Source organism: Gossypium arboreum, chromosome 4, assembly GCF_025698485.1.
Source record: "Gossypium arboreum isolate Shixiya-1 chromosome 4, ASM2569848v2, whole genome shotgun sequence".
Lineage (NCBI taxonomy): Eukaryota > Viridiplantae > Streptophyta > Magnoliopsida > Malvales > Malvaceae > Gossypium > Gossypium arboreum.
The window spans coordinates 38386312-38457372 of NC_069073.1; the positions used below are offsets into that span (position 1 = coordinate 38386312).

The 71061-nt window shown below is 36.1% G+C and overlaps 2 protein-coding genes across 2 annotated transcripts; one reads left to right on the forward strand and one right to left on the reverse strand.

The window, feature by feature from the left end:
• The first annotated feature begins 34254 nt into the window (after positions 1-34254).
• LOC108460621 (arginine-specific demethylase JMJ22) lies at positions 34255-37175 on the forward strand. Its single transcript, XM_017760183.2, has 2 exons — positions 34255-35862; positions 36721-37175. Exons 1-2 carry the CDS (start codon positions 34562-34564, stop codon positions 36944-36946), a joined length of 1527 nt encoding a protein of 508 aa, XP_017615672.1. The 5' UTR covers positions 34255-34561; the 3' UTR covers positions 36947-37175.
• Positions 37079-44084, reverse strand: LOC108460620 (uncharacterized). Its single transcript, XM_017760182.2, has 15 exons — positions 43703-44084; positions 43390-43535; positions 42629-42687; positions 42412-42538; positions 42206-42294; positions 41970-42123; positions 41703-41890; positions 41315-41529; positions 41083-41181; positions 40463-40581; positions 39372-39473; positions 38673-38782; positions 38458-38545; positions 37979-38181; positions 37079-37609 (listed from the first exon to the last, which is right to left on the reverse strand). Exons 1-15 carry the CDS (start codon positions 43743-43745, stop codon positions 37396-37398), a joined length of 1956 nt encoding a protein of 651 aa, XP_017615671.1. The 5' UTR covers positions 43746-44084; the 3' UTR covers positions 37079-37395.
• Between the last annotated feature and the right edge of the window lie 26977 nt (positions 44085-71061).

Genomic DNA, 71061 nt, shown 5'->3' on the forward strand with positions numbered 1-71061 from the left:
TCACTTAGCTTAATCATAAAAAGTTAGAATCTCACCTCAATTTTACAAAATTGATGAGCTATAGAGCTAATTTGACCTAAAATGTGTGAATATCTCTTGAGGATTTTAAGGATGAAAACATGAGTGTTCTTCAACATTAAAAAGAGATTTTGTGTTTAGAGAACTTAGGAATCAAAACGAATGAATAATTTTCGGAGAAAAGCTTTGATCTGCTGTTTGGCAAATTTTTAAAGAAGATGAAGAATGGGAGGGAAGGAGACATGGGGGCTGTTAAATAGGCAACCCATTTTTAAAAATTGGGCCATTACCCATTTAACCACCTCTAGTTTCTTCTCTTTTTCAAATAGGTCCTTACTTTTCAATTAAAACCAATTTTAAAATGATTTTCAAATCAAGCCTCGTTTTTATAAATCTTTTTTCATCAATTTAATTTTTGGACATCTAATTTTAATTTCCTAAACTAAAATTATTAATTCTAATTATTATAATATTTTATTTATTTAATTCCTAATTATTTAATTATATAATCTAATTAAGATTTTCAGTTCACTAACCCTCGATTTACTTACTCGATTCTCCTAACCCGATTTTAGGATGTGACACCAAGGCTCCTTAGGACTTCTACATGCAATTTTTTATCTTTTCCATCTATTTTGTTCATGTTTAATTATTCAAATATTTTATTTATTTAATTGTTTTTTCTATCTTAATTATTTATTTTAATTTCTTCTTTTAATTTTTAAATTCTTAGATCTAGCTTGGATTTTTTGCGTTTTAGGTTGTGTCAGAATCTAAGTTTATTTTCAATCATCTAGAGCTTTAAGCCAAATTCGTAAATTGGATAAATTTACAATCTTTTTATTCGCACACTTTCATATCAACAGTAATGGAAATATGTGTATAAATTAAGCATTGGACCCTATACAAAATTAGATAGGTAAGCAAGTCTCGTGCACTTTCATATAAACATGGAATGGAAATATATATATATAAATGAAGCATTTGACCCTATACAAAATTAGATAGGTAAACAAGTCTTGCAAACAAGTTGTTATGAACTTATGTTATCAGGTATTGTAGAAACAGTGAGTGACATCGAAATGTCAGACCCCTAATATCATGACGAGAAATAGAAAGTGAATGACGTCGCGACCATGAACCTTTGAAGTTGCAAAGTCAACCCGATAGTTTTGATATTTTACATTTTAGTCCATAATTAGCCTCAGGTTACCGAAGAGCTTTTGTAAGCTTGTTCAAACCCTGAAATTGCTTATATAACATGTTGTGATGATGTAATGAACTTAGTAATATGTATAAATTATTTATTTAAATTGTAGTTGAGGTTGTGTAATGAAATTAGTAATATGTGTAAATTGTTTATTTAAATTGTAGTTGAGGTTGTGTTTTCTCTGGAAACGAATGTGGAATTCTATAGGTCAGACCCGTCGATCAGGTTGAGTATAGGGTGTTACAAGCACTGAAGTGCTAAATTTACGAGCGCGCTAAGGAATTCCTAATAGCATGTCATCTATATCCCACAAGTTTAAAACTTGTGTATAGAGGCTTTAACATTATTATAAATCCAGTATTCATCACAAGAACAATCAAATTTCATTGTAACGGCCCAATTTTCGGGAATTCTGTGATTGTTTGGTAAAATTTAAAATTTTGTGTTCATGCGCTTGATGAAGGTTTATTTATGATAGGGGCCTCTAGAAGGCCCAAGCTTAAGCTAAAACCAGTAACTTTGTGTGATTTTAATCCATAAGGAAAAGGGGCTCAGTTATGAGGGTCTTAAATATTATTTGGGTAAAATAATACATAAGGAAGCAAGTGGCAAAGTGGCATGTGGCGCCACTGGGAAGGCTATAAAAGTGGCATGTAAAAGTGTAGGAAGAGCCCAGGTTCGAGCCGCAAGACAAGCAAATAAGGTGTTTATTTTTTTCTGCACAAAAGAGGAGGTGATGAAACTCAAGGGGGAACTCTGTTAGGGAGAGTTTAAGATGAAAAGGGGATTGAATAAGGATAAAGATAAGGGAGGAAATCTAGGAGCTGATCAAGGAGAAAGAGGTGGCCGGCCAAGGGACTTTAGCATGGGAAATTCGGCTAGGTATTGTAGTAGTGGGAATTTCGGCATTTGAGTGTGTTGTGCCGATTCTCTGACCATCCTTCCTTCTCCTCTTTTCTTTATTTTTTATCTCCACCTACCTTCTCCTCTTCTTTCTCCATAGCCAAATTCTTCTACCACTTTACTCTTCACCACTTCCTTATTCTTTTTATTTTTAAGCCTTACAGCCGAATATCACAAAAGTCGAAAACCCGAAGGTTCATATTGTCTGTGCCGAATTCTCCTAGCAAACCAATTGATTTCTTTTTCTTCTTTCTTCATCCTTTGTGATCAACTCTTTCTTTCTCTGAGCCCCAAACCTCTGTCGACAAAACCACTACAAAAACCCTCATCTCTTCTTCACTGTACTAAAAGCCGAAAACCCCATATTTTAGGGGCATAGCCGAATTCTTAGATCATTAAAGGATCGACTTCTACTAGGATTTGAGGGTTAGATCTACATCGGAATCAAATAAAAGCTTAAGTGAAATCGTTGGCTGAAGAAACTGGTGGTAAGTTTTCGAATCTATTCTTTATTTCGGGATTTAGAAAAGCCGAAATCCCTAAAGGCTTAAGGAGGCTGTCGATTGGGCTTTAAGGCTCTAAGGGATTGTGAAAATTGTTTATTATGATGATAGTGTGATTAAGAGGCTGTTGACCAAGGGCTTGGACAAGTGGAGCGAACGGATCTGGATCGAGACGCTACTTTCGGCAAAGGTAGGAACGCTAAGGCCTAAGGTGTTATTAGCCGAATTGGTAAGAAGTTAATATGTAGTTTGTTTCGGTAGTTAGATTAACGTGGTAGTAGTATAATTGTAGGCAGTTCATGCATGGATCTCGTCAGCGAATCGTCATAAAATAGGTGTGTAACTGACACCCTCTCATAAACTAGATTGGAAAAAGCCGAAAAGCCGAAATGTCAAAAAATCAGTATTTAGGGAATTTACGAGTGTGCAAATGCTCGTAAGATAGTTGGGTTTGTATATTTGGTAATCTAAAGTAACAAACTGCAGTACGCGCGATTTCGTGCATTTTGATAATTTGGGCTTAATGGGCCAAAAATCGGGTTCATGGGCCAACGGGCCCAATTCGGTAAGTATGCACGGTAAGTGTTCTGATGGTACGTAAATGGTTAGGATATGCATGAAAACCCTAAAAGTAGCTAAATTACTATAATACCCTTATGTGTGGAAAATTACCATGATACCCCTAAGGGTAAATGACCGATATGCCCCTAGGGTTAATTTTGTCTGAAAAGCATGTTGATTTAAATCTGTATGTTGTATGCCATGAATGAATCTTTGTTGCATGGGGACATGGGTTATATTATGGAGGAAGCGTCCTGGTGGCTATGCCACAATTATCTGATCTAGTGGCTCTGCCACATATTTACGATACGGTGGTCGTGCCACGATTATCTCAGATCTAGTGACTCTATCACATTATTCATTACGCGACCATGCTTGCATATTTTTGAGGCGTGTAGCGGTTGGGTGGGTCGAGTAGTCTCCCCACATGGTGAAAGGTTGGTAAGGGGGTGTATGTGGTTGGTTATGGGTTGGGTTTTGCATATACATGAAATAACTGATCTGATCTGTTATGGGCCTTTGGGCTTAATTCTGTATTCGGTTACGGGCTAAGGTGATTTATTACATTTACGTGGGTTGGTGATATGGGCTATGGTTGGGTTAATTATACATACTGAGTTTCCCCAAACTCATCCCCTATTTTCATCCATGCAGGTAATCCCTAACCATAGTGGGCTTAGAGCTGCGAGGGATTCGGAGTGGCCACTCGTTCTGCAATATGGTTTTCTTCTAGTGAATTGGACTTCATTTTTCATTTACTTTGATGATTTGGTTTTTACTATATAATAAGGCCGCTTTATTATTTTTCTTTGGGTTTTTGATTTATATCTTATTATGATGAACTTAATTTATAGTAACTATCAAAATGGGCTAGATCTAGGGTTCGTTTTCAAAAACATAAATTGATTTCAAAGTAACACAATTACAAACAAGGCTTCTGCTATGGTAACGTTTTTCAAATTTAAATATGTTTTGTTTTAAAATGAACATAATTACAATGGTAACCTAAAAATATACTCGATGTTAGAGTGTGGCAATGGCGGTGTGCATGTCTAGGATTGGATCTAAAAGAGCTTGGTACTTAAGCAGTCCGATGGACTCACCTCCTCTTTTCGATTTCCTACGGTGCATGACTTCCATTCACTTTAACCCTTAATGAATTAATCCTTTGAACATCAAGTACGATTTTCTGGACTAAGAATGGAAAAATGTTTTAACGCTTTGATGTGGCACGTCAAATCCGGCCATAACGTCTAGGCCGGGTTTGGGGTGTTACATTTAGTGGTATCAGAGCCAGGTTGCAACAACTCGGCTGTGGAATGGGTTTACAAAAACAAATATTTTCAAAAAAAAGAAAAAGAAGAAAAAAAATTTTGAAAGAAGTTCTCGGCTTTTAAAATTTGGATCTTCTGAAGGTGGCATTCCGAATCTCCGGCCCAAGCCTGTAAGTATCATTCTGAATTTCTCTGAATATTTTTCTGGATTATCCATCTGTACTGAAACTCTGCTAGGATACTCTAGATAGGATGATACTAAGACCATAGGAAAATTTGATAAGAGACTGAAACTGTAGCTAAACTTCGGTTCTGCGAAAACAATCTCTGAAATACTGACTGATTCATAAAACATCTGTAATAAACATTGGAATGTTATTAATGCATAAAATTCGTAAACAGATAATACGATATGAGTACAAGAGCCACTTGTGGAAGAGGCCGTGGACGTGGCCGATGCACCGGTACCGTCGACAATGGAAGTGGAGTCTCGTGATCATGGTACCAGGGATGACGCCCTGTCGCAGGCAATGCTTCGTGTTCTGGAAAGGGTTGCCGGGGCAAGTACGGGCAATGGAGTTTGAGGATCCATTTTTGAATGACTCCGGGCCAACGGAGCGGAGATCTTTAGGGGTGTGTCAGGTATCGCCCTGAATGTGGCAGAATATTGGTTGGAGGCCACAGAACGAATTATGGATGACTTGGATTGCTCTGTGGAGCAGAAACTGAAGGGAGCCGTATCGTTGCTACGGGACGAGGCTTACCAGTGGTGGCTCACTGTGAGAGAATGAACCCCAGCTGATAGGGTAACTTGGGAACTGTTTAAGATGGCCTTTAAAGGCAAGTATGTTGGGGCAAGTTATGTGGACGCTCGCAGGAAGGAATTTTTGAATCTGGTGCAATGAGGTAAGACAGTTGCCAAGTACGAGGCTGAGTTTCTGAGGTTGAGCCGGTATGCCGTGAGCATAGTTGCTACTGAATATGAGCGAAGTATGCGCTTCGATGATGGTCTTAGGGATGACCTGAGGGTGTTGATTGCTCCTTAGAGGGAGCGAGACTTTGCGGTCTTGGTGGAGAAGCCAAAGATTGCGGAGGAGGTTAAGCGGGCTGAAAAGCAGAATCGGGAGAAGGATTGAAACCATTTTTGGAGGGATTCAGGACCCTCGGGTGGTGTTAATAGGAATGTTAAGAGAGCAAGGGTGGAGGAACCAGTGCGAGCAGTGTCGATGAATGTGGTTAGACCACCAATCTGTGGAGACTGTGGTAAGGTACATTTGGGCGAGTGTAGGAAACATTTCGGTGCGTGTTTCTGATGCGGATCTATGGAGCATAGAGTTAAGGACTGCCCTCAAGGAGCGGAGTAGGCTCAGGTTGCTGTACAGAGGGTTGTTCAACCCATGAGAGGTGGACCACAACCACCGAGAGGACGTGGACAAGGTAGGGGAGGAAACGAAAATGGTCGAGGTCGAGGGGCACCTGGCAAAGGTGTCGAAAATGCTGAAGCTCGACAACCAGGTTTGGTATATGCAGCTCATCGTCGAGAGGAGGGCGACGCACCTGACGTCATAACTGGTACGTTCTTTGTTTCTGGCATGCCATATACTACTTTAGTGGATATTGGATCTACTCATTCCTATGTTGCATGTGCCATATCTGGGTCGTTGGGTGTGCACTCTGAGAAGATTGTGAGTGGGGTATCTGTGTTAAGTCCTTTGGGTCACTCAGTTAGGGTAGACAAACTGTATAGGAATGTACCCTTAGAAACTCAAGGCAAGGTTTTTCCTGGAGATCTGATGGAGTTACCGTTCAGAGAGTTTGACCTTATTCTGGAAATGGATTGGCTTATTAAGCATAGGGCGACTTTGGATTGTGCTGCAAAACGAATGGTGTTAAGGACCAGAGAGGGTGAGGTGGTTATGATGATAGGCGAGCGAAGGGATTATTTGTCTAATGTGGTGTCGGCATTGAGGGCTGAAAAGTGGATTCGGAAAGGTTGTGAGGCCTATTTGGCATTTGTAAGTCAGTTGAAAGAGGAAGGGCTGATAGCGGACAAGGTTAGGACTGTAAAGGAATTCCAAGATGTGTTTCCAGAGGAGCTTCCGGGATTGCCTCCAAACCGAGAAGTGGAGTTTGGAATCGACTTGTTGCCTAGAATGGCGCCAGTGTCTATCGCACCGTATAGAATGGCACCGAAGGAGTTGGTGGAGCTAAAGGCACAAATTCAAGAGTTGTTGGATAGGGGCTTCATTAGGCCAAACGTGTCTCCATGGGGAGCACCGGTGCTATTCGTGAAGAAGAAGGATGGTACAATGCGGATGTCCATTGATTATCGCCAGTTGAACAAACTGACAATTAAGAATAAGTATCCACTGCCAACGATTGACAATCTATTTGACCAGCTTAGAGGGGCTTCTATATTTTCTAAGATCGACCTTCAATCTGGATATCATCAGTTAAGGGTTAAGGAGTCAGATATCCATAAGACGGCATTCAAGACTCGGTATGGTCATTACGAGTTTCTGGTTATGCCATTCGGGCTGACGAACGCTCCTGCGGCATTTATGGATCTGATGAATCGTGTGTTCCAACCATTTTTGGATCAGTTCGTAGTCGTCTTTATTGACGATATTCTAGTATATTCTGAAACTGAAGCAAAGCATGATGAGCATCTCCGTATAGTGCTACAAGTGTTAAGGGAGAAGGAACTTTATACGAAGTTCAGCAAGTGTGAATTTTGGTTGAGGGACGTAACCTTCTTAGGACATGTGGTCTCTGCTGAGGGGATTAAGATGGACCCTCGAAAAATTGAAGCGGTTTTGGAGTGGAAGCCGCCTAGGTCAGTGTCAAAAATAAGGAGTTTCCTAGGATTGGCAGGATACTACAGAAGGTTTGTGGAAGGTTTTTCTGTAATGGCAGCACCTCTGACAAAACTCATAAGGAAAGGGGTACCGTTTGTATGGACTGAGACCCAGCAGGAAGCTTTTGAGAAGTTGAAGAAAGTTCTGACTGAAGCACCTGTGTTAATTCAGCCGGAGTCTGGAAAGGATTTTACTGTGTACAGCGACGCATCACATGTAGGTTTGGGCTACGTGTTAATGCAGGAGGGTAAGGTGGTTGCATATGCATTACGGCAGCTTAAGCCTCATGAGGGGAACTATCTTACTCATGATTTGGAGTTGGCGGCAGTGATATTTTCACTTAAGATTTGGAGACGTTACTTGTATGGAGAAAGGTGTATTATATACACAGACCATAAGAGTCTTAAGTATTTGTTGACACAGAAGGAGATGAACCTTAGGAAAAGGAGATGGATTGAGTTGCTTAAGGATTATAACTATTCGATTGAGTATCACCCAGGCAAGGCTAATGTGGTAGCCGATGCTTTGAGTCGTACAACCGTATCTGATCTGAGAGCAATGTTTGCTCGTTTGAGTCTGTATGATGATGGCAGTTTTTTGGCTGAATTGCAAGTAAGGCCAACCTGGGTGGACCAGATTAAGGAAAAGCAATGGGAAGATGAGTCTTTGGTCGCTTGTTTTCAACAAGTTAAGGAAGGGGGAACTTCAAAGTTCGGTTTAAATGGTGATGGAGTTCTGTGTTTCCAAGGAAGAATTTGTGTTCCGAAGGATTTTGATTTAAGGAAGACAATATTGAAGGAAGCTCATGGGGGACTATGTGTCATGCATCTTGGAGGGAATAAGTTGTATCACGACTTGCGAGAATTGTCTTGGTGGCACGGACTTAGCGAGAAAATGTGAGTTTGTAGGAAAATGTCTAACATGCCAACAAGTGAAAGCTGAGCATCAATTACCTTCTGGACTGTTATAGCCGGTGAAGATACCACTTTGGAAGTGGGAGAGGGTAACCATGGACTTTGTGAGTGGGTTGCCATTGACACCATCGAAGAAAGACTCGGTATGGGTGATTGTGGATAGGTTAACCAAATCGGCCCATTTCATACCAGTACGTACTGACTTTTTGCTTCAAAAGTTAGCCAAGCTGTATGTGGCGGAGATTGTACGAATTCATAGAGTCCCAGTTTCGATTATCTCTGACCGGGATCCCAGATTCACATCTCAGTTTTGGAAAAGGTTGCATGAGACGTTGGGGACGCGATTGAACTTCAGTACGGCTTTCCATCCCCAAACTGATGGTCAGTCAGAAATGGTCATTCAGATTCTGGAGGACATGTTAAGGGGATGCGTGATTGACTTTCGAGGTAGTTGGGAGGATTACTTACCGTTGGCAGAATTTGCATAAATAACAGTTATCAGGCAAGTATTCGAATGGCACCATATGAAGCACTGTATGGACGAAGGTGTCATACACCTACTTGCTGGACGGAGCTAGGGGAGCGACAAGTTCTTGGACCAGAATTGGTGGCTGATACTGAGGATAAGGTCAGAATAATTAGGGACCATTTAAAAGAAGCATCCGATAGGCAAAAATCATATGCATATTTGAAGCGTAAGGAGATTGAGTACTTAGTCGGAGATATGGTCTTCTTAAAGGTTTCTCCTTGGAAGAAGATATTGAGGTTTGGTAAGAAAGGTAAGTTGAGTCCGCGGTTTATTGGGCCTTATCGGGTTTTGAAGCGAGTAGGCCCAGTGGCTTATCAGTTGGAATTACCTCCAGAACTAGACAGGATTCACGATGTTTTTCACGTCTCCATGTTATGGCACTATCGTTCTGATCCTGCTCATGTCGTGCCAGTCGTAGAAATCGACGTTCAAACTGATTTGACCTTAGGGGAGGAGCCTGTGCAGATACTGGCTCGAGATGTTAAGGTCCTTAGAAGGAAATCTGTCCCCTTAGTGAAGGTGCTTTGGCGTAATCATGGTAGAGAGGAAGCTACTTGGGAGCCGGAAGAGGCAATGCAACGATAATACCCTCATCTGTTTGGACCAGGTATATTTCGAGGACGAAATTTCTTTAAGGAGGGTAGAGTTGTAACGCCCCAATTTTCTGGAATTCTATGATTGTTTGGTAAAATTTCAAATTTTGTGTTCTGTCTGCTTGATGAAGGTTTATTTATGATAGGGGGCCTCTAGAAGGCCCAAGCTTAAGCTAAAACCCAGTAACTTTGTGTGATTTTAATCCATAAGGGAAAAAGGGGCTCTGGTTAACAGGGGTCTTAAATATTATTTGGGTAAAATAATACATAAGGAAGCAAGTGACAAAGTGGCATGTGGCGCCACTGGGAAGGCTATAAAAGTGGCGCGTAGAAGTTTAGGAAGAGCCCAGGTTCGAGCCGCAAGACAAGCAAATAAGATGTTTATTTTTTTGTGCACAAAAGGGGAGGTGATGGAACTCAAGGGGGAACTCTGTTAGGGAGAGTTTAAGATGAAAAGGGGATTGAATAAGGATAAAGATAAGGGAGGAAATCTAGGAGCTGATCAAGGAGCAAGAGGTGGTCGGCCAAGGGACTTTAGCATGGGAAATTCGGCTAGGTATTGTAGTAGTGGGAATTTCGGCATTTTGGTGTGTTGTGCTGATTCTCTGACCATCCTTTCTTCTCCTCTTTTCTTTATTTTTTCTCTCCACCTACCTTCTCCTCTTCTTTCTCTATAGTCGAATTCTCCTACCACTTTACTCTTCACCACTTCCTTATTCTTTTTATTTTTAAGCCTTACAGCTGAATATCACAAAAACCGAAAACCCGAAGGTTCATATTGTCTGTGCCGAATTCTCCTAGCAAACCAATTGATTTCTTTTTCTTCTTTCTTCATCCTTTGTGATCAACTCTTTCTTTCTCTGAGCCCCAAACCTCTATCGACAAAACCACTACAAAAACCCTCATCTCTTCTTCACTGTACTAAAAGCCAAAAACCCTATATTTTAGGGGCATAGTCGACTTCTTAGATCATTAAAGGATCAACTTCTGCTAGGATTTGAGGGATAAATCTACATCGGAATCAAATAAAAGCTTAAGTGAAATAGTTGGCTGAAGAAACTGGTGGTAAGTTTTCGAATCTATTCTTTATTTCGGGATTTAGAAAAGCCGAAATCCCTAAAGGCTTAGGGAGGCTGTCGATTGTGCTTTAAGGCTCTAAGGGATTGTGACAATTGTTTATTATGATGATAGTATGATTAAGAGGCTGTTGACCAAGGGCTTGGACAAGTGGAGCGAACGGATCTGGATCGAGACGCTACTTTCGGCAAAGGTAGGAACGCTAAGGCCTAAGGTGTTATTGGCCGAATTGGTAAGGAGTTAATATGTAGTTTGTTTCGGTAGTTAGATTAACGTAGTAGTAGTATAATTGTAGGCAGTTCGTGCGTGGATCTCGTCAGCGAATCGCCATAAAATAGGTGTGTAACTAACACCCTCTCATAGACTAGATTGGCAAAAGCTGAAAAGCCGAAATGCCGAAAAGTCGGTATTTTGGGAATTTCCGAGTGCGCGAATGCTCGCAAGATAGTTGGGTTTGTATATTTGGTAATCTAAATTAACAAACTGCAATACGCACGATTTCGTGCATTTTGATAATTTGGTCTTAATGGGCCAAAAATCGGGTTCATGGGCCAACGGGCCCAATTCGGTAAGTATGCGCGGTAAGTGTTCTGATGGTACGTAAATGGTTAGGATATGCATGAAAACCCTAAAAGTAGCTAAATTACTATAATACCTTTATGTGTGGAAAATTACCATGATACCCCTAGGGGTAAATGACCGATATGCCCCTAGGGTTAATTTTGTCTGAAAAGCATGTTGATTTAAATTTGTATGTTGTATGCCATGAATGAATCTTTGTTGCATGGGGACATGGGTTATATTATGGAGGAAGTGTCCTGGTGGCTATGCCACAATTATCTGATCTGGTGGCTCTGCCACATATTTCTGTTTTGGTGGCTGTGCCACGATTATCTGTATCTAGTGACTCTGTCACGTTATCTGTTTTGGCAACCATGCTGCATATTTCTGAGGTGTGTAGCTGTTGGTTGGGTCGAGTAGTCTCCCCACATGGTGAAAGGTTGGTAAGGGGGTGCATGTGGTTGGTTATGGGTTGGGTTTTGCATATACATGAAATATCTGATCTAATCTGTTATGGGCCTTTGGGCTTAATTCTGTATTCGGTTCTGGGCTAAGGCTGATTTATTCTGTTTCTGTGGGTTGAGCTGATATGGGCTATGGTTGGGTTAATTTTACACACTGGGTTTAGCTAAGGTTTCTGCGGAAATTTAATTATTTTGAGCTTATAAAGGCCTTTAATGGATATGGAGGACCAAATTATAGAAGAAAGAAAAGTTATCTTTCTTTCTAATGATGGTAACATGAATGAGAAAGAAGATGGAGAATTCTCTCCATCCTTCCTCTAAAATATCTCTAATATTTTAATAAAAATAATTTAATTTAATATAATAATCATAATAGTAATGGTGATAAAAATAAAATATTATTATAACTAAAAGAAAATATCCTTCATACTTATCTACTTGATCTTTGTGAAATTGCTCTCTATGTCCTCTCATCTTTCACCATTGATTCAATTTAATTCTTTTGTACTTTTAATTTCTCACTTTGACCCAAACACCTTGTAAAACCTTACAATTTAGTCAATACCTCAGATTAAGTTTTCTCAATACATTAGTCTTTTAAATTTTCTCTGGTTTCCTACCACTTCCCCTTAGCAGTTGTGAATCACATTTTATTTACTATGAATAATTTAATGTAACACCCCTTACCCGTATTCAACGCCGGAACAGGGTACGAGGCATTACCGAACCTATGACGCAAGTGAACATACAAATCAAGTCATAAATTTGCATTCAATTTAAAAACCATTTGTGTTCAAACATAAAGTCCCTAATACGAGCCTACGACGCCCAAAACATGTTTTAGAAGTGGTTCGAGACTAAATCGATAACTCAAGAAATTTTTTACATAACTTAGAAAAATTTTGCTATAAACAGGGGTCACACGCCCGTGTGGTCTCACACGCCCGTGTCCTTAACCTGTGTAACTCTCTATTTTGCAAGGCCTGAACAAATTGAAGTCACACAACCAAGCCATACACACATGCGCTAGACCGTGTGGTTAATTAATTTTCATAAAATAGGTGCAGACTTCACACGGCAGGATACACGCCCATGTCTGGGGTCGTGTCCCTCACACGGCTGACACACACGCCCGTGTCTCTGCCCGTGTACTCAATTCTAAGCATTTTATTTCTCAAAATTAAGGTACAAGGGACACACGGCCGAAACACATGCCCATGGGATAGGCCGTGTGTCACACACAGCATAGACGCACCCGTGTGGACAAAATAAAGGTTATTTACCAAGCCATTTGCCACCCTCATTTACACATACACATACACAAATTCAATTGCATAAACCATGGTATACTTAGGCAACCAAAACATCTACAATCATGGCCAACACCTGTCAATGTAATGCCATCATCTATCATGCTCATGACATTACAATATGCCAAATCAACATACCTTCACATTCAAAACAGCACTAACACTACTTTCAATTTGCATTAACTTATCAAGATAATCCATCATACCAATAAACCAAACGTATCCATTTCACAACAAGTCAATAACCCACAATCAACATTTAGCAAATCAATATAAACCACATTGCCAAAGGGGCATTGGCACATACATACATATATATATAAGCTTACAATCAATTTAACCAAAATGAGCATATTTACATAGCCAAATACCAAATCAAGCCTTTGACAATTACAAGCCAATACATTTGGCCAAAATCATGATGACACAGATAACAAAATGACCAAGTCCCTATACATGCCATATACTCAAAATATTAAGATCATCGATATCCAAAATGATAGTGTGATGCGATCTCCGATGATCTCCAATCCGAGCTAGCTTGGTGACACTATAAAACATGGGAAGTAAAATGAAGTAAGCTATATAGCTTAGTAAACTCGTATGAAAGAAATAAGAAAATCTTACCATACATTTAGCATTCAAGTAATATAATGTAAGATAATGCAATTTACCATAACCTCATGACCATAATTTATTCCATCACAAACTTACCTTGAAATCATCATTTCACGAATTTAATAATCATAAGCTTTATGTACATACCTGTACCATCTCGAATTAATTTCATACTTATCCTCATCTTTGACATACCCAATGCACCACTCAGAATAATAATATCGAATACTCGGGAAATCTTGCACACAAGGTGCCACATATGTAGCCATTGCTACCTCTATCTCATAACACATATATGCTTGCTCTCGAGCCATCAACTCACACAAGTTGTCAGTCAAGACGTAGCTACATGATGTTGTTCACACAAGCTATCAAGTAACCGCAACATATGCCGGTATACTCAGCCACCGGTAGGACGTACAGGACTAGCACCCGGATCACATAAAATAATACCCTAGTGACATGTCACTTGCATCCTAACCTACTCCTAGGGTTCGATTGGGATTTCTCGCTTGCCAAAACATCGTCGAATGTGTCCACAGAGTCATTTACACAATTCATACAAAAATAAAGCATTTAAAATACAATTATAACAAAGCTTATCTACATATGAACTTACCTCAGTTACAAAAACGACGAAAAGGATTTATTCGTCAATTATTTTGTTTTTCCCCCGATCTACACCCGAACTTTATTTTTCTTGATCTATAATACCACATTTAACTTATTTAATCATCAAATTATTCAATATAGTCCAAAAAAACATTATGGAAAAAATACATATTTGCCCCTAACATTTTATCATTTTACAATTTAGTCCCTATTTGTCATTTTTACCAAAAATCACTTTGCAAATGTTGTTTAACTAACAACAAACATGCATTTTCTACCATCGAACATCAAAATACAAACATATTCAAAATGGGTGAAATTTTAGACTTTAACTTTCTTTCAAATTAGTTTTTGAAATAGCTAGATCAAGTTACAATGATCTCAAAAATATAAAAATCATTAAATATGGGACAAGAACAGACTTACAATCGAGCTTGAAAGTTTGGCCAAAACCCTAGCTATGGCTTCCTCCAAAATTTTGGCTATGGGGGGACTAAATTGAAGAAGATGGACATCTTTTATTAGGTTAATTTGTCTTTATTTACCAAATTACCAACTTACCCTTAATGCATAACTTTAAAATTTCACCTAATCATGTCCATTTTTGTCCATACTAAGTTATAATGGTATAATTACCATTTAAGGACCTCCAATTTAAAAATTCATAAGAATTAAACACCTTTAGCTAAGGGAACTCCAGTTTGGCACCTATTGCAATTTAGTCCTTTTAGCTAAATTTAGCACCCAATCAATAAAATTTCTTAACAAAATTTTCACACAATTATTCTACCATGCTGTAGACCTTAAAGAAATAATAAAATAAATAATTCTACTCCAAATTTGTGGTCCTGAAACCACTGTTTCGGTTTGACCCAAAAACGGGCTGTTACATTTAACTCATAATTGCTCAAAATAATACTATCACGACCAAGAGGTTTTCGAGGATCTTACAATGTATATCCTTATTGGGATGCCAAATGTATCCTAACTACATTTATTTAAGTTTTCCAGAAGGCAAAGTTTAATTAGCAACTTCAATTTCATTTTACCATCATCATATCTACATATACATTGTAACACCCTGATAATCGACCTGATCGTCAGGTCCAAGCTACAAGATGACACATTTTTTTCTAGAGCAACTACAAACAATTTCATTCAATTTAGAACCATTATATATTCAAATATGAGTAATACATGCCCATAATATGCTATATGATTATTTTATACGAGCTTACGAGAGCTCTTTTGCTAACCTGAGGTTGAATATGACCAAATTGTAAAGATTTTAAAGTACAGGGTTGACATCGCAACTTCGGGATTTCCTTGTCGTGACACAACATATGACTTGGCTCATCGTGTAATAGCCCATTTTTAATGGTACTGGAAATGGTGGTTTCGAAACCTTATTTTTTTTATGATCGAGTCTGTAAATATTATTTATTAATATTTACAAGTCAATTATAGTATTATATTGAATTCTAGTCCAATGAATTTGATAGTTTGAAAATTAGTCAAGGTATAAGTGAATCAACTTTAAAGTTAGTGGTCTCAAAATTAACATATTGGGATCTCATTTCTGTAAACCGAGCCCATAAATACTTTTATCAAATATTTATGGACTTATTATATAGGTGAATTAGATTTTGGATAAGTAATTTCACCAATTTAGCGACTAATTAAGATACAATGACTAATGTGTAAAGAAAAATCCGTAAAAAATTAATTGTTATAAATTTTAGTTACTTAAAGACTAAAATGATATTTAAAAGACCTAATATGGAAATTATGCCATGTTTTATGATGGTGGACGGCTTGGTGTGAAAATTATTAGAATAATATTAAACTTTTATATTTTATAATAATAAAATAAATATTAAGTAAAAGGAAGGAAAAGATGTCATCATCTTTTTCATTTCTCTTTCCCATCGCCCAAAAACAAATAGATTAGGGGAGAAGCCATTGTTGAATGCTCCAACTTTCTTCTTTTGCTTGGTAAGCCAAATCAAGTTCGTTTTTCATAAATTTTATGTTTTTGAGATCGTTGTAACTCGATTTAGCTAACACATACCTCCGTTTTCAAAACTATTAACATTTAAAATGTTATCATTGATCTTTTGGTGTTTTTATATTAGCTTTTAAGCTTAGAAATAAAAGGGGACTAAGTTATAAAGTTAAATGTTAGTTTGTGATTATAGAGACTAAAATGAAAATATTGAATAAAATGAAAAACCTTAAGTGTTTTGTAAAATGAAAGAAAATGGGCTCATGCATATCGGACTATGTTATTAATTTTCTAGAATTGATAAACTAAATTAAAATTATTATATAGATCAAGAATTAAATCAACAGTAAGATAACCTTGGAAAAGGAAAAATTGTGGAGTAGTGCTTGGAGTCGCGTTTGTTGCTTTTCTGTTTAGGTAAGTTCATATGGAGTTACTTTATTAATTATTGATATCTTTTTATTATCTTGTTTTATTATTCGTTACAAATGATATATATACACACATAAAGCTTTTGACATCAAATGGGTTAAATCATAATATATGAAATATGTGATAAATATGAATAGATGTACTATCTTGAATGATCGTGAAAATTATTATGTAAATGATTAGTCTATATATGATGATATTATACGGTTTAAAATGTATTTGGATTGTTTTTGAAATATGAAAAATGTGTTTACAACTACAGAGATTGAAATAGAATACGTACAACAATAGTACTCTGTGAAATTAGTAGTTATTTGAAATGGAAGATTCATAGATTGTTAATTGAATCATGTTACATGTATATGACAATGTTATGATAGTTTAGAATATTAGAAATGGAATCATGGCCCGAGTGAACTTAGTAAACAATTAGGATATACATGCAACAAGTACTATGTACTAGTATCAACTTTCATGCTATATAAATACAATAGGTACTATGTATCGGTGTTGATTTTCTAACTATAATCCTTCGAGTGAAACTATTAATTAAATGAATGAATAAGTATTTCAATTGTAAAGTTATAAGATGAGCATGTTTTTACATGGTATTCAATAATTTAGAAATGTAAAGAATTATAAAGTGATTTGCCTAACTATACATTGACGTTGGATTTGCCTAACTATACATTAACGTTGGACTAACTAAGTTATTTTTTATGTGAAATTGCACAAGGTTGCCAAGGGTAATTTTATGTTTTATGTTATTGAAATTTCAACTGCTTATGTTATTTAATGCCGAGATAAGTTAAGTTAAATTTCCACACAAATTTACCAAGTACTAGCATCCTTACGTGTTTTCATTTTCTTCCTTGTAGATCATTGGACAAGGTAGGATTAGTCGAATCACATTAAAGCTCACACTACCCGTCTTATGATTTGGTAGACTTTTCTTTATTTTGGCCTGGTTATACGTGGCATTTACATATGTCAAAAGGCTAGAACTTTTGTTTCATATTCCAAGCGGCCTTAGGCAATCTGTTTGTTCCAAAATCATCTAAATCATCCTAACCACCACAAGTGAGGATTCCTTAAGAATTCCTCTAAGGCACCAAATTGTATAGCAAAAGCAATTATGCCAAAAGAAAGCTAAAGACAACAGAAAGCCATAGAAAACCATGCACGAGAGGTGTTTGAGTAAATGCTCTCAATTATGTTACTTTCGCTCAAAGAATATAAGAAAAATCAAAGAATGAAGTGTGTTACAAGTGAGGGAGAGGCTCTCTATTTATAGTTAAGCTCCTCCAAAACTAACAGTCTAGATCAAGTTACATCGATAGACGAGATTAGTCTATCCCTTAAATCTAGGGATTTATGAGATTACATAATTAATTCACATAATCAAATCTAATATAATCTTACAAGATATGATACCCTTCAATTTGCTGAGATTAGTTTCCTATTTTCCAGGGTAGCTTATCTTTCCAAATCAATATCATTGGGCCACCTAGGCCTTAATCTGACAGGCTTCTCCAACAGCTCATTCAATCGGGCCAGTTTTCATGGGCCAAATGATCCCCATGTCAATGATAGACCTCCATGGGATGCATTGTGTACGATGGTCACGGGCTTTTAACTGCAACCCCTGACATTCTCCCCCACCCATTCTCGTAATGCCCTTATTGCGTCTTCAAAATGACATTGACTTGATTCGTCCCAATCTCGTCCCAACGCCTTAGCTTTTTCCTTCCTTCAAAAACTTTGCCTCTGCTTACATTGCCTCTTAACTCGAACCATCCCACTTGTTAGTACATCTCAAAAGCAAGAAGTTATATAACACCCCAAACCCGGCCTGGACGTTATGGCCAAATCTGGCGATGTCACATAGGAGTGTTTTTCGCAAAGCTTGATATCGAAAGAAAACCCTTTTTCTATGTTTATCTTTGTTACGTATTCCTAATGATGTTTTTAAAACATGTCGTTCATAAAATGTTACTCATGTTAAAATGTCTTTAATTTTTAAAACATTGTCTCTTGTGAAAGCTCTAAAATACTTACGTATTCTTGGTTTTTTTTTTTGGAAAATATTAGTCTTTTAAAAATCGCGTCTTATCCTATGCTAGCCGTTATGAATCAAAATAATTAAAAGCCCAAATTAAAGATTAAAAATTTATAGAGGCCTTATTACATAGAAAGATACTCAAATTAAAATACCTATAATTCAAAATTTAAAAAAGAAGTCCGTGCGATTGTGTGGCCACCTTTGAGTCTATCGCAGCACCGACCCACCTAAGACTGGGGATTATCTGTGCAGATAAACATAAGGGTGAGTTTACAAAAACTCAATGTGTAATCCCTTTATAACAAACAGTCAATCATGCAGTAAACAAATACACACTGGGACTCAGCCCGTATCAGTAACAGTTCAGTTTTAGTTAGGGCCTTAACCCATTGCAGTAACAATATCAGTGTGGGCCCTTAGCCCAATTCAGTGATAGTAATGGTACAGATATGCAATCAGAAATCCTACCCAACCAACCTCCACACTCCACTCCGTCCAGCCCATCACTCCATGTGGGGATAAAATCAACCCACCCATCCCTACAATCCAAAATAGCACCAGGTTCTTTGCACAAAAGCGAGATTTTGATGAGAGTTGCCGATCTGATACACTTCCTCCAATCATAATAAACCCATCCCCATGCAATAGGTCATGCGTCATGTCAGAATATCATACATGTATGCAATATATATATGATGGCATGCTCGATCATAGTCACACATATCATAGGGCCATATTAGTCATTTTACCTCATAAGGGCATAATAGTCATTTCATCAAATTAGGGTCTAAGTATACTTACCGACCCAACGGTAGGTCCACAGTCGTCTCGGGTGACCCGTGAAACCTTAACAATCAAACAGTGAAAATGAGCCCAAGGCCTATAATGCGGGCCCACGCTCGTGTGGCCCAAATAGCCCAAAAATGACCGTGGCCGAGCGAACTACACAGCCTGGCCCAATATTCTCCATACGATCGCGTGGTGCCCGTGGGCTCACACGGCCCAAAACAGTCTAAGCCCATGAAATCGCTCATGATGGCCTCTACGATCAAACTCTCATGTTTATGCATTTGGATTACCACGTGAACGAGCGCACGCCTATGTAGCATTGATAGTCACTTATTTTGGCTTTTGCCGATTTACGATTAAGGTAGTGTTTTTACACACCTTATAGGATTCTTGGTACGTAATGCTCCTAAAATAATCACCTACAACATAAGACAAATCCATGACCAACATTAGTCATGCTTAACACTAATAATATAAAAACAGACCCCAACGAAACCATTGCTATTACTTACTTCCATTACTTCAACCGATATGGCCTATAACTCTGCAAGTAAATCAAGTTTGATACGATTTTTTGTTGTCCAAACACAAGTCAACATAACCGAATGTTAGAAATTACTACATAATAAATGACAACTTCTCTTAAAAACGATCGAAGCATACTTTTCCCCTCCCTACCAAAAGACTTACCGATCCAACGGAAATCAGGAGAAGAGTGCAAGAGAAAGAACAGATCCAGTAAAGAACCAAAGAGAAGGATTGATCTGAAAGATAAACAGAGGGGGTAATCTGCAAGAAGAGAGAAAAAATAAAGAGATGGTGCTCAGCAAAGTGAAAAACCGAAAGGGCAAAGAAGTAAAATAGAAGCTTACCTACCAATATTCGGCCAACGAGAAACAATAGGGAGAGAGAGAAGAACCATTCGCCATAACCCAAATGACCAAAGAACACTTGCCAAAATGAAAACAAGAATAGAAAGGAAGGGATGAAGATGGAGTAATCGGTCAAGTAAGGTCAAAAAAGAACAAGAAACTAATAGAGCCCTTTGTTAAAACTGAAAGTGTTAAGAAGGAAAGAGAGTGAGAGTATAGACAAACAATACGATGCAAAAGAAGAGGTTTGATAGACTCAAAGGAACTGAGGGAGAGGGAAGGAGAGCATTCGGCTAAAGAGAGGAGTGTAAATCCAAAATCAGCAAAAATAAAAGGTATTACCTAATCTTCCTAGCACCACCCGACCACTAGAGAACAAAAGAAACAGAACTCAAAATGCTCACAATATCCAAAATAGAGAGTAATCCTACCAAGGCCAAATTCTGAGTGCCTTAGCATACCATTTCGGCACAACTCTCCCACACTTCAAATTTCCCTAACTTTTCTCCTCAAATCCCTCTAGAAATTGCTCCTAAAATTGCTTAACCATATCCCACCTATCCATATCCCTTAACAGCCAAAATCCTCTCCAATAAGCTTCTAAAATTCGGCCACAACTCCCCACACTCCTCAAATACTCAGTTTTGGTCAACCTAGGACACTTCCACGGCACTTGCAGCAAAATAAAACACTCTACTGCCCCCACCAGGATTCGAACCTCAGTCCTCTAGCATAGATAACACGCCACTTACCCCCTAGACCAGCAGGCTCTTTATGCCATAAAATACTCATATTTATTTAAAAAGCCTACTGACTAGGGACAGGGTTTATTCAAGCAAGAAACTAAATTTTTTGTACAAGTCAAGGCTTAAACTCAAGACTTCTCAGACACTCCTAGAACACATAACACTGAAGCAGATACACAGTTGTGTCACTAACATACAAAAATAAATACTTAGATTTTTGAGGCATTACAAGTTATGTCTCTCTCTTTCCCACATTCTAACTCGTTTCGAATAGAATCCTCTTGATTCACACCACTTGGTTTCAAATTGCCTACAGTCCCTCGGCCTCCTTGCTTAAGAACTCCAAAAGGGCCTTTACATTCTTTCCAAGCTAACTAGTTAGAATGCAAAACACTATCAAAGTGTTTGGAATGTACCTTTCTCACAGCATTTACTCGGGCCAATCGTACAACTTGCATCATTAATTTCAAAAAGTTTGATGCACGGCCTGCCTCTCCCAAAAGTGGTAGCTCCTTCGATGTGTCAACAAAAGTAAGCTTCATTTATCCTAGCTTCAAAGTTTGCATCGCTACTTGTTCCTCTAAGTCCGATGCCAAACTCACCTCTTTCATTGGTAAAGCCTCGTCGACAACTCGGCCAACTCCGTCGCTTTACTCAAATTGAGCCTCATTAGTCCAGCTTCACTGTTTTCATTGTAAATTTTTCCCTTAAGTTAGATGACAAACTCACCTCTTCCTTGGGTGGAAGCCCCTCCGATGACTCAACAAGCTCCGATGTTGCCCTTTCTTTGACCACGACTTGCTTTGGAAAATTCCGCAACTTATGCTGACCACAGCATAAGAAGCACTTTACTTGCTTCTTTTTACTCCTATCTGCCCTCTTGGCTTCAAATTTTCCCTTGTTCCTTGTCTGACGCATTGTCCCCTTCGATGGTAGACTTCCTCAGACATTTTCGCAACCTATGCAGACCATGACGCAACAAGCACTCTACTGGCTTCTTCTCGCTTTCGGCCTCCTTGGTTTCGACACCCCTTTCACTTGAACCAAGTCTCAAGGCCTTACCTTCCAACTTCTTCTTCTTAGAAAGGATAGATTTCTTCAAACATTTCTTCAACATATGTGGACAGTTGCAAAGAAAATATTTCAACTTGCCCCTCTTTTTGTGTTTCATGTATCATGTTGCGACGATACCGTTTTGACCTCTCACATGTCATTTCACCAACAGTACCCGAACCTATTTTCTGGTCAAATTTTTAGGGATGAAAATCCCTAAAGGGGGAAAATTGTAACAGCCCGATTTTGGGTCTAGTCAGAACAGCGGTTTCAGGACCACAAATCTGATTGGGAAAAAATTATTTTTCTTACATTTTTATGCTCTACAGTTTTATGGAATGATTCTATGAAAATTTTGTTCGAAAATTTTGATGTTTGAGCACTCAGTTTAGTAAAAAAGACTAAATTGTAAAAAGTGCAAAACATGAGTTCTAGAAGCTAGAGGTGTCTAATTGCTATGAAATTTTAATTTGAAGGTCCTTAGATGCTAACTAGATCATTTATTAAGTTAGTGGACAAAAATGGACATGGTAGGGTGAAATTTCAAAGTTTTAAGTGATGGGCATTTTGGTCATTTGGTAAATAAAGCCAAAATAACTAAAATAAAATATGTTCATCTTTCTATTTCATCCCTGAGTGCAAAAAAATTGAAGGGTCTCCATAGCTAGGTTTTGGCCAAATTTCAAGCTCTATTGTAAGTCCATTCGTGCCCCGTTTTTAATGCTTTTTACATTTTTTAAGTCGTTGTAACTCGATCCACCTATTTCTACCACTAATTTAAGAAATAATCAAAGTACAAATTTTTAACCATGATAGATAATTATGTATTTTGATGCCTAATGGTAGAAAATTTATGTTAGATGTAAGGTAAATAACTTTTGCTAGGTGACTTTTAATGGAAATGTTAAAAAGGACCTATTTGTAAAAGTTATAAAATAAGTAGTAAAAGTGTTATTAAATGGAAAACGTGGGCTGGTATAAGTATGAAAATGGTTTGGCTAGGCTTGGGTTTTGAAGAAATTGAATACATTTCAATTTACGAGTCTAAGGACTAAATTGTAAAAATGTAAAATATTATGGGCAAAAATGTAATTTTCCATAATATGATTTTTGGACTGAATTGAACAATGTGTGTATTAAATAAGTTAAATTTGTTATTACAGATCCAGATAAACGAGGTTCAGACCTAGATCGGGGGAAAAACAAAGTGTTTGACGATTAGGTTAAATTTTACTATTTCTATATCGAGGTAAGTTCGTATGTAAATAATGCATTGTTATATTTATGTTTTAAATGCTTTAATATTGTATGAATTATGATTGACTCTTTGGACGTATTCGACAAGCTAGAATTCCCAGTTAAGCCTTAGGAATAGAATAGGATACGAGTGACATGTCACTAGGAACCCATATGTTTATGTGATCCGAGAGCTGGTCTTGTACGTCCTACCAGTGGCTGGGTAGTCCATTATGAGTTGCCGATACCTGATAGCTTTGTGAGCAGCACTATGTAGCTACGTCCTGACTGACAGCTTTGTAATCAGCACTGTGTAGCTACGTCCTGACTGATAGCTTGTGTGAGCAGGCCCATGAGTAGCTCAAAAAATAGCCTATATGTATTATGAGATGTGAGGTAGCTTTGGCTACATGTATGGCACTTATGTGAAAGATTTTCGAGTATCCATTAATATTCTGAGTGTTCAACAAGAATGTCAAAGTTTTGAAAGACTATGGTATGTTACGAGTTGGTACAGGTATGTCTGTAAAACTCATACGAAATGAGCTCAATAAGTGATGAACTCTTGGTAAGGTTATGATTGAGTAAGTTAAGACTAAAGATTTTGATATCATTCATGTTAATTTTTATCATGCTAATTGTATGTTAGATGTGTGGTTATGATGCTTATTATTTGCATAGGAACTTACTAAGCTATAAAGCTTTCTCCCCTTTCCTTTCCCTTGTCTTATAGTGTCACCAAGCTAGCTCAGGGATTGGAGACCGTCAAAGATCCATTCACACTATCAAAAATTATTTTGGTATTAATGATCTCAACATTTTGAGTTATGGCATGTATAGGGGACTTGGTCATTTTATTATGTGTCATAATTGACTTGGCCAAATGAATTGGCTTATGTTGGTTGAAAGTTCATTTTGTATAAGGCCACTTGAAATTGGCTACTATTGGTATAAGTAATTTATATGATGATGCCTTTCATGAAAGTGGAAACTTGCATGATTTGAGTTGATGAGTATGTGATGTTTGTGTATAATAGATGGAAGCATGTAATTGACGTGTGGATGTCTTGATTATGCCTAATTTGGTTGGATGTAAATGCTTGAATTGGTGCTATGTTGTGTTGTGTAGGTGTTTGCATCAAAGGGTGGCAAAATGTGTGACAGCCTTAAAACGACCCTAGTCGGAATGTGGTTTCGGGACCACAAAAACCGAGGCATAAAAATAATTTGATATTTATTTTGATGCCTATAATATGTGTTAACTCATGTGTGACATTTTTGATGCTTTAATTTAGAGTTATAAATGTGAATTTCACTAGAAAAGACCTAGTAGAAAACTTTGAAAGTATGATGGGGGAATGTGTGATGACTAATTAAAGCATGCATGCAAAACAATGGCCTTGCATGTCAAATACCCTCTTTTTACAAGTGATGGCCGCCATGACAAAGAAATATGGGCAAAACATGTCATAGACATGTTTTGTTGGTGAATCATGGGTGAAAAAATAAATTAATGAGCATAGGTAATAAAGAAATGGAAAAAGAAAAAATGGTCTCATGCATGCCCCATTGCCGTGTATTGAGGAAGAGAAAAGAAAAAATTTGTTCATCCATTTTCATTCTCTCTTGACCGAAAATACTAGAGGAAGGAGAATTTTGCTTCATGCTTGGTTTGGAAGAAGATTAGGAAAAGGTTTGGCTATACTTGCATCAAGATTAAGGTATGTTTGAGGTTGTGCCATGAGATTCATGCATGTTTTTAGTTGATAGCTTGATGCTCTTGTTAGCCCATGGTTCAAACCTTTGTTATATCATGGGGATGGTATTTGGCCAAGGTGGATTTTGTGTTAATGCCATTGCATGTTAAATATGAAGCTTGCTAATGATATATGTGATGGTGGATTGATGGCTCTTGGACTTTCTTTTTAGTATTTTGAGTAAGACATTAAGTTCTTTGTTTAATCATGACCAAAATTATGGTGTTGTGATGTATTCGGCCATGGTACATCCAAAAGTGTGATTTATGCTCATTGCATGGAAAGTAAGATTTGTGTTTTGAAATTATGTTCATGTTTAGTTACAATCAACTTGAGATTCGGCTCTAGCATATATATATGTATATATGTTTGTACATGATGTATTGGTATGACATATATACTATTTCAAGGTGTATATTTGCTTATGATGATGTTTCGGTTATGAAGTAAATGAGAGATGTGTATTGAGCTACGATATGTAATGCGTTAGTTAGTAAAATGCATGTTGTTTTTGTGTGGTATTAAGTGTATAATTGGCCTCAACATGGACATGCATATTCGCCACATGAGGGAAATTGGTGTGCATGCATTCGGTTAGAGGCAAGCATATTGATGCCTATTCTTGGCTTAGAAAATTCGCTAAGAGGAATATTAACTAATGTGTTGAGTTTGATTCATGATTTCGTACATGCGACTTTGATGCCTAATGAGTATATATATTGGCTAAGTACCTTGTATTCCTCTTCGATGCTCAAATGATTAAATCGATTTATTTGTTAAATTAAGCTCAAGAGCAAAGGGAACTAGATCCGACAAAGGGAAGGAAAAAGTGGTCGAATAGCCATTGAAATCGTTCGACGACATCCTAGGTAAGTTCTTGAGTAATAGAGCTTAAATTCGAATTGATTAGATCATGTTTAAAGCAAATTAAAATCATGCTCTTTGTGTGTGGCTATTGAGCCGAAATTGCAAGTGTGAAAAGTGCCTTGTGTTTGAGTTTTGCTAATGAAAATGAAATACGAATGTGTCATAATTTATTGATAATTGTGCTCGGTTATTCGAATGATGTCCGGGCTAAGTCCCGAAGGCTTTGTGCTAAGTGACTATATCCGAACTAGGATCCGAAGGCATTCGTATGCGAGTTAATAAATCCGGGCTAAGCCGAAGGCATTTGTGCAAGTTACTAAACCTGAGTTAAGTCCGAAGGCATTCGTGCGAGTCACTATAACCGGGCCGTCCGAAGGCATTTGAGCGAGTCGTTATATCCGGTTAAATTCAAGGTACGTGATTCGAGAATGAGCGATCTTGCTGTAAAATTTTCAGTTAATACGCTTGAAAAATTCCAGCAATGAGGTATGTTCGTATGTGCTTGAATTAGTTGATTCCTTGAATAATATTCGCTCGATCGAGTAATGAGTTTCGGTATTTGGCTAAGATGATCCCTTATGTATGAACATAGGGGTTGGAATGTGAAATGAGTAGGATATTGAGAATTTGTGCATATGAAATTATCCGTTAGCTTTATGAATGCTATGCTTTTGTTGTGCTGGAATTTCTTGCTCAAACTTACTAAGCATAAATTGCTTATTCCGTTTTCTCTGTTTCTTTGTTTATAGATTTTGGCTCGTCAGCTATCGGACTCGGGATTTTTGGAAGTCGAAGTCTCCCACACTATCAAAGCCCCCATTTTGGTACAATTTTGGTTGAACTTTGAAATGGCATGTATAGGACTACCCTTTTGTTGAAGGTCATGTACCTTTCGGTTTTGTGTAAACTTGGATAGCCATGCGAAAATGGCTTATATACGTTTTTAGCATAGTACCATAATCATTTGTATGTTGATCATTATGAGGTATGGAATTGTTTGAAATGATTAGCCATTGGAATGGTTAATCATGATCACACTTTGTGCTATGTATGCAAAAAGGGCCAATTGAATCATGGAAATCATGAAATAGGTAAAGCCTACCTTAAAGGCAAATGCTGACAGCAGCAGTGATGTGGATGTTAAAAATCACTAAAAATAGTAGGAATGGTATTAAATAGTTAATAAATTATGTAAATGAACTTTGACGAATCTACTTTCATATGGAAGAAACGAAACGGTCATATGAGTTATATGTTAAGAGATATTAAAGTTCTCGTGAAACAGGGCCAGAACGGTTTCTGGATCCCCTGTTCCAACTTTGGAAATTCATTGTAAATTAACCAGAGATAATTAGAAGTCATGCCATATATGTATAGATTCCTCTCTGAGCTTAGTTTCTATAGAAACAAATGGCATCAGTATTAAAGCCCTGTACAAGGAGATATTCAATTCGTAACGCACGAAGGTCAGTGTAGTCGAACCCTGGAATAGGGGAGACTTTAACTAATAAACTGTACTAATTGGCTTGACTAAAAATTCTAGAAAAAAATCTGTAGATGGACATATGAGTGTAGTTTCAGGAAAAATTTACGAAATAAATTTTCGAGCTTTGAAACTCAAGATATGATTTTTAAGGCGACAGTGATGCAGTGACCAGCTAGTCTGGAAATTTCTAAATGGACTGTGAAAATAGTTAAGTCTGTGTGCACCTTGTGTCCGATTCTGGTAACGGACTCGGGTACGGGGTGTTACAAAATGGCTTGGTAAATAGACTTATTTTTGTCCACACGGGTAGATACACGGGCGTATGTCTAGGCCATGTGTGACACACGGTTTGCCCCACAGGCATGTGCTTAGGCCGTGTGTCCCCTGCACCTAATTTTTGCAAAATAGAATGCTCAAAATTGAGCACACGAGCGTGTCTCGGCCGTGTGGATGACACGACTTTAGGCATGGGCGTGTGTGTGCTGGGCGTGTGAAGTCTGCACCTATTTTATGAAAAATCATAAATTTTAAATTTACCACATGGCCTAGCACACGGGCGTGTGATTTGGCCGTGTGTTTCCAATTTGTTCTTGGTTGACAAACAGAGAGTTACACGAGTTCGGGACACGGGCGTGTGTGACCACACGGCCTGGCCACATGGGCATGTCTCATATCCACACTAGCGTGTGACCCCTATTTAGTGAAAAAAAAATTGAGTGTTACAAAATTTTTTAAAGTTCTCAGTTTGGTCCTGAACCACTTTCATAGTATGTTTTGGGCCTCGTAGGCTCGTATTAGGGACTTTATGATTGAATGTGAAGAGTTTTAATTTGGACGAAAATTTATGACTCAGAAATGTATGTTTGCTTGTGTTTAAGTCCGGTAATTCCTCGTACCCTGTTCTGGCGAATTTATCCGCTCCCTAGCCTCCGATCGATTTCCTACCTTCGCCGTAATCTTTCCCACGCTAAGCATACGGGTAAGGGGTGTTACAGGTTTCTTCCTAACTCATGGTTTCCCATTACCACCATCGTTGCCATTGCCACCGCCGTTATCATCTTCCTTGTGATTCTCTTCACAAATGCCCCTTTCCTTGGACTTGGAAAACTTAAGCTTGTCTTTCCCTAGACCAAGCTTAACCACGAACTCCGCTACCATAATAGCTTTTGACAGCTCTTGGACACCTCATTGTTCTACTTCCTCTCTGACCCATGGCTTTAATCCATTCGTGAAGACAAGTAATGCCTATTTCTCAGTCACATCTGAAATTTGAAACATAAGTTCCCTAAACTCTTAAACATACTCCCCCACTGTGCCTCATTGAGTTAGCCATCACAACTTTGCCCGAGCTTTCTCCTTGGCAAGTTTTGGATAAAACTATTCCTTCAACTCATATTGGAACTCGTCCCAAGTCCCAATCTCACAAAGCCTTTTATTTATAGACCTGTCTCACCACTATAAAAACGCAATATCAATAAAAAACATTGAAGCAATATTTACCTTACTCGCATCGTCCATGATGCCTTTGGCACGGAAGTAGTGCTTCATCCTCCACAAGAAATTATCCACATCGCATGCAAACCTTGTCCCCATAAACTCTTTCAGCTTCGGGACTTCCTCACAATTGAGTGCTGCACTCACCACTCTGTTCCCCATGGAGGCTCAATACAAGGCAAGCTCTCCCTCGAGGTCCTCAATTCTTGTGCGCAAAACCTTTGTCGTGGCCATTGTTTCCTCCTTCAAAGCCATTACCATGGCCTCAAGAGCATCATTCCTCTCTGTTAGCTTACCCCTATGTGAATTTAACAACTCATTTAACTTATCCACAGTGGAATTGAGAGACATCTTCACATAGTCTCTAAACCGATCCTTCCAGTTGTCTATCTGATCCTCAACCATATTGAATGACTTATTTACGTCCTCCATGGACTCCTCAAGTTTATCCACATGTTCCTATAGAGCCGACAACTTTTCCTTCATAAGGATTGGTTTTTTGGCCCACTTCTGATCGAATTCTTTTTTTAACATCCCAACGGTGCCTTCGCAACTAATAGCTCAGATACCACTTGTCACAGGGCTAGAACTTTTGTCTTGCATTCCGTACGACCTTAGGCAATCTGCTTGTTCAAAACTCATCTAAGTCAACCTAACCACCACAAGTGAGGATTCCTTTAGAATTCCTCCAATGCGCCAATTTGTATAGCGGAAGCAATTACCAAAAGAAAGTTAAAGACAATAGAAAGCCACAGAAAACTATGCACGAAAGGTGTTTGTGTAAATGCTCTCAACTGTATTACTTTCTCTTAAGGAATACAAGAAATAATCAAAGAATAAAGTGAGTTACAAGTGAGGGGGACACTCTCTATTTATAGTTGAGCTCCCCCAAAACCGACGGTTTAGATCAAGTTACATCGACGGACAAGATTAGTCTATCCTTTAAATTTAAGGATTTACAAGATTATATAATCAATTTACATAATCTAATCTAATTTAATCTTACAAGATATGATACCCTTCAATCTTCTAAGATTAGTTTCCCTATTTACCAAGGTAGCTTATCTTTCCAAATCAACATCATTGGGCCACCTAGGCCTTAATCTGATAGGCTTTTCCAATAGCTTATTAAATCAGGCCAGTTTTCATGGGCCAAATGATCCCGAAGTCAATGATAGACTTCCATGTGATGTATTGTGTGCGATGGTCATAGGCTTTGAACTGTGGCCCATGACACATAGGTGTGGTTGTGGATATAGATGTAAATCTAGAAATCATCCTTTTGGTTGCTATATGTGATGTTGATTTTGGTTGGATGTAAATTATGTATATGAATGTATATTTGGTACTATGATTATGCTATAGTTAATTAACTTGAATGGTATCTTGGTACTAAAATGGTATGATGGATAGTAATGCTTTGAGATGATTATATGGCATCTTTGAATGTGAATTGCTTTGGGAACATGAATGGTTCATATAGTTTTGATGTGAAATAGTGCCAACAAGGCATATTGGTTATATGACTATAAGGTTGTTATATGCTATGTTTTGGAATGGTTTTGTGCAGGTTTGAATACTCATGTGTACAATTTGAGCAAATGGTTTTATTTAGCGCGAAATAGATACTAAAGGGCCACATTTTACCAAAAATAGATTTCTTGTCACAATGTAGGGTTCTTCTCATTGCAACATCGATTAGACAGTTTGTGAGGTCCTGACGTCAAGTAGACCGACATTGTGACGTGACTCACTGCCTTGGTGACGTCATGATGTGGGAAAAGCCTCGTTACAACATGGAGTCAACATTTTTAAAACTTTACAATTTGGTCCTAATTCGTGTTTGGATCACCCAAAGAGCTTCTGTAAGCTAGATTTAAGCTCAAATTTAGTTGTGAATCACATTATGAATGTGTTTAGGTTATAAATTATTGTTTGATTGACATAATTTCTATATTTTCATCGGTAATTATTCTAGTAATGTTTGTAACATCTCATAGCTCAGGTCCAACTACCGGATAGGGCAAGAGGTCTTACACATCGCGACATTAAGGGTACGTCGTTATGATGTAACTCTCTGTCTGGTCTCGTTGCGACTCTAAGAGGATGTCGTTGTGACATGACTAACTATTTTCCAAAGGTCCAAATTGGTACCAACAAGCTCCACCTAGAAAACCAATTTACCTCAATCATATACCTATTCATCCAATTATACCAACCTAAATTTTACATTTCTGACATATCTTATCATATATGCATTAAAATAAATTTAATTCCAAATTTATACTTTTATGGAAATTTTCAAGCTTCTGCTATATAGTCATACACATCCATATATAGATCACTATTATGGCAACATATTAAGTAATTCAACTAAGTGCCAAAATCTAACACAAAATCAATCCATTTGACCATTCTCAAGTTACCGTTTCTAACATTAACATTCATAAGACTATGTATTATACCAAAACTGACTAAACCTAGGTATACATCATATAACGAACAAAATGAGACTATACAAACATTATTGAGTCGGGGATCGCTTCTTGGATGCCAAATCACTTCTCAAGACCCTGAGATGTACCTATACCTGTACACTGGAAAAGCAAACTGTACATTGAGCGATAATGTTCAGTGGCATTTCCATGATTCATGACAATATGATATAAGTTAAATCAATTTCATATATTCATTTCAAATCTCATTTCCATCCAATCAATATGCCATTCATACCAAATTTCCAATCAATATTTCAATTAGCATATGTAACTAAAGTACTAACAAAACTATATGAATCAATCTATATATATTTCAATTAACCAATCTAAAGAATATACCATATTAAAATATTAGCATGATTGATGTTCACATTTCTATTCAATTCATAACATACAATCATATTAACATACCATTTTCAAATTGAATCAATTGATTCGTCTTGTTTCTATATCGGCCCTTTGGGCTCTTATATCTAGTTCGCATGATATTTCACATGCTATCAATATTCATATATTGCAACTTATTTTTGAATCAACAATCACATTATCAATCCAATTCATGTACCATTTATCAACTGTACATATTATACCCCTATTAACTTGACTTTAACTTGAACAGATACATGGATCTCATCCAACACACAAATTTGGCACCCAAGTTCCACCGGTTGAAAATGAAGAAGATAACATCTTCTCTTTCTTTCCATTATATTTATTATTTATACTTAAATTAACATATTTTAACATTAACTAATTAACATAAATATTTAATTAGTTTAAGTTAATGGTATCCACCATAAAATCCAATTGACATATATTTTAATTTGGTCTATTTATCATTTTAACCCTTTGAATAATTTTTAGTGATTAAACTTTTACAATTTAGTCTCTAAACCTTAATTAACCACAATTTTGGCTAAATTACATAACTAAATTTCAATTCATCTATACACTGACTTCATAAATATCCCTATTTAATATTTACAGACTCGATTTACGGAAATGGGATCCCGAAACTGTCTTTTCCAACACCACTAGAAACCAGATCATTACATACATATCATTTCATACAAATTTCATACATTCATGAAGGCACTCATGCTTACATATTTCCCTTTTTCACTTGTCAATGTAGCATTTACATATAATGTTCAAAGGTGAGCATCCATTTGACACTAATTCACTTTTAAAATCATGAATTTGCACTCTTTCCCTCTTATGTCCACCACAAAATTCTCAATAAAAACTATTAAGTTTTGTTACATTAATTTCCTATATGTTCAACATTTCATAATCCATTTTCATTAAAGCTTTTTGAGCTACCAATTGTTCCTTTAGTACACTTTATCAATACATTTTATTTTTCATACAGTATGTCATTTTCCAAATTTATATATTATATGAATCAAAGCATTGTTAACTCTCTTTTGACATTTTTTTCACTAAATCACTTAATGGCTTTTTTAATGTCATAATTTACTTTTGTTCTTCAATATCGCTCAATCATCATTGAGATTGCCATATACCATATTTTTAAGTTAATTTTTCATTTTAAATTTCATCAAGGTATCGTAAAACTCTATATTCACATTTTATTCTACGACCATGGCACTTTCCATACTTTATCTCTTCTTACATTTTCATTTAACTATTTCCTTCACTTATAAATATTAATATTTTCTCATATTGATATTTAATCATTCAAACTCTCAATATTTAACAAATTTTAACATAAACAAGGTAAGGATAATTCCTTGACAACTTATCTTCCTTTGAATGAACAAAGCCACCAAAATCCTTTCCTAATCCAAGACTTCCCTTTACTTAGTCAAAGTTCCAACATCCACAAGTCAACTCTTTCTTCTCCAACAACACTTATTACACATAATACTAGAAATCATGTTCATGAAGAACTAATGTATAATAACCTTGAATGTTCATATTAGAGATGATAAAAATATTTTTTTCTTATCTTATTCTTCACATTCTCACACTAGCTCTAGCTCTAGCTTTTCAAGCTTAAAAATGGTTTTTATATAAGATTCTTGAAAGAAAGTAACTTGGGTTGTGGAAATTCTTAAAAGAGATTTGAGAAAAGAGAGAAAAAAAAAGAGAAAAGAGAGATTTTTTTCTTCTCCAAACATGGTAGACGGCACCAAGGAGAAAGGTGGAGGCTTTCTCCATCTTATCTTTTCTTTATTCAATTAAAACTATTCTACCGTCAAACTAATTTTAAAATGAGTGATCTACCTTGATTAATGAATGAAAAATCCAAAATCTATCAACAATATCTTTTCGGATAATAATACAATTTAAATAGATTCTAAAATTTTTATTAAAAAACTGATGAAAAGCCCCAAAATATCCTTCAATGGAGAACCTGCACTTTAACCTATTTCTCTTATAACTTCTCTTTAATTAATAACGAATACGACACTTAACGCTTTAAATCTTCTCATATTATTATGAAGGTCCATATTAATTTCATACATCAACTATATCATCAAAATAATATTTTCATCATAAAATGTTGGAAAATGACCCAAATACTCTTTATGGAAAAATTATCGTTTTGCCTTTTTGTACAATTTCTTCACAACAATAAGCACTTACCCAATCTAAAAATCATAACTTAAATATATTCCTTAAAACCATGTCCCGACAAAAAGGGAAAAGTACAATTTAATCCGTGTACTTTTTGTTTTATTCAATTTAATCCAAAAATCATTTTTTCTTTGTACTAATACATGTCCCATGCCAACTTTATTTACAAAACGAAATCAATCCATAACTAAGCAAATTGGCCACTTTACACTTTAATCCTCATACTTTTTAATTATATAATTTAATCTTTTTTCAACAATTTCTCATCCAAAATTTACTTCATTGGTTTTCAAATAATAAACCCTTTTAAAATTCTGTTTTTTTGGTCTCATAATCGAATTTTCCTTGGTTTCCGAAACAGTGCTACCTACTCTATTGAAAAATTTGGAGGGAGGTTGTGGTCGATATCTCTATCTTCACCTCCAAGCTTTACAAAATTGGGCGGAAAACCCTTTACTTTACAGATAATTGAAGAAAATTTTGGGCCGACTACTTTCGGAGTCTTGAGCAGAAACTTGGATGGGCTTTAAGTCCCTAAAGGAAATTTCTGAAATAAAAAATACTCAGATTTACTTTATTTCCAGGGCGGAAAGAAACCGCAGCAAAAGTGCAAAACCCTAACAAAGCAAAGCCCTTAGAGCAAAAACCCTGAAACATGCTAAGTTGTAGGGGAAGCTTACTGTCTCAAACCATAAAAAGAAAAACTCAGAACAAACCCAAAAACAAAACTAAATTGAAAACTAACAAAAATGTTTCTAGAACACGAGATTTCATTCCCAAAAACATGCATCTCGAAGATAATGAAGAAGAAGTAGGATTCAACCTCAAATCCTCAGCTCCTTCTCATTCTCATTGGGTTCAACCGTTGGGAAACCTTTACTTCAACCCAGGCGCTCTCAACTCAAGAAACATCGGCTTAGGTAATCTCCAAATCCTGTCTGACGAGCTTGTTCTTGAGATTTTAGGCCTTTTGGAAGGTACCCAGTTAGGTGTTTTAGCTACTGTTAGCAAATCATTTTATGTTTTCACTAGCCATGAACCCCTTTGGAGGAATCTTGTATTGGATAACCTGAAAGGACGATTTTTTTATAATCGGTCATGGAAAGTTACTTACATATCTACATTTCATCCTTCATTTGATGTTTCAAGGATTGCCCGTTCTTCGGGTTTGAGAGTAAGGGATTTTTATTCTGACTATTTGTTTCAGAGTTGGCTGTGTGCTAATCTTGAAATGAAACCTGAATGGCTTGAAAGAGATAATATAATTCGAAAAAGAGGGATTAGTGTTGATGATTTTGTGACAAACTTCGAAGAACCTAATAAGCCGGTTTTGTTGGAAGGGTGCATGGATAATTGGGATGCATTGGGAAAGTGGGATAGAGATTATTTGGTTAATTTATGTGGCGATGCTCAGTTTGCAGTTGGACCAGTTAAGATGAGGCTAGATGATTATTTTAGCTATGCAGATCAAGTAAAAGAAGAGAGGCCATTGTACTTATTTGATCCAAAATTTGCAGAAAAAATTCCAACTTTAGGCTCAGAGTACGATGTTCCAGTGTACTTCAGAGAGGATTTGTTTAGCGTTTTGGGTAATCGGAGGCCAGATTATAGGTGGATTATAATTGGACCAGCCGGGTCTGGGTCATCCTTCCATATTGATCCTAATTCAACATCTGCCTGGAATGCGGTGATTAGAGGATCTAAGAAATGGATTTTATTCCCACCTGATGTGGTTCCACCTGGGGTGCACCCGAGCCCAGATGGAGCAGAAGTGGCATGTCCTGTTTCTATAATTGAGTGGTTCATGAATTTTTATGATGCAACAAAGGATTGGAAAAAGAGACCTATTGAGTGTATTTGTAAGGCTGGAGAAGTGATCTTTGTGCCAAATGGATGGTGGCATCTAGTGATTAACCTCGAAGAATCTGTTGCCATTACACAGAACTATGTTAGCAGGTATGTCTTCTTTTTTACTCTTTCGTTCTAGTTTTTTCTATGGTTTATGGAAGACTCACTAACTACAGTCTCTTGAGTTCAGTTTTGATATTAATAGCCAAAAAAGAAAATCACAACTGTTTTGACCTTTATGAAGCTCATTTGATAAGGATTTGCAGTAGGATTAGATGCCCTAACTGAAGAAATACTTGTAGAATCTAGAAAGAATCTTGTTCTTATCTTTTGGCCATTCCCTCAACATCCAAAATAGCATGTTGAATTGGTTATAAACTCTGTCACATGGGCACTTTAGGGTGTGATACCTGTGTTGACACCACTGGGTGCTCACCCAAATTATGTGTTCGTCACACAATAAAAACACGGCTAAGGAAGAGAGGGTTGCATTGAGGAAGATTGCTAGGCTAATCTTGTTGTGCATTTTTGTTGATTCTGAGTTAGTCTTCTTAGCTTTTGCAACATGAAATCTGTCATTGGAGAGAGATTTAATCGGAATGTTTGCAACAGAAGTGGAGAAGGGGTAGAATATTATTCAATCATCTTACAAATCCTTTTGAGTTTGAGAAATGCTAGTATTTATGCCAAATCTTCTTGAAAGTCCTCCAAAGAACCTTCACTCGTGATAATAGATGATGGTGTATTATCTTTAGTTGATTCATATATGGTTTGCATGAGTTATTACTTGTTGGAGATTATACGGTATTTTTTAGTTCTATATTTTGGGTTGTTCACCATGCTGGCTTAATTTTGGAGCTGACAATTCAACAGCATTGTTCTAATGATTGTTTTAATTTTGACACTTCTGCAAGTGGCATACATATTAGCATAACTTATATAGTTTTTACTTATTATTTATTGCAGGAGAAATTTATTGAACGTTTTCGATTTTCTTAAGAAGCCGAATGCTAGCGAGCTTGTTTCTGGGACAACAGACAGAATAAACTTGTATGAAAATTTTAAGAATGCTATAGAGGCTTCTTTCCCTGGAACAATTGATGGACTGAGACTGAAAGCAAAGCAGAAAAAAATGTCTTTCTGGGATTCAGTGATTGATTCCAAGGTGGGTGCCTTCAAGTTCTATTTCTAATGCTAGACCTGTCTGTAAAAGCCGTCGGAAATGGTCACCCGTGAAGGCCACTGAAGAACAACTAAAGACCAGACCCAACAACTCTTTTCATTGCCTGCCATTGGTATCATTATATTCAAAACAGAGAATCGATTCTTCTAAAGTAAAGAAATTCATTATGTTTTAGTTCTGTGCATTAAAATAAAACATGTGCTCAATAAGCCCTTATAAACTTGGACGATTATCACAATTCATGAGCAAGTTACAAATTCTGTGAATCAAACTAGAATACAAAGGCCAAGTTGAAATCAGTAACAAAATGTAATTTCTAAGATATCGTGACTACTAGAAGCAAACATGGGGAACCAATAGTTTCATGAATATGAAATCCCATTACCGTTGCTTCATTACAATCAGCAAAACAAAATCAGGCATTGATAACAAAATATAGTTTCTCTAGCTGTAGAATGTCATACGGGTGAAAGAGACACCGTATAAGAACCATTGCAGTAGCTCAAACCCTTTAATAAACCTGAATGCAAACAAGGGGAAACAATTGCTTCGGGAATACCGAATGTATAGGCTGTTTCTTGTGAGTCTTCAACCGTGACTTCACTATCAGCTATCTGAGAAACCACCCCAAGAGCCGTATTTAAGCTAACTGAAGTGTGCTCCGTTGTAAAACTGAAAAACCACACAAATAAAATCAGAAAAAGGTAGGTAATGCCATTAGTTTGCCTTTTTCCTGTTTATGCTGTTTACCCTCAAAAGTTAGGGAACCAGCAATATATTACAGCATCATTTGTGTGTTTAAACATCTTAAACCATTCTGATAATAATTGCATTCAAAACTTCTCATTTTAAAGGGGGCCCCCCGGGGGGTGGGGAGGAAGGGAAGAAAAAAAGTAGTACAATTTCATATCATCCCTAACATTAGTTGATAACTTCAAGCGAGTTTTACCCAAAGTCAAGGACAAATATTGTTCAAGGTTTAATTATTGTTTAACGTTGCAGTTCAAGATCCATTAACGAGAAAAAGAATGTATATTATACCTTGCTTCAAAGCTTTGTCCTTTAGAGGCCATTAGAGCACATATTTTGCAGATAATCCAAGGTGGAATATGTGAATCCTTGATTTCAACACTATAGCAAAGGCCAGCAGATGAAATTGGTGTGGAATGACCATCGTTCAAGGTGGATGATGCATGGGAAAGAGAAGTACCGTGATCAGCTCTTTTGATCTCCATGCATCTAACCTGAAAATCCAGTTGACATAAAAACATGTAAACCAGGTTCTGCAAAAATTGACAAGCGAGTTTAGAACGCCAATCGCTATTTTACATAATAAAAATAAGATATTATGTCAAACAGCTATTGTATGGCCAGCCAAACGTAACAGAGAAGGTTTGCACAAGATCATAGCATGTATCTAGGGTTGTAACACCCAAACAGGGAAAGAACAAGCAATTAGAATTCACAACCAAGGAAAGCTAAAAAGAGAAACAAATCTTGTTTCTCGCATTGTTACTCACCTCTGGAGCAGAAAGAGCAGCATGTTGAAAGGGTACAGGAGAATATAATACAGGAACGTCCACCGCATTCAAAAAGGTCAAGAAAGATCTAAAGACGGTTACAAGGAAAATAGTCAGGCACGAAAATGCAGAAAAAAGACAATTTCTATTTATTTCAACCTGGCCAAATCAATTTAATGAACTGTCATTTGAATTGAGAAATAAAAGGAACTCACCTATAATTTAACAAAATATCATACAAGCCATGTACATTCTGGTTTCCACTGAAAGCCAGCAGAGACTGTGGAGTATTATCAACATCAGAGAAGGAATTCATGCGTCGAGTCTGCAGAAATTGTGCACAAGTTAATAGATATACCATAAATTCTATGGCCAAAAAAAAGATACCATAAAATGAGCAAAGGGGCCGTATAGCTACACCAAAGTTTTCATTTTTACCATCCTACTTATAAACACACAACCACTTCGGAGATTAATGCATGAAACTACTATTCTTTAGGTTGCAAGTTTCTAAAAGTGCTCAGTGGTACCTAGAAATATATATTTAATATTGTCACAAAGTTGAACAATACTGATTTATACTTGAAACTAAGGATAACAAGTCAGCAGCATGTAGGACTAAAAAAAGGGAGACTAAAATGATAATGGAAAGAGACACAACAATATAGCACACTCAGATCAAAACTTTCCAATCTTTTTCAGAAAACCTTATATATATATATATATAAATATATCAAGAAGTATTCCAGAACAATAGTAGGCAAAGCAAGATCAACTTCACAGCTGAAGTATCAAACTGATGGTCTGGTTTTAGATGTCCCAAATTATAGCACCAAAAAGTATCTAATGTGTCCGCCAAAGGCATGAATTCAGTCAAAAGCCACATCAAGAAAACTATCATCAGATGTACAAACCTGACCCAAATTACGCTTCTCAATTTCTGAAAGCTCTACGAGATCTTCAGTAGTTACTTGTTCTACTTGAGAGCGGCAAAGAGGCATAGTAAAAGAAACATCCTAGGGAACACAACATACAATATCAATAAAGCATTAAAATGAATCAAAATGGCTATATAAATTGCCAGCATAGATGTCGATGACTATATTTAATAAGCTGATCGGCGCAACATCTTTTACTTCCTCAGAAAGTATTAAATAAATGACATTGGCAATATTTGATTCCTCATATATCAGTCATAACATTGGGTTGGCAACAACTTGTATCAGTTGTCACTCATTAGAAATACTAAAACCAGATACTTGCGTCTGCTTTTGTTCCTTAAACAAGCAAAAAACTGAAATAGCAACCACATGACTGGAGTTGCATACATGTTTGTAAAGTCAGAAATCAGCAAAAGTTTCTCTACAATGTTGACATTAGCAAAGCTTGCTTTTATGCATGTTATAGCTTTCCATCAATCTGCCATTTTATCTATAATACTGCAACAAAACAGTAACCCAAACCTTCTACCTCTGTACCTTAGCATCAATACTTACTAGGTTAAGAGTGAATGGTTTAGAGTGTCATTAGGTGAAGCATTTATAGACTAGAATAACCACTTTCATAAAGGGAATGCTAATAAAACACTATCTAAGAAGCAAACCACTTGCTACCCTTGTAGTTAATATCATATGGCAGTAAATATCACGAGCATGATAGCTACACAGAAAAACCTCTAAAAGGACTGTTAGAAATTATTTTCATTGTATACGGTTTTCCACATGATTCTATTGTTATTGTTATGTATCCAACATAAAACCATTTAATAGTCCATCGAGAGGCACAACTTGAATATAAGACCAAAGGAAATCCAAGAATTGATAAATACTGGATAAGACAATGTTAAGCATCCAACCTAAAACTATTTGGTAATAGGTGGAGAGGCACAACTTGAAATAAAACCACAGGTAATCCAGTACCTAAAAAATGCGGGATAAGTCCACTTAACATGATCATGATTACAAGCACTATGCAATAGCTTAACTACTTAAGAATGTCATCTTACATGCTCTTTTAGTGAAGATCTCAAACCTCTTGTTGACTGGGAGATATAAGCTTGGTATGATCTACTTCTTCCCAAACCATCAACAGAAGTGAACATTACCACAAAATGTGAAGTGCACACTGAAGAAAGTTTCCAGCAAATCATTATCATAATAGTTTTGTACTTTTAAACAAAACAATGCAAATGAGCACTGCATTCCAACATAAAACTTCACACAGAATTCAGTCATCAAAAGAAGAAAAGACAACTTGAAATAGAGGATGAAACCGAGCAGGATTTATTGGATAGGCATATCCCCGTCTTACTCTTGAAAACAAATAAATAAATAACCCAGTGAGCCATAGCAAATATTAACCCCAAAAGCATATGCATGACATTGGCATGTTTTCTTTCCAACAATGTTTCAGAAGCAGCAATGAATACAATTGAACAAGATAAATACAAGCACTGCTGCACATGCATACATGGAGATGTGTATGTGCAAGACATAAAATATTAGGTGTTCTCATGTCAAGATAAAACATCAGCCTTAGGACTTGGCTGAATTATAAATATTCAAGAAGATCAGCACATGGTTGCAAATGTGTCAACGAAAGTCATAACCATGAAAAAACATTTACCATAAAAGACACTACAAGCGTTTTCCCGAAACATATAATAAAGACTCCGAAATGACTCCTCCCATGCTCCAATTCGCTTTCTTAAGAAATCCATTTCAACTGGGGAACAAGGGACAACATCAATTAGATAACTTCTGAATGGAAAGTATGAGGAACAAACATTCTGGACATGTGTGTGTTTGTTAGTCCACAAAGGAGAGAGAATTAAACTCAAAAGTTCCATTAAACAAACCTCCATCTGCTGCTGATGAGACCAATATTGACATGAGAGATGGCGGTAAGCTAGATTGAGGGTAAATCCATGAATGTAATGCTTTAGAATTTAAAATTTGGGAAGTCAGTCCGGTCTGTGAAGCACTGCTAATATTTTGATCTTCAGAGGAACCAGAATGGGATGTAAACTGAGGCACACCATTGTATGTACCACACGTAATTAACCTATTTAACCTGGAATTACCAAAACAGTATTAAGTTACATAAACAGGCAAAATAAGCAGTCACTTAAAAAGGAACAAGGAGGCAATACACACATATATAAAGGAACACATCTCAGGAGTGACCTTATCTCCAAGTAGAGAAAATATTATATATATATGAAGAAAAACAAAAGGCTTATTCACCAATTCACGGATGATGAGGACACCAATCGCATATAAGTTTTCAAAGTAAAATCCAGAGGAACCTTCAGGCCAGTCACATGGAATTCAGAGCAGAAGCTTCCAGTTGAAAGGTCATCAATTTTTTGAGAAGACTCAGGAGGTCTAGTTGGGAATGCTTCACAGACAGCTAGTCCTTTCAAAGCTTTATCCTACAAAATGATCAGTGGCTTATTAAGGGGAACAAACATAATTTATGTAATCAAGCTTGAAGCTGCTAAAAGCATATACCATGTCAACAGTTGCCAAGCCTGATAACTTTTGACCCCCTGATGAAAGCTCAGTAACACTAAGAAATGTACCATGGCTACATTTTTCAAGTGTAGGACGGGCACTGAGCATATCATCTTTTGGAACATCAACAGAAGCAACAGAATTCTGTGGACTGAAAGGAACAACATATAACCAATAAATCAAAGAATAACTCTACGTATTATGTGGAGGAATACTAGGATTAACAGACATACAACGAAAATTGTTGCCTTCTCTCAGCAGCAAAATTTGAAAATGCGGAGATTTTCTTTAGGCTGATAGGCTGCTGAATTGAACTATTTTCCTGATTAATGATAACACAATAGAACAAATCAATTAACCAGCAATTAATTTATGAATATTAACACTTTAGAAGCATCCAGATATGTCCATTAAATGCATTTTAAGGAAATGTAACAACCTTGGCATTTTCTTTTCCTGAAAGTTTAAACCTTGATTTCTTGGCAGGATATACTTCATCCATACGGGTGTCAATATATCTAGGGTTCCTTGGAGGATCTGTTTTCTTGAGTCCATTATCCATCTCACTAGCCAAGGGGATGGAGAAAACAAATTTCTCAGGAAGTTGCAACTTAAGATTAAAAAAGTTGTAAACAAATGTGAACTAATTGCATTACCTTGGGGCCAAAGATTTACTAACAAGCTCAGCAACATTGGTTCGCTTTAACTGTTCCCCCTGTTATGTGAATATTTCTTATTAAGCATAAAAGTAAACAACAATTCCTCTGAAAGATCAGCTAAACTGTAGTCAAAGTGCCTGCTTCTACAAGTTCAAAACTAAATGACATAAACATGTTATATCATTTGACCAAAAAATATAATAGTTAAGGTACAGATGAAAAATAAGCTAACAGGAGAAAAAAAAAGTTCAGAGAATGATGAAAAGATTAAACATCACACTTAAAGGTTCGATTTGGCAGAATTAAGAAACACTTAAATTAGTGAACCATTATAAAAAATTAAAATATATGATAAAATCAAAGAAGCCATTGAATTATTAGTGGGACAAAATTTTAGAAATAAATAAATGGTACAGAGAAGAGACTACCAATGAATTTATCACTTTTAAGAGTAGCACGATATCATTATCAAAACATCCTTCCCCCTAAACAATTAAAAAGAATTTTCAACCAAGTAGTAGCTTAGTTGGCACCAATGTAGATAAAGAATCCTAGAGGTGGCGAGTTGGGATGGACTTAGGTGCCTAATATCCTCCCTCCTCAGGTGAGTATAATTAGCAAAGGGTTTAGAGGGTAGTTTAGGAAATGTGAAAAAAAAAAAAAAACTCAATCATAGTCCTAAGAAATAATCGAAACCAAGATAGCCAATCCGCAACAGTGCTAATATCAATTTGAGAGCAGAAAAGAGAAAGCAATACTCTGAGTTCCGAAGGGGTCTTCCTTTTAACTGTTGGACCAACTTTCAGGGCATCCCCACCGATTTGCAACGAAGCAGAAGTTAACGCACCATGCGCAGCTACCTTCGCCATATTCGAAAGTCCTACAATAACCTCGACTTGTTTACCTGAAATAGCGACAACAATCACAGTTATTATGCCGTTCCTTTAAATAGAAAAAAGAAACATCGAACAGAATATGCGCAATTTCCTGCTCATAGTCAAAACCTTAGAAAACATGGTGACAATTCCAAATAGATTTCATATGAAAATCAGATTCAAATCAACGCCTTACCAATTAATAAATCAATAAAAGAGGCGAGAGGGGATATGGACATGCCCTAAGCGGACATTAATCTAGGGTTTCGAGGAAAAATTTAGCTTTGCCCCCAAATTGAACCGCTGGGGCAAAATCACGAAAAGAGGAGAGAAGAGAGAGAGAAGAGAGGCTGAGAAATTGCGTTAAAGTGGAGGGAGTGAGAATTTTTTGAGTCTTTTGTATTGGTTTTTGAACAATTTGATTTCCCTCCTGCAATTGACGGCGTTATGCGGTCGTTTTGTTTAATGTGGCAGGGTGCCGTTAATTGGCACCGGATCACACGTGGTTGCCTTTGCCTATTTTCGGGTGCTGGGTTTTGGGATTTTTGCATTGCAACCTTGTTGGGTGAAGAAATCAAATCACCAAGCTCCTGGCCCAATAGTTATATGTTTTTGTAGTGAAATAATGAAATGAAAAAATAAATTAACCGGAAAGAGAAAATACAATAGACACACAAATAGAGAGCGACGTCGTGACGAGGAGCCATGTGACGTTATGACGATACAATGACGAAATAGGAGAGAAGCAAAAACGACATCGTGACGACACGATAGGGGATGTCATGACCTGTCATGTAATTTTCTCGATTTTCTTCTTCTAGTCAAATTCTGATTATTTCTTCCAATCGAACTTTGATTAGTGTAGATTTTAAAATTATTTGACCTATAAATTTAGCCTATAAATAGGTCGTTTTCTACCATAGAAAGATTAACCTATAACACATCTAAGTATTAATTTTTACAAGCTTTCAAAAAATTTTGTGTTTAAGTTTTGAGGGTTTTTATTTTCGAGTTTCGGAGCTTAGTTTTTATCTCTATCTTTGTACTCTCGTTTGTTTACTCATTAAGTAAAAAGTCAAAGCCTCATTTGCCCGTGGTATCACAAGTTTCAGTTTTTGGCAGTTTCAGATAATTAAGGAGATAGCTTATATGACCGAGGACAAGGGTGATGATTCGTTGCTCTTCACATAATCTAGTTAAAGGTGGAGTCATGATAAATGTCAAGCACTGTCTAATTTTGAGAAGAATCTCATCCATTTTGGTCTTTAGGACTCGAATGGTCCGTAGAGTGTTTGAAGCAAGGTTGGTTGGAGAGGGTTACAATCAAGTGGAGAAAGTTGATACTTTCTCTCATGTTTGGGTATTACTAGCCCATGTTGCACTATACAACTTTGATTTGAAGATTAAGAGTCTTTTAGTTTCCAAGTACGAGCACGATTTATACTTGGTTGACGTTCTACAAAATTCGAGTTAGACCCGTGACGGGGTATGGAAAAGGAGGTGTGATAGATACGAGTCAAGGTGGAGACTTGTGGGATGTTTCTCACATTTATCAGACGTTTTGCAGACAATTAGGAAGATGTTTGAAGATTTACCGAAGAAAAGGTAAAACAGAGGCGACATCGCAATATGAAGATAAGTGACGTTGCGACAAAACCTCAAATGAACATGATGGCAACGTCGTGACAAGCATGCATGGGATGTCACGACGTCACGATGATTTCTCCAAGTTATGCAGTCACGTTTTCACCAAAAGACCACCCGTCGGCCACTGAAATGTCGTTGTCACCGGCACCGTCATATCCAGTGGTGCCATCATAGGTGCGACACCCTCACGACACCCCGAGCTAGTTTGGCTGTTGTTGATTCGGTCCGGGCCTAGTGACGACCCAACTTGTCCAATCCAACAACCAGTTGGACTGTCAGTCCAATTTCACACACCATGCCCAGTTTGACCAGTTTTTGGGTCTTAGTCTCAATTTTGGGTTCTTGAGCCCAATTTTTTTTATCTCAAGTCCAATTTTCAAGTTCAATTACTCATTAAACCAATTGTCTGACTTGAAAATTAATTTCTAAAATATCATATTAATTTTAATTAATTATATTAATTTAATTTTACTTGATCAAAATTTATTTTTTCAAAAAATCACTGATATTTTCCAAATTAAATTTTTAAGAAAATTCTTTAGTCAAATTATCCAATTGAACGATTCTCACGACTGCCTAATTTAATTTCACATCAATTAAATTTTCTTCTGATTCAAATGCAGCCGATCAAGCTTTTGTCGGAAGGACCAATTGAACATATACAATTAGGCTCGAGTAATTGTAACTATGTTTAAAAGCATCTTTCCAATAATTCACAATTTACTTATGACATCGTCATGTGTGTTACCTTCATATAATATCCGTGATTCCTTTTAGTTAAATCCACTTACTCAATACAATCATATTTTATCTCATTGTCACTATCATGTCTTCTTAATGATTAATATGATCACTGTTAACAAATGATTGTGATAAATTTCTCGTTCGAGAACAAGCAACTTGTGGTCACGTTCCATATTTATCAATCCACACAATGTCAATGAGAGGATACCGTTAACTCTTTAATCTAGCTATGAATTCCATTGTTGCTAGTAAAGTCAGGCCATACACAATTCATGTACCCAACATATTATTTATAGGCTCGATTATCTTTAGAGCATAAGCCTCCATTTATATCAAAGCACATGAGTTACATACGCATGGTCAATGGCTAACTCAGGATTTAGGTAAATTACACCATGAACGTCACAGGTGAATTAATTCATAAACAGATTCAGAATTAATTCATCTTGGTCCAACCCAATGTATCATTCTTCTAATGAATAAATCTATGTCTCTACCCATGGAGTCAACTACTCTGATAGCCAAGACTAGCCATATCCCCAACTGGAATTATAGATGATATAATAATCCTTCTAAGTATTTGAATCAAATGCCCACTTTGAAATTTTTTTTATGGGATTTCGAACTTGTTTAGATTATCTACTGAAGTAAGTTGTCTTTCTTGTAATGTAAATGTTCTTACAGTGCTACTTATCATCTGTTTGAGCTTAGATAATCAATGAGCTAATATTTTCTTGTCACAATTTCACTATACATTCAAAACGTGAAAGACAGAAACACAAAAGATATAACAGTGAAATGTGAAATTAATTTTATTTATTCATCATTCAAATACATAGAAAATAGCTACATGTTTACTACAATATGGGCATATTTCCCAATAATCTCCCACTTGCCCTAATAAAGTAAATGTGTCATGTTTCACATTCCTATATCCTTAATGAGTTTGTTAAAACTCCTAGTTACAAGAGTCTCAACAAATGAATCCGCAATGTTATATTCAGAAGCTACTTTTACCACATCTACTATTCCTTCGCCTAAATAGGTATCTGGACGTGTGCAAAGTATAACATACATAAGGCTTCCAACTATTGAAACATATGGAACCTTACTCATGTACTCTCTTTTTCTGTTGTCTTAGGACAATCATCTAAAGAAAGATGAAAACCTGATGCAGTAAGTTGAGCACCTAACTTTGCATTGATCATTTCAAACTATTCCAGTACCTTATAGATGTGTGAAGCTTGTGATAGACCTATCGTTTTATTATTTCAATCTCTAAGAATTCAAATTCCAAGAATATAACTAGTTTCACCAAAGTCTTTTAAGCTAAATTGTTGAGCTAACTATAGTTTAACCGATGACAATTCTCTTACACCGTTTCTGATAAATAGAATATTACAAACATACAAAATGAGGAAGATCACATTTTTATCCTTTATATTCTTATAAACAAAAAGCTCATCAGTGTTTTGCTCAAAACCAAAAGTCTTGATCGTTTGATCAAATTTTTTATTCCATGAGCGAAACGTCTACTTAAGTCTATAAATGGATCTTAGCAGTTTTCAACATTTCTACTCACTTCCTTTGACAACATAGCCAGTGGGTTGAGCCATGTAAATGGTCTCATCAAGATAATCATTCAAAAATATTGTATACACATCCATTTTCCAGATCTCGTAATTGAGAACAACAAAAATGGATAATAGTATGCGAATAGACTTAAGCATGACTACCGGAGAAAAGGTCTTATTATAATCAATGCCTTCTTTTTTCTTTTTCTTTTTTTTGTAGCCTTTCCCTAAGAGTCTAAATTTATGTGTTTTCACTTTCCCTTCCACATTTCTCTTCTTCTTGTAGATCCACTTACACCCTATGGGTTTAATCCCAACTGATAAGTCTACAAGTTCTCACACCATATTGGATTTCATAGAATCCATCTTGGCATTCATGAACTATTTCTATAGCTTGGAATCAACGTCCTATATAGCCTCATCGTAAGGGAGTGGATCATCATCCTCATGATTGGCTTACGTATTATAAATACTACCATCATAAATGAATAAGCCTAGTTTATTAGAAACTCTATCACTACGATAGATTCCACTATGTTGTTGATTGTTTGTAGGTCTTTCTACAACTTTCTTGAAAATTGAACTCAGTGATTGTTCTACAACTCCTAAAATTTCCTCAAGTACCACTTTACTTCGAGGCTTAATCTATGTAGCTTTCCTCAAGGAAAGTAGCATTGGTAGAAACATTAATTATATTATCTTTTGGATTGTAGAATAATTCACCTTATGTTTCTTTTGAATATCTTACAAAAAAGTACAGTTCTGTTCGTGCATCCAACTTCTTTGCATCCTTATCCAGAACGTGTACTAGACAATCCCATGTTTTAATGTGATTTGGAGCGAGTCTCTTTCCATGCCACAGTTTATTAGGTGTCTTACAAGCAAACTTGGTTGGCACATCATTTAGAATATAGCAAGTCATTTGTATCGTATATCCTCAGAAGAATTATGAATAGCTTAACATTGAATGAACCATGTCAAGCAAGGTTATGTTCCTTCTTTCAGCTACGTCATTCTGCTGTGGAGTGCTAGACGTAACCAACTATCTTTATGAGGTATCCTAAGGACTCGTCGGACAAGTACTTCTCACATTGGTCAGACCGAAGATTCTTTATGGATAAACTTAATTTCTTTTCCACTTCCACACGAAACTCTCAAAATTTATCAAAGGTTTCACTTTTATGGTGCATTAGATAAACATATCCATATCGAAAAAATTCGTCGATGAAAGTTACATAATAATCGTCACCTCCCCGGGCATTGATGCTTATGGGACCACATACATCAATGTGAACAAGTTCTAAAGGTTGGTTGGCCATTGTACTTTTCACATTAAAAGACCTCTTAGTCATTTTACCTTCTAAGCAAGATTCATATTGTGGAAGACTAACTTCCTTAAGTATACTTAAAAGATCATCTTTCACGAATCTAGTGATTCTTTATTAGTTAATATCACCAAGTCTTAAGTGTCATAGGTACCTCTCATTAGAGTGAGAAGTTTTAAGCTTCTTATTCACCATTTCAGTTTAAAGCACCAAGTAGTTATTTGGTTTGATAAAATAGAGATTATTTTTCATCCATCCATTAAAAAATTAAAAAATAATTTTTTTGAATAACAATCTCTTTATTAAATGTATGGAATAACTGTCATAAAATAAACATGCTACAAAAATTAAATTCCTCTTAAAATGAGGTACATAAAATACGTCCTTTAAAATAATCTTTTTAAAATTATCAAAATGTAAAATAACTTTTCCCACTACTTCGGCTGAAATATAGCTCCTATCTCTGGTCTGCAACGAGAGGATCCTATCACACAAACTTCTCGTTTCGCTGAACCCGTATAAAGAAACACACACATAGTTAGTGGCTCCAAAATCAATAACCCAGTTTTTAATTGATTCTTCCACTAAGCAAGCTTCAACCACAAAGAGTTCCATACATTTGCCTTTTTCGGCTAGGTAGTCCAAATACTCTTTGCAATTTGATCTAGAGTGCCATTTCTTATTGCAAAAGAAACATTTGATCTTTTTAGGATATTTTTACTTCTCAGTCTTCTTCATATCCACACAAGGTGGAATCGAAGTCTTAGTCAATTTTTCCTTACCTTTATCTTTTTACTTCCCCTTAGAGGACGAAGGGCCCACAACTAAGTTTGCATCAAGTTTCTCCTGAACCAAGTTACCACCATTCAGTATCAACTCATAAGATTGTAATTCCTTCATGAGCTGAGTCAAGGTAAGCGCATTGTTCCCCAAATTATAAACGACCCTAAAGCCAGTGAAATCATTGGTCAATGATTTGAACACTATTTTAATCTGAGTGTTCATGTCTAATTCAACCCCATTGTCCTCCGCTTCCGCAAAGAATCTCATAATCTTAAGTATATGTTATTTGACTGGAGTGCTGGGTTTCTACTTAGAGTTCATCAAATTTGTAATAGTGGATTGTCGAGCCAATGCAACTTGGCCTCCAAGAAAATCCTCCAAAATTGTCATGATCTCTTTGGTAGTATGAATTTTTTTTGTGTTGCTTTTACAACACACTATTCATGCTTGCTAACATATAACATCGAGTAATCGAATCAGAATCTCTTTAGCGATTTCTCACTTTGGGTTGAGCTTTAAGTTGGCAATGTTTGTCAATGACGAATTTGTGTTTACTATCAGCAAGTTTCATTTCCATTCTCAAAAGTTATCCTCATTCAATTTATTCACAGTAAGAATGTTAATAAGAGGAGTAGAAGACTTATTTGAATTGAAAAACAATACAGACTCACTAATTATTATATTTGTATTAAGCAAATATGTTCATTTCAACAACATATCAAGAATGCAGTATGACACATGTGTCTTGCATTAAAACATTTAAAAACATTTTTCGTGTTGCCACAACCATTCTCACACCCATCAATTATGTCGTCTTGGGGTACCATGATTAACTAGCAAGATCATTGATTATATACAATCAATTAATGAATCTTAATTCTTAAGACTCTACATGAGTCAATGATCGTTTAACGTTTGGCTATCATCTCTAGCTTAAATATCATTTCTTGGGAAACTATTTAATAAGAGACGATCTTGAGTGTGTAACCATTGACTCGACACCCATCATGAACATGTTTTCATTTGTGAGTCATCTTGGGACAATCTCGCTAAGAGTAATGCATGACTAGTTGTCCTTAAATGGAAATCTCATCTATTAAACCCACATGATAAATTTTACTTTGACGTGCGGCAAAGGTAGGAACCGGCTCAAAACTTTATCATGCTATCACTTAGGGACCATCAATGGAGGTCGTAGGTCTTGTTTAAGGACCTTCTCCCACTTAAGATCTAAAGAATGTCATTTTTCATGTAATCAAATCATTCAAGAAGAGGTGAAATCTATTTTGATTATCTGTTTATAGTTATAGATAGAGTACAACTTGACTCTGATACCAATTGATGAAAAATCAGGTTTGGAAAACGCAATGGAAAATAATTTTAAAAGAAAAATTGTAATGTTCCAAAAGTCAGTGAAGTCAAAAATGGTGGTTTCAAAATGTTACTTTTCGATGATAGAATTTGTGAATATTAGTTATTAATATTTACGAGTGTATTACAGTATTATATTGATGTTTGTTCTAATCATTTTAATTATTTGGAAAGTTAGACAATGTACAAGTGTATCAATCCTAAAGTCAGTGGTTTTGAAAATTAAGGTATGAGGACATCGTTTCCATAACTTGAACTCATAAATATTTTCATTAAATATTTACAGAGTTATATTAGAGATGAATTAAATTTTGGATAAGTAATTTTCATGAAATTAGGAGTTGTTAAGGTACAGGGACCGAATCGCGTAGGTGTTAAAAGTTGAATTATAGATTGAAATAAATTAAAGGAACTAAAATAACAATTATACTTTTGTTTCATTTAAAGTGGAAGGTTATAGGATTAATATCATTAATATTATGTTATTAAATATATATTATATAAATTAAGTTAACTTTAATATATGTATATATAATAATAATGAAAATGAAAATAAATAAAAGAAAAAGGAATGAAAGTAAAGGGAAGAGAGAGATTTGCATGCAAATTAAAAGAAGAAAAGAAAGAAAGAAGAGAAGAGGAGAAAGAAACGCAAGGTCATAAGGGTTTTAGGCCTTCAAACTTCACTTGGTTAGTCAAATTAGTCCCATTTTCTTGTAATTCTTATGTTTTTGGAATCCCGGTACTTAGAGCTATCTGACCCAAGTTATAATTTTTAGTATTGTTTAAGATTGGAGACATTTTCAGTGTTTAGTAGTTTAAGTATTAGGGGTTAATTTGATAAATTTTAAAGTTAGAAGTGAAAAAGGACTGAATAGTAAAGTTAATTATTGATTTTAAGTAATAGGGACTCAATTGTAAAAAATTCAAAACTTAGGGGTAGAATTGAAAAATAGGGATCTAAATTTAGCTTAGAGTGAAATTAGTATAAAAATTAGATGTCAAATGTGGAGATTAAAATTAGTCTCGGTTTAGGGACTAATTGAAAACTAAACAAAATGTAGTAGAAAATTTGAAATTTCTCATGAATTGAGTTGTGTATTATTAACCTATTGTAATTATTTTATTTTGTAGCAAACGTCGTTCCGGAATCCTCAACTAAGAAGGGAAAAGATAAGGTCAATGTCGAGTAGCTCGGAATATACGATTTGTGTTTCTATAATACATTGCATTATTTGGTAAGTATATATATATATATATATATATATATATATAAAAGGTGAGTTATTCCTTTGAAACAATTTCATGAGATGTGAATTTGAACTAAATGATTATTAGTGACAATGTATTAAATTGCATGGTCATAAAATAAAATATTGTATATTGTATATTTTATATTTTATATTGTACGGGATATTGGATTTGATATGAAAATAAGATGGTTAGAATCCACATGTCTGAATTCGAGTCACGTTAATATAGTAAGTAAACAGTAAACTCGAGATAATGCCTTGAGGTGGTAATGATTTGAAAATGGCAATGCTATTGAATAGCAAGTGTGATAGAATGAAGTGAAATATAAAATGAAATGCGAATTGGAAACTAAAGTAGTGAATGGATATGTATTTAAGGAATGATGTTTAATGAAGTATGAAATGAATTGAATTATGATTGAGATAATATTGCATAACATCATTTACTATAACTTGAGCATGTAATTGTATTGTATTTTACTTTTATGTTTAGATTATAGAAATACCACCGAGTTATACTCAACGTACGATTTTGTTTGACGTGCGCAGGTTAGGTACTTTCAGCTTATCGTCAACATAGCATCCAATAATGAATCCCAAGCTCAAGTGTGGTGGTGTTTAAATTGTAATGGCATGTACCTAGGAAGTATTTGTTTGAGGTTGTTTATAATGTGATAATATTTTGGTTTCTAGTGAAATGATGATTATGTGTATATATGGTAGTGGTTAAGGCTATGTTGGTATAATAGTTTAGCTTAATGTTTTAGTATGTGTTAGTTTAAAGTTTAGTAGCTTAAGTAGCTAAATGTCAGTCCAATTATGGCAAAATTTGGTATAAACAAAAGCTTTGAATGGTTGATGCTTTGCTAATATGTTTGATTATATAGAATGTGGCACCAATGAGTGTACATTGGTTAGGCATATTAGATGATTGATTTGGCTTATTTTGAGCATGTTTAATTGTGTTTTGAATAGGTCAAATGGTTGGTAATTGATTCGCTTAGTCTCCAAGTAAGTATGAATTGGTAAACTTGAGTTTTAAGATACATTTGGGTACATACAGCCTAAGGCACAGTCTGTCACACGGTCGTGTGTCACACACGAGCAACACACATGGGCATGTTCCCTGAACATGTTTTAAAACAGTATAAGTGTAGTTCCCACACGGGCCTACATATGAGCTGATACATGGCCGTGTGTCTCAAGTTAGTGAGTTATACGGGCAGAGACATGGGCTGGGACACAGCCGTGTGTCCCAACTTCGAAAGTCACACAGTCTGGGGTGTAACAGCCCGATTTAAGGCCTAGTCAGAATAGTGGTCTCGGGACCACAAACCTAGAGTCAAATAATTTATTTTATTATTATTTTGGAGTCATTGCATGTTTAATATAGTGCATAAAAAAATTGGTGGAGAAATTTTAAAATTTGTGAGCCTAATTGCGAAAAGGACTAAATTGCATAAAATACAAAAGTCCTAAATTGATAGCTACAAGTGTCAAATAGCTAGAGAAGGAAAATTAAGGGTCTTTAAAAGGCAATTAGACCCTATTAGGATAGCATAGCCAGCCATGAGAAAGAGATGAGATAATTTTCAAGGTTAGGTGGAATTGGGTGGCTTATTTGATTAAAAAGGAAATAAAATAAAGAAAGATGATATCATCCATTTTCCATCTTCTTTCTCAACCAAATTTCAGCCATTTTTGGGGGTTTTTAACTTCAAAATCTGCAGCAACTTACATCCCTAGAAGCAAGTGATTTCCATGTCCTTTGTTGATGCTTTTTGTATTTTTGAGACCCTTGAAGCATGAGCTTTCAAATGAGGGGTATATCTTGCAAAATTGTTGAAGGTATAGGGTTTTTTCATGAGATTAGTTAGGGTGTTTTTTGAAATTTTATGGAAGAATATGAGTATTAGTTGTGTAATAGACAACTTTTGTGAAAGGTGTTACCATGAAAACACCTAAAGGGACTATTTTGCACAAGTTGTAAAATAGTTAATAAATGTGTGAAATAGAAAGAATTTGGAGTTGCAATAAGAGTAAAAAGAGTTAGCTAGGCTTAAGATGCAAAGAAATTCGATAAAAATTGATTTTCGAGCATAGGGGTAAAATGGTCATTTTGCCAAAGTCTAGGGGCAAAATGGTCATTTTACTGAAGATGTGAATTTTTAATTGCTTAATTTTATTTAGTGATTAAATGAGTGCGTTTTGACATTTTAGATCAAGAATTTCCAAATCCAAACCTAGACCGGGGGAAAGCCTAGCAAATCGACTAAACCGTCTAGTCGTGTACGTTTTGTAATCCAAGGTAAGTTGTATGTAAATAATACAACTATATTGTTACCATATGTGTTTGAATTATCATTAAATCGATATAGCATAAATTTCTTGATTGCGGAATTGAGAATGTATATCGAAATTGAGATAGTAAGATTCCCATTGGAACCCTAGGAAGTAAATCGGATATTCATGCCATGACAGTTGGGTTACTTGCGTGAGCTAGTGTAAGACATGTCTGGGACATGCATCGGCTACGAGATGATAGTCAGTGTAAGAACATGTCTAGGATATGGCATCGACTTGAGATGTGAGCCAGTGTAAGACCATGTCTGGGACATGGCATCGGCACCTTACCCATTTTTAAGGTTTAATGAATATTCGGTAATATTATGAATGGTTCAACGGAGAAAGTTATATTCTTAAGCTAATGAAGAAAGTATAACGATGTTGTGAGCGGCACAGGTACCTAATTGGTATGTATAAGATATAAGCTCATTGTATATAATATGTGACTTGTATGGATGGTAATGAGTAAGTTATGTCTATGCCTACCGTGGTATTATGAGCATGTTGATTATTGATAAATTGTTGTTGTATATTTACTTATATGCAACTTACTAAGCTTTTATGCTTACTTTCTTTTCTTTCTATTTCCTTACAGTGCCGACTAACTAGCTCAAGGATCACAGAAGTCAGAGATATCGATCACACTATCAACCGAAGTATTGGGTATAGTTGGATTTATATTTTTGAATATGGCATGTATAGGACTTAGACTTTATTATATTGTGTCTTTGAGAATTGGCCAAATGTGTTGGCTTGGGTTGGAAACCCTTCATTTTGTATTAAGCATTGAATGATGGCTAACATCCATTTTGAGTTTACAAAAGATACGTTTTCATGGTTGAATGAATGTCTAATGTGGCTGATTTGGTCATATGAATTGTGCTTGTTTTGGTATTGATTGGTATTTGTACGAACTAGGTATGTAAGGGTGGCAATTAGGCTTGGTAAATAGCCTTATATTGTCCACACGGGTAGACACAGGGGCGTGTGTCTAGGCTGTGTGTGACACACGGTCTGCCCCATGAGTGTGTAGTCTGGTCGTGTGTCCTCTGCACGTAAAAATTGCAAGTCAGTATGCATGATGATAAATACACGGGCATAGACACGACCGTGTGTCTCAGCCGTGTGAATGACATGGCCTAGCACACGGGCATGTACCTTGACCGTGTGACATCTTAAGCATGCTGACGTTAGAAATAGAATGTCCATGTTTTTGCACATGGGCTAGGACACGGGCTTGTCGTGGCCTTGTGAGGGACACGGTTTATTAACACGGGCGTGTCGTGGCCGTGTGAGGGACACGGGCCATTGACATGGGCGTATGTCAGGCCGTGTGAAAACCCCTGTAGGTGTGAATTAGAAATTAATTCTACACGGGTGTGGAGCATGGGTGTGTCCCAGAGCGCTTAGGCCGTGTGAGCCACACGGACCATCAGCACGACCATGCCGAAATGGTCACACAAGCGTGTTACCCTTCAACAAGGGCGTGTGCCCTGTTTTAAAGGCAATTTTTTTTAGGTTGGTTTAAGGACCCGGAATGGTTCCAAATAGCTATCAACGATCGATTTAGGACTCATAGGCCCATAATAAAAAGATTAAAGTAGAAATTGAAAATGTTTTAATTTGGACCGAGTCTCGGTAATTTGAGATTGGTGGTATGCATGAGATCAAGTTAGGTAATGCCTTGTACTCCGCCCCGGTTTGGGTTACGGGTATAGGGTGTTACATGGGGCGTTTCACACAGCCGTGTGACCCCTATTTTTAGGTATTTTTGAAATTTACCCTAAATTTCTAGAATTGTTTCAAATTAGCCCCTTTTTTTTAGACTATTTTTAGGGTCCCGTAAACTTGTATTAAGGATTGTAAGAGTATTTTTACTCTGATTTGGAATAAAATAGCAAACCTAAATTAGGTGAAGTAGGTCATTCTACTAATATCATCGAAAGTAGATAGGCAGAGTATAGACCAATACTTTGATGCTAATAATTCGAATAGTCTTGTTATGTATCCAACTTCTATCTTTCAGGATGAGATAAATTGTGATAAGAGTGCAGGCAACAAAAGACCAAGTTTAACATTGCATAGCATGATTATTATTCAATTGTATAAAACACTATTATGAAAATATTTTATTGGCATGATCTGTCTCTGTATAATATATTGTTGTTAATAGTTAGCTTACACCATGACTTATGATGTTAATAAATGTTCTGATTGATTAGTAATGCCTGTGACCCTAATCTGATGACCGGGGGGGTTACGGATGTTACAAAACCATAGTTTTAACTTTTTTTTCCAAAAACAAGAACTCGGTTGTGATATCTAAAGTAATAAATACTTAATCAAAATTGTACCTTTTCGATTGATCTAGGATGAACGCTTCAACCAAGTAGTTTTCTTCGCTATCCTCAAGCTCACGTCTACTGAGTGTAAGCTCACTTCAAATCAAAAAAATTTCTACAAAATTACCAGTGGGGTAATTTCACAATTTCTCTAGATTTTTGGGTCAAATTGTAAATAAAAAATATCTCTAAAATTTTTTGAAATAATAAAATATCTCTAAAATTTTTTGAAATAATTTCTTTAAATAATTTTTCTCTACAACTTCCTCTTGAATTAAACTATGTGAAAAAAACAACCCAATGCTCTTTTTATCTGAGGATAGTTTAGAGAATTCAAGTATAATTGAATATAATCACTTTAATATTAAATCAATATAATACTTATCAAGATAAATATTAGATTAAATTCAAAATTAAATCTTATTAAATTAATAGAATTTTATCTACAATATAAATATTAAATTAATTTTAATATTAACATAATCACTTCAATATTAAATTAATAATATACTTTCAATATAAATATTAAATTTAATTTAATATTAAAATAATACTATTTTTGAATAGTTAATTTGAAATCAAATTATCCGGTAGAGTCCCAGTAGAAGTGTGATTTCTCCACTGCTCAATCGTCGAAGGACCACTTGCTGGCCACTGAAATGTCGTCGTCATCCCCATTGGCACCGTCGTGTCTGGTGGTGCCATCATAGGTGCAACATCCTCACGACATCCCGAGCTGGTTCAATTGTTGCTGATTTGGTCTGAGCCTAGTGATGGCCCGACTGGTCTAGTCCAGCAATCGGTTGGACCACCAGTCCGGTTCAACCAGTTTTTAGGTCTCGATCTCGATTTTGGGTTCTCGGGCCCAATTTTTTTTATCTCAAATCCAATTTTCAAGTCCATTAGGCCAATTGTCTAACTTGAATATTAATTTTAATTAATTTTATTTTACTTGATCAAAATTAATTTTCCAAAAAATTATTGAACTTTTCCAAATTAATTTTTCAAGAAAATTCTTAATTCAAATTCTCCAATCGAAAAATTCTCACGACCACCTAATTTAATTCCACATCGAATAAATTGACTTAATTAAAATATTTCCAAAGTCATAGAATTTTCTCCTAATTTAAATGTAGTCCGATCGAGCTTTTGTTGAGTTAGTGGAAGGACCAATCAGACACATATAATTAGGCTCGAGTAATTGCCATTATGTCTAGAAGCTTCTTTTCGATAATTCGCAATTTACTTAATCATGGAGTCAGTCCACAAGAGGTACCGTGATTGAAAAATCGTTATTGTATACTCTTTACAAAAGCAATTTATCCAACTGATTTTTCCAATGACCTCGTCATGTGTGTTACCCTCATATAATATCCTTGATTCTTTTGAGTTAAATCCGCTCACTCAATACAATCATATTTTATCTTATTGTTACCATTGTGTCTTCTTAATGATTAATATGATCATTGCCAACAAATGTTTGTGTTAAATTATTCGTTCGAGAACGAACAATCTGTGACCATGTTCCATATTTATCAATCAACACAATGCTAGCGAGAGGGTGTCGTTAACTATTTAATTGAGTTATGAATTTCATTGTTGTTAGTAAATCCATGCCATACACAAGTCATGTACCCAACATATCGGCTATGGGATCGATCATCTTTAGAGCATAAGCTTCCACTTATATCAAAGTACTTGAGTTACATATGCATGACCAATGGCTAATTCTAGCTTTAGGTAAATCATAACATGAACATCACAAGTGAAGTAATTTACAAATGGGTTCAGAATTAATTCACTTTGGGTCCAATTAAATGTATCATTATCCAATGATTACATCTATGTCTCTACCCGTGGAGTCAACTACTCCGATAACCAAAACTAGTCATCTCCCCAATTGAAATTGTAGATGACATAATAATCCTTCTAAGTATTTGAACCAAATGCTTACTTTGATTTTTTTACGGGATTACAGACTCATTTAGCTTATCTAGTGAAGTAAGTTGTCTTTCTCGAATGTAAACGTTCTTATAGGGCCATTTTATCATCAGTTTGAATTTAGACAATCAAAGAACTAATATTTGTTTGTCACAATTTTACTATGCATTCAAAACCTGAAAGACAAAAACACATAAGATATAATAGTGAAATGTGAAATTAACTTTATTTATTCATTGTTCAAATATATAGAAAACAGCTACATGTTTACTATAATATAGACACATTTCTCAAGAGATAGACCATCTTAGTGCATTATGGTGGAATATAAAATAGATATTGCACATCCAAATATTCTTAAATGAAATCTAATGGCTTATAAATTAAAGTCAATTCCACGGAACCCAATGCATATAAAAATACATGCTTAATGTAAAACTATTCTTATATTAATGATTAATCAACTAAATGGAGGCATAGTTTTGCTAACCATTAAGCATAACATATATAAGCATAGACAACTTAATGTTATCCTAGCAAAAACTACGAAAAATCAAGTTTAGGATATAATGCACAAGCATTGTTGGCACAAATTACATACTATAGTGATTGTGCACAATCAAATTATTTCAAGAATAATATTGCAAACTTCGGGTTGCACTCATGTGATACATGATCTCATATATTATTTGAATATCATCTAAAAATGCAAACGACTTCTAACTTTAGCTGGTGTTAGTTCAATATTTTTCCCCAAAAACTAGTATTGCTGAAAATTATTACAATAAAGACAATTTCTCATCCTTCTATAAAAATTCATATAAATTATCACCAAAGTATTTTACATTATCATTGACTTGGGATGTTTTAACCAGTCATTCCAACACTAGTGAACTTCTTGTTTCTATTTTATACATCAATCATACAAGTGTAATGTATTCTTTCAAGGAATATCGATAATGCAATGACATGCGTATCTTATTTCGGTTTTATCCATGGTTATAATGTAAAACGCTTAAAGATTTCCTTCAACATATATCTTATTGATCTAAAAAATAATAATATAAATTATCATCAAAGTATTTTACATTATCATTGACTTGGGATGTTTTAACCAGTCATTCCAACACTAGTGAACTTCTGGTTTCTATTTCATACATCAATCATACAAGTGTAATGTATTCTTTCAAGGAATATCGATAATGCAATGACATGCATATCTTATTTCGGTTTTATCCATGGTTATAATGTAAAACGCTTAAAGATTTCCTTCAACATATATCTTATTGATCTAAAAAATAATAATATTATGTTCTACAATATTTTGCATCACAAGGAGATGTAATGTTTTTTTCTTGGTGAAAACAAAGAAAAAGCATAACAAAATACTAGAATGACACAAGAGGAGAAGTTACATATAACTGTAGCCCCTCCTCCCTACAAAAGGCCAACTTGGTGATACTATCAGCTTCCATGTTCTTGTCCTTAGGGACATAACAATTGATCAATCTTCCTTATATTACAGAAGTTGTAAAATATGCCTGATTAATGCGGAATTTGATCCCTTCAATAAGGACTCATTAATAGCTCCAAATACTTCCATATTGCCTGTCTACAACAAAACTCTATCCTGTTGAATTCCCTATGCCAATGTCACACCATCGAGAATGTCCCATCGTACTACCCTATACCCGTAACCCATGACGGGTTGGAGTACGAGGCATTACCTAACTTTATCTCATGCATACAAATAGTTTCAAGTCATTGAGACTTGGTCCAAATTAAAACTTTTTCAATTTCTACTTTAAACTTCTTATTATGGGCCTACAAGCCCCAAATTGACCAGTAAAAACTATTCGGAACCATTCTGGGTTCTTAAACAAACCTTAAGAAATTTGCCTTAAAATAGGGCACACGCCCGTGTGGAAAGGTAATACGCCCGTGTGACCATTTCGACTTGGTCGTGCTGGTTTGTGTGGCTCACACGGCCTAAGCACCCTTGGACACGCCCGTGTGGAATTAAATTCTAATTCACACCTACAGGGGATTTCACACGGCCAGATACACGCTCGTGTCAATGTCTCGTGTCCCTTACACGGCCACGACACGCCCGTGTCTTAACCTGTGTGCAAAAACCTGGGTACTCTGTTTCTGACGTCAGCATTCTTAAATTATCAAACGGCCAAGGCACACGCCCGTGTACTAAGCCGTGTCCTCCACACGGTTGAGACATACGGCCGTGTCTCTGCCCGTGTGTTTATTATCATGCATACTGACTTGAAATTTTTACGTCCAGGGGTCACACGGCCGGACCATACGCCCATAGGGCTGACTGTGTGTCACACACAGCCTAGACACACGCCCATGTGTCTAACCGTGTGGGCAATATAAGGCTATTTACCAAACCTCATTACCACCCTTGCATACCTATTTTCATGCAAATACCAGCCAATACCAAAACAAGCATAATTTCCAAAATCAAATCAGCCACAATAGATATTCATTCAACCATGTAGATGCAACTTTTATAAACTCAAAATAAATATTAGCCATCATTCATGGCTTAATACTAAGTGTGGGATCTATCCCAAGCCAACACATTTGGCCAAATCTCCAAGACTCAAAATAATAAGTTCTAATCCTATACATGCCATATTCAAAAATATAAATCCAACTATACTGAATGTTTCGGTTGATAGTGTGATTGATAGCTCTGACTTCAGGTGATTCTTGAGCTAGTTGGTGGCACTGAAAGAAATGGAAAGGAAAAGGAGTAAGTATAAAGCTTAGTAAGTTGCATATAAATAAATATACAACAATAAGTCTACAATTTACCAACAACTTATGATACTAAAGTGGGCATACATGACTTACTCTTTACTTCATACAAATCACATAGCATATACAATGAGTTCACATCTTATACATATGTATCACTTAGGTACCTGTAATCTCACAATACGGTTGTACTTTTCTCATTAAATTAAATTTATAACTATCGCCGTTGAACCATTTGGAATACTACCGAATATTCCATAGGCCTCAATCATTGGTAAAATATCGATGCCATGTCCCAGACATGGTTTTACACTGGCTATCATCTTCGAGGACGATGCCATGTCCCAGACATGGTCTTACACTAGCTCTCACATAACCGTGCCGATGCCATGTCCCAGACATGGTCTTGCACTAACACATCTCATAGCCGATGCATGTCCCAGACATGTCTTATACTGGCTTACATCCCGAGGCTGATGCATGTCCCAAACATGTCTTACACTAGCACTCGTCTCAATGCCGATGCCATGTCCCAGACATGGTCTTACACTGGCTCTCATAATGTGGCCGATACATGTCCCAGACATGTCTTACACTAGCTCACACAAATGACCCAAGTGATACGGCATGAATATCCGGTTTACTTCCTAAGGTCCCAACGGGAATTCTACTATCTCAATGATCATTACACATTCTCAATCTCGAAATCAAGCAATTCATGCCATATCTATTCAATGACAATTTAAATACGGATAGTAGCTATGTAGTTATATTATTTACATACAACTTACCTCGGATTTCAAAATGTAACGACTATATGGTTTAGTTGATTTGCTTGGCTTTCCCCCGGTCTTGGTTCGGATTTGACAATTCTTGATCTATAATAGCAAAATACACTCGTTTAGTCACTAATTACAATTAGGTAATTGAAAATTCACATTTTCGATAAAATGACCATTTTGCCCCTAGACTTTGGCAAAATAACCATTTTACACCTATGCCCGATAATCGATTTTTATCAAATTTCTTGGCCTCTTAAGCTTAGCTGAACTCTTAAGCAACCTAAAATTCTCACTATTTCACGCACTTATCACTTATTTTGCAACTTATGCAAAATAGTCCCTCTAGGTGTTTTCATGCTAACACCTTTCACAAAAGTTGTTTATAAGACAACCAAGACTCATTTTCTTCCATAAAAACTCAGCTAACAACACAAATTCTTTCATGGTAAAACCCTAAACTCTTGATCATTTTGCAAGATAACCTTCATTTGAAAACTCATGCTTCAAGGGTCTCAAAAGTATAAAAATATTTTAGAAAAGCCATTAGGATCACTTACTTGTGATTGCTTCAAGTTGCTGTAAATTTTTGAAACTTAAAACCACAACAATGGCTGATATTTTCAGCTAAGAAGAAATGGGAAATAGGGATATATCATTTCCTTTTTCTGTTTTCTATTTTAGTCAAAATTAGTCACCTAATCCCACTAAAAATTAAAATTTTTGACCACACATATCTCCTATGGCCGGCACCCTATTTCTAAGGGTCTAATTACCCTTTAAAGGCCCTCAATTTAGGTTCTCTAGCTATTTAGCACCTTTAGCTATCAATTTAGGACTTTTACACTTTATTCAATTTAGTCTTTTTTCACAATCGGGCTCACAAACGTCAAAATTAACTTTCATGTACTAATATAAACATGCTATGACTCCAAAATAATAATAAAATAATTTCTCCAACTTCAAATTTGTGGTCCCGAGACCACTATTCTGATTAGGCCCTAAATCGGGCTGTTACACCCATAATTTAGCTTTAAAAATAGAACATTTTCCCAATTTACGATTAAAACTAAGTTCTAACACCCCTTACCCGTATTCGACGCCGGAACAAGGTATGAGGTATTACCAGACTTATACACAAGAAATCATACAAAATCGAGACGTAAATTTCCATCCAAATTTAAAACTTTTCACATAGATTCATATCGTCCCTAAAACGAGCCTACGAGGTCCAAAACATACTTTGAAAGTGGTTCGGTGTAACACCCATCACCCGTATTCGACATAAGGATAGGGTTCGAGGCATTACTGGAACTTTACACTTTCAATATACTAACTCGGGTCACAAAATTTCATTTAAATTAAAAACTTTTCATTTATGAATATCTCGTCCTTTGTATAGGCCTTCGAGACCTATAACATACCAAGAGGCAGTACAGGACAAATACGGGCACGTACAATTAACCTTGGGTTTCTCAGAAACTTTTCTTTATCAAGAAGTGTCACACGCCCATGTAGGTGGGTCGTGTGGACTCACACGCCTGTGTGACTTAGGGCATGCCTATGCCCTTCAACCTTGGACAACACTGACTTATTAACACGGCCATGGCACACACCCGTGCTGCCTGCCCGTGGACGACACTGTCTTTTTAACACGGCCATGGCACACACCCGTGTGGCCTACCCGTGTACAACTTTAAGCTAAAATTTTGAATGTAGGGGACACACGGCCAGAGCACACACCCATGGGAGAGAACCGTGTGTCACACATGGCCTAGACACACGCCTGTGTGTCCAACCATGTAGACTCTGATAGACTATTTTCCAAGCCTAAAGTCACCCCTTTCTACCTCTTATGCTTAGTAGTTACCAAGTTTAAGAGAAAACATGATTTTACACTTGTAAATAATCTTAATAAAACTCATTGTATGGGAACCTCATAGCATTGATTTCATACGTGAAAAGTTATTTCCCATTTAATGATATGGGTTCTCATGTCATTTTAACTCATTCGAAATTGGCTCGTTCATGTGACTCATTGCCAATTGGTAGCAACCCATCATTTGTAAATAAAACCATGCATAAATTGTAGGTTATAGTCTACTTCCATTTAGCCAATTTTTATGACATATACAAAAAGATAAATATATTTTACATGCCCTCACTTGGCAAAACAAATGACACATATATCAAAATGCCCAAAAATATTATACATGCCATTGAGCAAAATGAACAAAGTCTCTATACCAAAGCTTGTCTTGTTGATAGTGTGTTGACTCTCCAATTGTCTTCCAGTCTTTATGAGTCTTCGAGCTCTGCGAGACGGGGAAAAAGAGAGGGGTAAGCATTTTCATGCTTAGTAAGCTCGAATAACCAAAAAGTAAACTTACCGGGTAATTAGCATACATCCATATTTAAATCATGAAATCATCAATTATGAAATGATTCCCTATCACATGCACTTAATCAATGAGTTAGTCACATAACAAAGCATCATGTAATTTATGTAGATGAGCTCATCATTCATCATCTTATTGACATACATCATATTAATCCCGTTGAGTTTCTAGGAAATCTCGATGTAATATCCATTATCCGTCAATTCTTACGAATGATCATTTCACATATATGCACTCTCGCAAACCTCACATCTCATGGCAGGATTTCCAGTCCAGGCTAAATCCCTTATAGCGACAACCACCCTTAATAAGCTCGGATCTGAATTACCAGTCTAGGCTAAATTTAGACCCTAATAGGATTACCCATCTGGGCTAGATCCTTTCCATACTTGAGATCACGGATTACCCGTCTGGGCTAAATCCTTACTCCAACACATGCAGGATCTCTTTACACATATCAATGAGGGTTTATCCATCGAATTCCCTTTGTCAACCTTGTCCGAGACATTTTTCACATGTTACCATCAAATATGCATTTCCATGATATTCCATACTAATAATAAATGCAATCATCATGTATTCATAAATCATTCAATTATGCATATTAGGGGTTTACTTTAAGTTATCTGAACTTACCTAATATTCTTTTCGGAGTTGTGTTTCAGTTATTCCGAAACCTTGCGTTTACCACGATCGACCTCCGGAATTTGTTCCTCGGGGTCTATATCAACAAAATTAACTCATTAATTCACTACATTATGCATTTCAAGTTTAATATCTACCCCCGGTCCAAATGACCATTTTGCCCCTAACCTTTCACATTTTTATGATTTAGTCCCTAGACTCGTATAATGAAACACATGCACTTTCTATCTTACGTAAGTCTAGCCAAACACTTTTCCTTCTTATGGTAGCCCAAATTATCCATTATTTTCTCGTTTCTACCACACATTTACATCTTTTACAAAATAGTCCCTATAAGGGTTTTTTCATGAAAATCAACTAGGGAAAGATGTTTAATACACATTCATCTTTCATATTCCTCCTTAATCCATCAAAATACAAGCAACTCATGCATGGGTAAATTTTTTAAACATGAACCCTAGCATGAAATATGGGTAAAAATGGAGAGAGCAAGCTACCGGGATTTCAAAAATACGAAGAGCATGAAAAAGGGGCTTGGGAGCACTTACTATTGAGCTTGGAAAGCTAGAAAACCCTAGCTATGGTGACTTGGGAATTTCAGCTGGATGAAGGAGGAAATGAGCTGATTTTGGTTCATGTTTTCCCATTTTATTTCATTAAAAAGCCAAATGACCAATATGCCCTCATGCCCTTTCTTTAAAATTTCATCCATGCAAGCCCCTTTTTGTCCAAAAATTTAGAATTTGGGTAAATTGCTCTCCAAGACCTTCTAACTCATAACCCAAAGCAATTTCATACAAATTGCTTCTAGAAATCAAGTTTTTCAATTTATTCAATTTAGTCCCTAATTTTCAATTGCACACCTAGCTCAAAGAATTTCTTCGTGAAACTTTAACACATGCATATACTCATATTATAGGCCTCATAATAATCATAAAATAAATATTTTGATGTCGGATTTGTGATCCCAGAACCATTATTCTAACTAAGCCCTATTTCAGGATGTTACATTTGGGACTAAACTGAGAACTTTAGAAAATTTTACAACACTTAGAAAATTTTTCATGTTTTAAGAGCCACATGCCTGTGTGGCTTGGGATATGCCCGTGTGGCTTGGGACACGCCCATGTGGGCAGGCTGTGTGGTACACACGCCCGTGTCTCTAACTCATGTAACTCTCTGTTTGTCACCCAAGAACAACTTGAAGTCACACGGCCAAGTCACATGCTTGTGTGCTAGGCCGTTTGGTCAATTTAAAATTTATGATTTTACATAAAATAGGTGCAGACTTCACACGCCCAGGGCACACGCCCATGCTTGAGGCCGTGCCATCCACACGGTTGAGACATACATTAGCGTCTCTGCCCGTGTGCTCTATTTTGAGCATTCTGTTTTGCAACAATTAAGGTGCAGAGAACACACAACTGGAATACACATCCATAAGGCAAGCCGTATGTCACACACAGCCTAGACACATGCCCATGTGCCTACCCATGTGGACAAAAAGAAGGCTATTTACCAAGCCATTTTGTCACCCTTTAATGCATATACCTACACAACAAAACATAGCACCAATCCAAGCAATTACATTCGACCAACTCAGCCACAATCAAGACATTCACACATCATTCACATACTACCATTTATCACATACAAACATCACATCCTTATCAACTTAAGCCATAGAAATTTCCACATCCATGAAAACATCATCATATGCATATATACTTAAACCAATATTAGCCAATTTCAATGACTATTTACAAAATGAATTATCAACCACCATAAACCAACACATTTGGCCAAATCAATGATGACACATAACAAAATGACCAAGTTCCTATACATGCTATAACTCAAAATCTGGAATTCATTGATACCCAAAATAATAAGTTGATAGTGTGGGTGGATCTTTGACAGTCTTCAATCCCCAAGCTAGCTTGGTGACACTATAAGACAAGGGAAAATAAATGGGAGTAAGCTATAAAGCTTAATAAGTTCCTATGCAAATAATAAGCATCATAAATACACATTTAACATACAATTAACATGAGGTACATTAACATAAATGTTATCATAAATCTCATAGTCAAACTTACTTAATCATAACCTTACCGAGGGTTCATCACATAATGAGCTCATTACCTATGAGTTTTACGTATATACCTGAATCATCTCAAACTTGGATTTTCACACAATTCATCTTTAACATACTCGTTAAATTAACCGTTGAACCGCTTGGAATACTAAAGGATACTCAGGAGATCTCGTACACATAGTACCGTACCTATGCCAACAACCCAGCTATGGTCTTACACGAAGTCTCATATCGATGCCATATCTTACATATGGTCTTACACGTAGTCTCATATTGATGCCATATCCCAGATATGGTCTTATACATAGTCTTAGTAACCCTAATGTCATGACATTTGTATCCTATCTATTCCTAAGGTTCAACTGGGATTTCACACTTGTGAAACTTTATCGAATACGTTCAATGGTCAATCACAATTCATACAATAATAAAACATTTAAAATATAATTAAAACAATGCATTGTTTACATACGAACTTACCTCGGTACAAAAATAGTAGAAATGGGACTTAATTGTTAAATATTTTGTTTTCCCCCATATCTAGGTCCGAAACTCATTTCTCTTGATCTATAATAGCAAATTTAACTCATTTATTATTCACATTACTCAATTCAGTTCAAAAATCACATTATGGCAAAATTACATTTTTGTCCCTAAACTTTGACAATTTTTACACTTTGGTCTCTCAGCTCGTAAATTGAAATCTATTCAATTTCTTCAAGACCCAAGCCTAGTCAAACCTCTTTCATGCCTATAGCAGCCCACATTTTTCTTTTAATCACAGTTTTACACACATTTTATGACATTTTTACAAATAGGTCATTTTGACATTTTCAACAAAAATCACCGAGCAAAATTTGTTTATCATACACAAAACATACATTTTCTAGCGTTAGACATCAAAATACACACATATCTAACATGGTTCAAACCCTAGACCTCAATCATTTCTCAAATTAATGGTAGAAATAGATAGATCGAGTGATAACGACTTTAAAAATGTAAAGAGCATTAAAAACGAGATAAGAACGGACATACAATCGAGCTTGAAAAGTGGAAAAACCCTAGTTATGTCTTCTCCCTTCAATTTTCGGTGAAGCAAGAAGAAGATGGACTAAATTTTACTTTTATTTTACTTATTTTATCTTTAATTGACAAATTACCAAAATGCCCTTTTATAAAACATGAAATTTCTCTTACCCTATGTCCATTTTTGTCCACTAACTTAAAAAATGGTCTAATTCCATCTAAGGACCTTCAATTTAAAATTTCATAACAATTAGACATCTCTAGCATGTAGAACTCAACTTTTGCACTTTTTACAATTTAGTCCTTTTTGCTAAATTGAGTGCACAAACATTAAAATTTTCAAACGAAATTTTCATGGAATTATTGTATAAAACAGTAGACCATAAAAATGTAATTAAAACAAGTTTTTCTACATCAAATTTGTGGTCTTGAAACTACTGTTCCGACTAGCCCCAAAATCGGGTTGTTACAATTCTCCCCCTTTAGGGATTTTCGTCCCCGAAAATCTTACCAGAAAATAAGTTTGGGTACTATTTTCTCATAGCCTCCTCGAGTTCCCACGTACCCTCTTTGACCCCATGTCATTGCCATAAAACTTTCACTAGGGCTATACTCTGATTTCTCAATTGTTTAACTTCCCGAGCTAAAATCTTGACCGGTTCTTCACCATACGTCATATCTGGTTGAATCTCAACCTCTGTTGGAGAAATCACATGTGAAGGATCAGAATGATATCGTCACAACATCGACACATGAAACACATTATGGATCTTTTCCAACTCTGTCAGTAAAGCTAACTGATATGTCACTGGCCCTATTCTTTCAATAACCTCATACGGCCCAAAGAAACGTGGACTCAACTTGCCTTTACGACCAAATCTGAGAATTTTCTTCCATGGAGATACTTTCAAAAATACCTTATCACCAAACTGAAACTCAATCTCTTTTCTTTTCAAATCCGCATACGACTTCTGTCGATCTGAAGTGGCTTTCAGATAATCATGGATTACCTTTATGTTTTCTTCGGTTTCTCTAACCAAGTCAACCCCGTAAATCTGTTTCTCACTAAGCTCGGTCCAAAATAAGGGTGTTCAGCACTTGCGACCATATAATGCCTCATAAGGTGCCATTTTTATACTTGACTGAAAACTGTTGTTATAAGCAAATTTGACCAATGATAGATACTTTTCCCAACTACCTTCGAATTCTAGAACACAACTTCGGAGCATATCTTCAAGCATCTAAATCACTCTCTCAGACTAACCATCAGTCTGTGGATGAAAAACGGTACTAAAGTTCAGCTTCGTACCCAAAGCTTCTTGTAACTTCTTCCAAAACCGCAAAGTAAACCTTGGATCTCTATCCGAAGTGATAGAAATAGGCACCCCGTGCAATCTCACATTCTTAGCAATGTACAATTCAGCTAGCTAATCAAATGAATAGTCAATACGCACCTGTATAAAATGAGTTGATTTCGTCAATTTGTCAACCACAACCCATATGGCATCTTTCTTTCTCGAAGTCAAAGGAAAACCCGTTACGAAATCCATAATAATCCTATCCCATTTCCACTCAGGCACCATCATTGGCTGAAGTAAACCCGAAGGCACATGGTGTTCATCTTTCACTTGTTGACAAATCAAACATCTCGAAACAAACTTTGAAATATCTCATTGCATACCTGACCACCAATACAATTTCTTCAAATCATTATACATTTTAATACTACCCAGATGCACGGATAAACAACTATTATGTTCTTCTTGAAGAATTTTCTGAATAAGTATATCACTTTTCGGTACACAAATTCTACCTCAGAACATCAAACAATCGTCGGATCCGATATGAAAATTTGAATCACTACCCGGTTCACAAAGAACTCTTTTGGCTTGTAAATCACGATCACATTTCTGAGCTTCACAAAGTTGCTGAAGAAATAACGATCTAGCTCTCAACTCGGCTAGGATCAAACCATTGTTGGACAAATTCAACCGTGTATTCATCGCTCTCAAAGCAAACAAATACTTTCTACTCGATGCATCTGCGACTACATTTACATTACCCGAGTGGTAACTAATTACTAGCTCATAATCCTTCAGTAACTCGAGCCATCTCTGTTGTCGCAAGTTTAAATTGTTCTGAGTCATCAGGTATTTTAAACTCTTATGATCAGTAAAGATATGACACTTCTCACCATACAAATGATGTCTCCAAATTTTTAAACCAAATATAATGGCTGCTAATTCCAAATCATGTGTCGGATAATTTTTCTTGTACGGTTTCAACTGTCTCGAGGCATAAGCTATCACTTTGCCCTTTTACATCAACACACATCCTAATCCATTTAGTGACGCATCAGTATAAATCACAAACTCTTTTCCTGGTTCAGGTTGCACTAAAATCAGTGCCTCAGTCAATAATGCTTTCAACTTCTCGAAACTTTTCTGACATTTTTCAAACCATTCAAACTTAACATCTTTTCGCAACAGCTTGGTCATAGG

Coding starts and splice junctions, on each gene's coding strand:
- LOC108460620 (XM_017760182.2), bottom strand. CDS start 43,745: ATGTCCATATCCCCTCTCGCCTCTTTTATTGATTTATTAATTG. Junction 42,295..42,411: donor CAGGAAAAGAAAATGCCAAG/GTTGTTACATTT, acceptor ATCATTAATCAG/GAAAATAGTTCAATTCAGCA. Junction 41,891..41,969: donor GCTTGGCAACTGTTGACATG/GTATATGCTTTT, acceptor ATCATTTTGTAG/GATAAAGCTTTGAAAGGACT.
- LOC108460621 (XM_017760183.2), top strand. CDS start 34,562: ATGCTAAGTTGTAGGGGAAGCTTACTGTCTCAAACCATAAAAAGAAAA. Junction 35,863..36,720: donor ACACAGAACTATGTTAGCAG/GTATGTCTTCTT, acceptor TATTTATTGCAG/GAGAAATTTATTGAACGTTT.